Source organism: Lepisosteus oculatus, chromosome 8, assembly GCF_040954835.1.
Source record: "Lepisosteus oculatus isolate fLepOcu1 chromosome 8, fLepOcu1.hap2, whole genome shotgun sequence".
Lineage (NCBI taxonomy): Eukaryota > Metazoa > Chordata > Actinopteri > Semionotiformes > Lepisosteidae > Lepisosteus > Lepisosteus oculatus.
The window spans coordinates 10,020,604-10,082,865 of NC_090703.1; the positions used below are offsets into that span (position 1 = coordinate 10,020,604).

At 45.1% G+C, this 62,262-nt stretch overlaps 1 protein-coding gene and 1 long non-coding RNA gene across 4 annotated transcripts; one reads left to right on the forward strand and one right to left on the reverse strand.

Annotated features, from left to right (window-relative positions):
* Positions 1 to 31,215: 31,215 nt before the first annotated feature.
* LOC107077786 (uncharacterized) lies at positions 31,216 to 39,772 on the reverse strand. Of its 3 annotated transcripts, none has more exons than XR_011190217.1 (4): positions 39,627 to 39,772; positions 39,313 to 39,476; positions 32,103 to 32,247; positions 31,216 to 31,411 (listed from the first exon to the last, which is right to left on the reverse strand). It is a non-coding gene; the product is annotated as an uncharacterized lncRNA (long non-coding RNA). The 3 variants fall into 3 exon arrangements; XR_001478785.2 differs by having other exon boundaries at positions 31,216 to 31,561; XR_001478786.2 differs by having other exon boundaries at positions 31,216 to 31,360; positions 31,442 to 32,247.
* Positions 39,773 to 40,385: 613 nt separating this feature from the next.
* Positions 40,386 to 51,512, forward strand: otx2b (orthodenticle homeobox 2b). Its single transcript, XM_006632221.3, has 5 exons — positions 40,386 to 40,505; positions 40,631 to 40,711; positions 44,853 to 45,060; positions 45,853 to 46,004; positions 46,626 to 51,512. Exons 3-5 carry the CDS (start codon positions 44,964 to 44,966, stop codon positions 47,244 to 47,246), a joined length of 870 nt encoding a protein of 289 aa, XP_006632284.1. The 5' UTR covers positions 40,386 to 40,505; positions 40,631 to 40,711; positions 44,853 to 44,963; the 3' UTR covers positions 47,247 to 51,512.
* The last annotated feature ends 10,750 nt before the right edge of the window (positions 51,513 to 62,262 follow it).

Here is a 62,262-nt window from a genome sequence, read left to right on the forward strand (position 1 = left end):
ACATAGGGGGGGGCTGGAGGAGTGAAGGAGAGAGGACACAGAGATTGGGGTGGAAAAGAGGTAAAGAGGGGGGGGAGGGAATGAAAAAAAAAGTCTGTCTCAGGCATTATCCCAGACGGCTTATACTTTCCACGGGTCCTCAATGAAGGCGAGGGGACTCTCTCCCTCCTGCACCCCATTAGCCGGTATTAGGAGCCGCAACACTCCGCAAGGAGATTTGAGACAAACCCAAACAGCCACAATAAACGCGAGGTACAAGCCTTGAGCCTTAAGACCCCGGCTCTTCCAAAAGGGTCTTGAATAGACGCGCCCTAAATCGCGTTGTTGAACAAATCTGGTATTAAGAGGGAGAGTTAGTCTGCATTTACTTTCTTAAAGACTTTAGTTAAGCTAGTTGCTCCGGAGCTTTGGGGCTCGGCTCTGCGCGCAAATCCCTCTCCATGCCGTTAGAGCCGGGCTGAAGGGCCTTCACCACACTGTTACACCCTGGCGGCTCCCCGAATCCCCCTTGGCCTCTGTTTACCGTCACACACAATGGGCCACTATTGGCCATTAAATGGCATTTCAGACCTGGGGTGGTAGTTAATGGCATTACTGCTGGCAATTCTTCCCATGAATGGTAAACAGGATTTCGCTCCCACCGATGACATACTGCTTACAGTCTTACCAGTATTACATGGCTTACCTTGGCTTATGATTCATGGTTCACGGCTTCCCATTTGAATATTTCCTTCGACCAGGCTGCGGAAGTGGGTGATCGTGGAGCAGTGTCCACGGGCCTGAGTTGGGTGGTTCTCTCTAAAGGCGACGCTGACCCGTCCTGCGCTTTGTGTTATTGCTGTGGCTGGACCTAATAAAAACCTCGCTCTTCTCAGTGCCCTGGCCAGACCTCTTTTCCAGGTTTTAGGCAGGATGACCTCTCTAAAACACTGAGGAGCGCTATGTTCCAAAGCTGCAGGCAGAGACTGGCATGGGGTGTTCCACTTGTGTCTACCTTAACAGGAGGTGGTGCCTCCACTTTCAGCCCCAGCCTCCGACTCCACAGCTGCGTCCCAGTGTATTCACGCGCTCTGGGGCCGCAGGCCAAGTGAAAGTCTGAAAGGGGTCGGTGTTTGGTTCTCCCTGTTCGGAGATCATGGCATCGCAGGCCGGGAATTCCGACGTGGTCCGATTTGAACAGGACCAAGAGCAAGGGCAAGGGTGGACCCTCCGTCTGGCGTGGCAGCGCCCTGCCGCTGAGAGGAAGTGAGGTGGCCAGGGCACCAGCCCCGAGGAGATGGGCTGGCAGAGGAAAGGGGAAAGGGAGCAGGCTGGGTAGGGGCGGGGGGGGGGCATCAGCAGGAGATGGCTTGGGGCCAGGTGGCCGTTGCCCTGAATGGAACAAACCCCATTCTAAGACCGAGGGGTCCAGTTTCTTCTCTCGTGCTCATTCTCATGCAGTGCGTACTTCCAGGGAGTGCAAGGGGAGGATGGGGACTGTGTGAGTGTGGGCTGGGTGGGGGGGGGGGTAGAGAGAGGGGCCGTGTCATTATCTGCAGTCCTCTAATCTGCTCCGAATGGTGTCTGTATCTCTCCCTCTCCCTCTTTCTGTCCCTCCGCCGCTCAGCCCTTGTTCACGGAGCGATCCCTTTTTGCGAGTCGCCTCGCCCATTGACAAGGGCTTTGAGAGGAATATGAAAAGACAGATTTAAAGGTGATGCCTGGTCAGGGCGCGGGGGTTGAGAGGGAGAGGGAGTGAGAGAGAGAGAGAGAGGAGGGTTAAGAGGAGATGCGGCACAGAGATGCAAGAAAGAGAATGAAAGGGTGATGGGGAAGGCGAGAGTTAAAACAGAGAGAAAGAGAAATGGAAAAGGCTAACGACGGAACCGAGTGAGAGGGAGTGTTGGGGGCATGGGTGCACATATTCAGCACCGTCAGGAGGTAGCAAGGTGGCCTGTTCGAATTGTTCAGTTCATTAATTCAGCAGCTGGGGATCACAAGGAAATAGCAAGGAAGGCCTTCGACAGTGACATCCTGCCACAGTCTTAGTCATGAAAAGCTTCGCTTAACCTAAATGAATATTGCCTGAGCTAATGTTTACCTCATACAGACATGATCCGAAGGGCTCCTGATGTTGTTGCTGTTTCTTTGCAGCATAAAAGAAACTAACTATAGATTGCTATATTTGCCGCCTTGCAAAAGTTTTCGGATCCTTGCATCGGTTTCACAATTACTTGCTTGAAAGCTTGCAGTCATGACACTTTGAAGTACCAATTTCTCCACGCATATTTGCCACTTCATGCCTTGTGTCAGAATGGCTAGCTGTTGATTGAGAGAACCTGCAAAATGTGACAGATCTGAGTGCGTAATTAGTACTCAGCGGGAGTGAAACTCCATGTGAGGGAAAGGAGCTGGTGTGATGGGGTCTGGGTGGAATTAGTTACTCCTCCAGGCTAATGAACAGGCATATAAGACCAGCTAGGAGGAAGAGGATTTCAGGCTGTAGCTGTGTCTAGACTCCAGGCAGGTGAATGATAGCTGCCCAGGGCACAAGTTCTCATTAGTAACAGACTGATCTGGTTTACAGGCCTGTGAGAATCAGTGAGTTAGGGATACTTGAGAAAATTCATCTGAGGGGCATCACAGGTACTGGACAGGTGGCTGTTTGGTAGATCATTTTCCAAGCTCCACAAGGATGAAGTTCTCTGCAGAGGAACAGGTTGGGCCACCTGACCCAGGACTGTTGGGAAGCTTTGGGACGTGAGGGTCATGAGCAGCGCACTTTCCTCCCATAGGTGAGAGGGAGAGGAGCTGAGTCCTGAATATTCCCGGTTTTTGCATCATGAGACAGAAAGAGACTGGGGAGATCAGAGAGAAAAGGACAAACAGGTTGCTAATGTGTCAGGAACGCACTTTCTGATTAAAGAGTGAAAGGACAAGTTAGTGGTTGCTAGTGAAGGTCTAGCGCTTCTTGAAGAGCAAGAGAGAAGTCGGGCTGTAGTGTTTAATGTGAAGATGGACAATGGGGAGTTAAGCTGGCCCTAATGCTCCAGTGTCTGAGCTGATTATTTTAGCAAATACTGCAAAGGGGCTACATGGGTTAATTGAGTTATTCTCCAGTGGCTGCTGATGAAGATGTTATTTACAGGTTACACTGAAGAGTACTGTATAATAAACTGAGGAAATATGAAGGCACTAGTTGTGAGTCAGGGTGACACGGTGGCACAGTGGTTAGCATTGGTGCCTCTCGGCACTGGGGCCCTGTTCTGGACTTCTGTGGAGTTTGTATGTTCTCCTGTCTCATCCAGGGAGATTCCCTCCTTATGCCCATTGACTGCAGGGATAGGCTCTGGTGACCCTGTGACCTTGAATTGGATGATGCAGTTAGAAAATGGATAGATGGATAGTTAAATCAGAGGAATGGGGTAAAAAAAGCGACCGAGAAAGAAGGTGACCATGCCATCTTCCCTGAGAGTTGGCCATCCAGTTAGATCTAGGATCCTGGAGCAGTTTTGAAAGACAAATGACTTGCTGGCAGTGAGGGGAACTTGGTGCTAAGTGTGCTGGGGTCGTCCATGAATGCCCAGCGAAGCTCAAGACCTTACAGGGGTTCTGTCCTGTTGGTAAATTAACCTTTGAATCTGCATGTCAAAAGACATTTTTTTCTGAACCTGTGCAGAGTTTGTGCAATAGTTATGACAGTGATATTTAGCCTCAATTACGTCATTTAATTAAAAAAGCAAGAAAAAAATCAGTACCATTTTATCCCACAATGCCATCACAACCATGTAATTACTGTGTAATTATATGTCATTAAACAACCAAGTAATTACATGTGTTAAGACAGTATTATTACATTGACACTATGGACTATATTAGTTTATTGATAAAGTACGAATAATAGTACAGCTACCAGCTTATTTTACTCTGCTCTAAATACAATAAAAAACAATAATGGAAGATTTAGTATTTACCCTGTAAAACCAAGTCAATACAATAATAAAGCTCATTGATTCCAAAGTTGTTGTCATATCCTAAAAAAGTACTGCAGAAAGATTTGGATGGATCTGTAACCCATTCCTGAAGCCCGGACCTGAGTATATTTCACTTTTCACCATTGGAGAGAGAAGAGGTTTTTTAAGAAATCAACACATTTAGTTAGTTCAGGCAAAGCAAGTACATAGCAAATAATAAGTTAATGAATTCCAGTCTTTTTACAGATTTTGTCCTCAGTGCATCAGCGTTGGAAAGAGACCTGAACAGGACCTTCAGAAATCACTCATAATCACAGCTGCACAGTCGAGGTCCAGCTGATGAATTCATCCATCAGCCAGGGAGCAGCAATGATTTCTGCTGTAGGAGTCAGGTATCAGAAAGTCTTATGGCTGATTGTGTCTTGTTCTCCTGGAGAAGACAATTCTGCGGCTCAGGCTGTCCCGAGCGCCTCCAGAAAATTACAGAATGACGGAATCTATTACACATGCTGCTAACCAAGATCATCCAAATGATTTCCACAGTTGCCATGTTGTGCACATCCATACGAGACTCACTGGGATCCAGAAATGTTAGGCCTAACTCATGTTATGAACACCACTTAACATAAATCAGGTTTCCTTGCTGAATTTCCTTGCTGAAAAGAAATGTATCAGCATCCTAACTCAGCATCTTCCAGCCAATCACTTACAAGTTCTGCACAAGTGGAAAAATAAAAGTAGAGGAGCACATCTTATACTCTACGTTTTTCCCCAGGGATGTGACTCCCGTTACTGAGAGTTTAAGCCATTTCAGCCTTTACTATGATCTTAATTAGCTACACCTAAGCCTGTCGCTTGCAGGACATGTCTAATTAAGCTCACAGCAGACCTTAGCCTGTGATGGCTTTTCTGGTGTGCACAGAGAATCGTAATCTGTTGCCCTGGGATTACAGGCAGACACAATCACAGGCAGTCATCTATCCTGCCTCTTTTGGAATGGTATTTTCTCTTGTAATTTGGGTCGTACATTAAACAGCTTCCCATAGTAATATCTAATACAAGCACCTCAACTAAGCAGTGTGTTAAATGCAGACAAGTATAATCCAGTCACAAGTCTTTGCAAGGGTGCACCTTCACAAGTTATTTGCAGTTGTAGCCGAGTCTGGACATCTTATTAATTCCTCTGTGATGTAGTAATTGCATCTATTTAGCTGTTTACGGACCCCTTCCCCGTAATTTGTCTGGCAGCTGCTCGGTGCCTTTCTCGCCCTGCAGTTTTAACTCGTGCTTGTACAGTGCCTCTGAGCCCACATTCTTAAAGGCTTTGATACCAAGTGATATACGACCCACAGGAATATGGCTCTTAGATCACGTGTGTGGTCTGTGTATGCTGAGGGTGTGGAAGGAGTCAAGTAAATTATGATTTTACACAAAACATTTCATCTTGCATTTCTGCGTGCAGCTTGATCAGCTTCAATCACTGCACAGGTTTTATTTCCAACAACTTCTATCACTGATCCCCAGACCCCAATTGGATTATGACACCAATAAACAGGGAAGTCTTTTTAACTCCTAAAATAATTCCGCCTCTCTGTCCCTTGTTAAATTACTGCTTGTTCCTGGCCAGGAAGCAGAGGGCACAAAGCAGACCTCTGCCCTGGATGGGATGCCAGTCCATTGCAAGGTGCACACAGACACACAGGGACAATCTAGAAAGCTAACCTAATGAAATGTCTTTGGACAGTGGGAAGAAACTGCAGCCCCAGGAAGAAATCCCCACACAAATATGGGGAGAATATGCAAACTCCGCAGGGTAGGCTCTCCAGTCTGGGAATCAAATCCAGGACTCCCAAGAGCGGTGAGGCAGCAGCTGTAACCAAAACGCCACTGTGTCACCCTTCTCAAATCACCATCTAATTCAATTAACCCTCATTAGCACAACGCTACTTTTTGGAGAGTATTTAGTTCTGAGAGCTGCAAAGAAGCTTATACTGTATGTGACGTACACTTCAAAACTCTTTGAATCAGGGGAATAAACACACTGTCCATTTTCTAAGCTGGACTCCTCCAATCCCAGCTTCTTGGGCTGTCAAGCACAGCCAGACGGTCTCTCTCAGGCTTTGAAGAAGATCCAAGCCTGCATGTCATCTTTTCAGGTTCCTCCAGACCGCCTGGGCCCGTCCTGTGCCGCACTCTGAAGAGGCCAGTCGCGGGGTCTGAGATGGCCAGCCCCTCTGGCTGACCTGCTGGCTGGCTGGCTGGCCCGCCTGCATGTCCACTGTACCGGCAGAGTGCCAGCAGTGTGCCCACACCCAACCGGGTTGGCCGACAGAGGACTGGCTCTGTACAGCAGACCCACTGCAAAGCCCCAAGCAGGGCATCCGCCAGAGGTGGTGGCGACCCAGCGAAAGCTCATTTGGCGATGAAAGCGGGTGAGCCCCAGGGTCTCCTCTCGCGGTCCCGTAGCCGATGATTAAGGGGGCGAGAGGGCAGGGCGGCCCTTTAATTTGGGGCGGAGGGGGGGAGCGGTGTATCTGCGGCGGACAATGGCGATTACCTTCCTCTTTATCTCACGGAGAAGGGGCTTTGAGAGAGCAATCTGAGGAGAGGAGGAAATGGCACGACATGGGATTAGCGGCACAACAGGACGGTAAATTAAATGTTGGAGATGAAAGAATGGGGCTCTGACATGCATCAATAGAGAGCATTCGCTGAATTCTAATAATACCGCCGAGGAAAATACCTGCAGAGATTAGCGTGAGAGAGAGGGAGAGGGAGAGAGAGGAAAGATACACAATAAAATAAATGACTTCAGGCTCCTGATGTCGCGTGACATCTCTTAGTGGGGTAGCAGGGAGGGTGTGTGTTTTGTGTTGGCGTGCGTTTGGGTGTGCATGTGTGTTTGAGAGGCTAGCTCCGGGAATGAGGGTTTCTGTGTGAGTGTATGGGGGGGGTATGTGTAGAGTATATCTGGAAGACTGTGCCTGCGTGTGAGCCGAACCACTGACGAATGAGCTTGTGTCTCTGTGTAGGCTGTTCGGTATCTCTATGAATGCTCAAAAGCGTTCAATTTTGGAAGCAACGTGTATCAGTATTATTGGCAGCTGGCAATGTTGCCTAAATCTTGAGCATTTCTTATAAAAAGTGTGACATTTGCCGTCATGTAATCTCTTCTTCATTCGTGACGTTTTTCGTAAATGCCAGAAAGCGAACGTGTGTCGAATTGAATGGCTATCATTTTTAGCTTGCCGATTACTGCGTTGTTTTCGACTCTTCTCGTGTGCTGCTGCAGAAGCTTGACCACTTCGCGATGATAGGCAATGCAAACTGGCTGCCTGAAATAAAAAGCTGTACCTGTCTCATCAGACTCTCTACAGTAGAGCCAGGTAAGCACGCTCTCCAAGATCCTCTCCACCTCACTAGCCGGCCGAGCAAGTCAGCAGGCAAAAGAATAAATGTGAAATTTCCTAAAATGTGCAGGTTTGAGCTGTGGAGAGACATTTTCCACCATCTTAAAAAGACTATTACTGTATCTGCTTCTATGCTACAGTACTTCTTCAGGTATTAGAAAGCTCCTTTATGCAAAACACACTATTTAATTGGCTTACTTATAAATTGTCATTTCCACCTTTCTGTAGTGATCTGTAGTGATCCAGAAGGTCTGAGCTTCAGTGAGTGTTTTCTGTTCTCTTCTGCCCAATAGCCAAACCCTCTGTGTCCAGCAGTGAACATGATGAGTTGTTGTTGCAGAGACTTTGGCTCCACGTTACTAGGGGAGCGGTACCCATCCTGCTTGTGTCCCTCAGAAACAGGGACACACATTGGCCAAGACAGTACTCCTTCAAAAAACCACCAGCAGGAATTTGTAGCAGACAAACGTTCTATTACATTGGCAGAGAAGGGTTTGAGGGCAGCCTGGCAATGCTTATCATGCTCTGCCTAGCATGATGGTAATCATGACTTTACCCTTTGCATAGACATGCAGGGTAAATCACATTCATGAGTCGCATAGCAAAGAACTATCAGTTGCTCATTGTGCTGATGTATAATGAAAGACTCTCTCTGTATATAAAAATGATGAGGACTCTTCTTATTATAGCACTCTAAAACATGCTGCAGGTGTGCTCTCACTGTAGCAGCAATTATGCCACTTTCTCTCCAGACAGAACCTTATTAAAAAGATGTAATATGTTAGAATAAGAAATGCTTGCATTGATTGATGGGTAAAAGAAAAAAAGAATGATAGTCTATATATTGAATCAGAATATTGTGCGAGTAAATAATAAAACAGCAAGAACAGTAACGGTATACAAAAGCAGCCAATTCAAATCCGACAGCTGATGGAGATCTGTACAGGGAAGGCTGAATGCTAACAGAGATGATTCTATCAAAGTGTTTCTTTATCTGCCTTATTATTACACCAAAGCAATACGATGAAGGGATTTTTCCTAATCTGGGTAACAATGGAATGGAACAAAAGCACACTTACAGGCACTATCAGCCACAAATATCAAATCAGCTCCTCTGCACCTAATCCTGCTAAACAGCACTGTTGATTCAGTGAACCTGAGGTTTTTACAGTTCTGCGCACACAGCAGAACCGAAAAACGTAGGTCGCTTTGCTGTCCTTAAGAGGTAATTTGATTATTCAAGAGCCACTTCATTTTTTTCAGTGGCAATTTTGAAAACTCATTAATTGGACAGGGAAGTGTGTACATTTATTTCAGGATTCTGAGAACCATCTGGCTGTGTGCACAAGCCACCTCGGAGACCTTCAATAACTTGATCACCCCTCCTTGAAAGCCTCCAATTGTTGGTCTTCTTCGCACACGTGACGTTCAGAAAATAACGAATGAGTCCGTTTTGTTCTTTTGACACAAGCATGCCGGCGAAACTGAAGTCATGCTTCTCATTCATACAGCAAAAAACCATGAAGGCTTGCATTTCGTGCTGGGTTCAGAATCCTTTCCATAGCTTGCCTTCAGCGCGGCTGGGTCTGAGTCTCGTTTCTGCAGTGCGGATCTGATGACAGGGCGCAGTACAGTGGCCAAATTCTCAAATGCAGGGTGCATGCTGCAGGCAGAGCCTCACCTAGATCAGGTGGTCAAGGCTGTATTGGTTCCTGCTTCGCTGTGTGTCATTTCCTCACTGCCAGTCATGAGCACTGAAACAAACGTGGTTCACTTTCCCCTAGCCAATACACAGCGCAGAGCTCTGGCTCATGCTCTGGAAACAGTTTGCCCGCAACAAGAGACAGGCAGCACATGGTGACCTTTGACCTGACAGGATGGGCTGAGCCGAGCTGCTAGTATGCCCTTGTGTGGCTGGCACTCTGTAAAGGACACAGCTGACTTCATTATCCTACAATGACAGGCTAATTATTGTGTTTGTTAGCAACAAATCACAGCACAACAGAAAGCATGTCCCTGTCCTGTTTTGAGCATCTTAATTACTTTTTTTTTTTTTGCCGCTGCTGTTGTTATTTTGCATATAAAAGCCGGTTGCTAATTGTCTGCTCTATAAATATTCGGCATGCAATTAGCGCACTGGCCTGCCTTTTGCTGAGCGTTATCACCTCGCCGTTTGGAGCACCGTGCAGCCGGCACACTCAATTCCCCGTATCTAATGGGAGTTTGATAGCGGCAGCGGCTCTTTGTTTCTGGGAACAAACAGCCCCGCGTCTCCCCGTCTCTCTGTCAGCCCCGTGAGGGGGCGCGCCGCTTCCTCCAGATCTTCACTTCAACAGCTGGAAGAAAGGGGCTTGTTCAGCACAGAGGCTGGGGATCCCAAGGCACAGCGTCTGCTACCACACACCAGGCCAGAGGGCTCGGCGCTGGAGCCCGCCAAGGGGACAGAGTGACCTGTGAGCTGCAATGAGGGACACATCCTACTAAAGCTCTGACCTACCACAGGTAACAGCCTGAGTTCCCCTCAGTCCCAGGTCCTCTGGAGTATCTGGAGTACACCAGTATCCTGGAGTATATCATCTCTCCCCTTCTTGCTTTCTGCTCTTTTGGCAATCATTCTGGTCCCCAATGAGCCATTGAGCAATCTGTCCTCTACAGATTGTGACCCCACTGCCCCTCAGCTCACCCGAGTGCCTGAACATCAGATCAGCAATACTGAGGAGTCACTAAAGCTGTTCAGCCATAAGTCCAACAGAGTGATTGGAACTACAATCACTAATTAATAATGTCTTCCAATGGTATCAAAGAGGATGGCATGCAGAGCCCCAGGGCAGATTGTACGATCATATCGCATCCAATGTCATCAGCATATTTTATAAGGAATTTCATCTATTACACTCAAAGCTATATTATACAGACACAAGTGTGACGTAGGAAGAGCAAGAATGATCTGATCAGGTGTCATTTGACAGAGAAGGCATTGTGTATTCCCTATCTTAAGCACTTACTCTTCTGAGTGCTCATGGGGGTGTAGTTTCAGGAGAGCTTTTACATCATGGCTAGACTCAATTAATCAATCTATCAAACAAGACCTAAACAGTCAATTTCTGAAGACCCTGCATCACCTAATGTGAACTAATGTGTACGTAGACATCTTCATCTATACATAACGAAGGTCCAAGTGTAAAAGGTTAAACCATGGGTGCAATTTCAGTGCTGTTTTGGTGAAGCAGGAGTTTTCCAAGCCCTTGCTCGGAAAGGCTTTCGAAACTCAAAAGTGAGATGTGTCCGTTTCAGTGAAGTCCACTGTGCACTACTGAACTCTCACTAAACCATAGGACCAGCTGATGCCAACATGTCCATCGCACTCGTCCTCGGACGGAGTGACAGGCATGCCGATTGTGGGGGTTGTGAGTGGGCAGAAATCCTCAATCTCTCCTCCCATGACTGCCTTCTATTTATTGCTTTCTCACATTTCAGAAGGAAATTGTATTGGACAGTTCTTTCCGGACCCTCTTCAGACGACACAATCCGGGGGAAAAAAAGGAAACACTGGGGGAAAAGTCATGCAGGAGACGGGAATGAGGACAGGGGGGCGCGTCCATGGTGCACTGGTGCACGGGGGAGGTGTGGCCGAGGCAAACAATCCAAAAGAAATCCAGGTGGGGAATCCAAAAAACGGGCAAAGTCCAAAGCCAGGTGATCCATCCAACAAGAGATTAAAACCAGGAACCGGGACGGAACCGGCAGGGGGAACAGGAACAGGAACAGAGACTTAAAAACATGATGGAGCAACCAGGTCCCAGGCTCGCACGATATGGGAAGCCTGGATTTTAAGGGGGGCTGGAAGGAGGCTAGAACAAGGAACAGGTGCGGGGAATGAGGCACATAAGGAAGAGCCGGAGCACCCTTAAGGGGGAGGGACTTCAACTGTGACAGAAATGGTCTACATCCATGAAGGCAATATCATTCATGGCTGGCTGATAACAAGTACTTGAGTTCAGGCTAAGGCCCGTTCTGCCCATCCTTTGACTGGTAGTGTCTAACTGTGATCCGAGGATCTACTCCAGCTACCTCTCACTTGCAACCACGTGGCTGGGTAGTGCGATCTTTGAGGGATGGTAGCAAATGTGAAATAGGGCTCATATAAATGCCTGTGCAGAGAGAGTGCTCCTGGGGTATCTACTGTCGCTTCTCGGCCTTTTGGCTAAGATCAAGTGTAGTATCTACTGTCAAAAGTGGTGCAGAGAGTTCAGTGCTCAGAGCACAGGCCTAGTCTGGAGTCAGTACATGTGCAATGGCAGAATGTCAGTACGACGTTGTGTGTGGTAAGCATCCTGCACTAATTAGCTCAGTGTACAGAGCACTGTCCTGGTGTACGGCCAGCTGTAAAGCAGTACCAGGAAAAGCTAGGCAACACCAAAGTTTTGGGCTTGCAATACAGCTGTTATCATACTCTGAGAATGCTGGCTGGAATGCACCAGCATGCCCAGTGAAAGCACACAGCGCCTGCCCTCGCAGCCTCGGAGTGGGAAGTCTAGAGGAGGGAGCAAGAGGGGTGAGGTGGGGGGGGGGGAGATCAAAAGGGTGGGAGGGTAAGGGAGCCTTTCCGGATGACTGCGGCAGAGCCTGACCTGTTAAAGTGAAGACATGAGCCTCTTTCATCTCTCTTCAGGGTCAGTGTCTGCTGAGGGAATGAACCTGTCATCTCTCTCTCGCCCTCCGGCCCGGCGGCCAGGCAAGCAGAGTGTGAAGCGAGCGCTTTCTTCGGGAGGCCCGGGACGACGAAGAGGACAGCGGGAACAGAGGAGAGAGAGAGAGAGAGAAGACGGGCCTGGCTCAGTGCGAAAGAAGGAGTGAGCAGGGAGGGTAGGGAGACAATCAGGAGATGGGGGAGCAGCGGGAGAGCCCAGGAGGGAGAAGATGAAGGGGAGGTGGAAAAGGAACAGAGGAGTGGGAAAGCAAGAGAAGGAAGGACAAGGCAGCGAAAGAAGGAAAGAAGGAGTAAGAGCATGAGAAGAGAAAGGGAGAGAGAGGGAGGCAGGCAGGGGAGGCTGTCAGGGTGCTATCCGGTTGGGCAGGCTAATTGAAGCCCTGTGGCTCGTTAGAGCTGGGATCCAAAATGCTGTTAATTGGGACGGCTGGGGCCATGCAGTCTGGGTGGGAGGGGGTGGGGGGGGGGCAGCCTTTTCAAGTCACATGAAAGTTTGGGGGATGAATGTACCGTAATTAGATTAATAAGTAGCTTAATTTATCGCAGCTGAGGATATCAGCAGCTCGACATTAGAGGCAGGCCAGGAGATTAGCCCGATCGCGGTTTCCAAAACATGATTAGCCCCCGGCACAAAGACAGGCTCTTTCACAGGTTTCTGCCGAATCGCCCAGGATTAAGAAACGTTGAATAATCACAACTGCCCTCGCATGCTCCTTTCAGCTCTTTCTTTGGTTGGGGGCTGCTTGGCCTTGATTTCTTCCACTAATGCAATATTTATCAATTAAGCAATTAAACTGGAGTGGAGTGGTGACCCCAGTTTCATTACGGCTTGCAATGAACTCTATACTTGCAGGTGTGGGGAGCAGTGTCCCCCTAGCTGGATTCCAAAATGTCACTCACCTGGACCAGAGCAGAGTGAAGATCTGATCCCAGAAGAAGATTTTATTTCAGGATTCCAAACCCTCCATTAAGCTCTTTTATCAAGGATCCTTTGGAATTCTTTTCCAGGACACAGAGTGGGGTTCTTTTCCCATTTGTGCTCCTAAACTTTGATTTAGGATAGAAGACTTTGTATAAAGTCCAGGCACTGAATATATCTGCTTGTTTGCTGTCCCTGGTTTTCCATGTGAAGTCATATGTGAGTGGTCTGGAATGTTCTTGTCAATTGCTGGCAAATATCTGTCAAGTCTTACCAAAAAGTATTTTTTTGTTCAAGGTCAAAAATGCCAAAGTCTTTTTATAGGGTTTGTATATCACAGACTTGTGGTGTCTCTCACAAGCCTGTCTCTTACCCTGCTAACTCTCCCTACCCTACTGGAAATGTCCCATAACGACCCTTATAGGACAATATTGATCGCTTCTGCCTATAGGATCAGGAGAATCACTGGATCGTCTGTATTCCATTCCCCCTGCACCCCTATGGCTTCACTCAATTAACTGCAAACTTAATTAGTAAAAATTGCCATCGGTTCCAGGATATATGCCTCCTAGGCTGTTGAATTATCCATAAACCTACAGGACAGAGGCATTCTGAGATCATGTGTAAGTACCCCTGCTGTTGTAACACCCTGCTGAATAACTTCAAACTTTCAAGTACATAAACCAAGCCAGTGCGTCCTATCGGATTTTTTAAAATCTTCCCTATCCTATGCAGAGACACTGTTGAGAATATATATATATATCATATCGGCTCCTATTTCCATCTGCCACTATTTACACTGGATCCACTGACACCTGCCCTGTCCAGTTACTGGCTCTCAGCTTCATTCCCCTCTCTCTGTCTACACCTGTCGTGACCATCTCTCAGGTCTACAGTCAAACTGCAGTCAGCAAGACACGCTCATTTCCATTCCTTGATAAACTGGGGAAAAATGACATGCATATTCTCCTGCCCCTCTCCATTGCTTAATATGCCGTCTAACCAGCCTCTGCTGATACAGTCTCACCGACTGCACTCCAGCCTCCAGTAGAGATCCTGTCATTAATATGGGCTCCTTGTTCACGAACTAATGTTTATAAATTGCTCAGCTGCCGTCGTGTTGCCAGAAGACAAGCCCTGTTTACCCTTGAAAGCCGGTAACTTTTACATTTCCTGCTGGTTCGCACAAACCGCCGGCGATTATCCTGTGTGACTATGCGGCTCCATGCATCTTTAATAACGCGCGGCAGAGTCAACATGGCCTGCGTCTCGCCACTTGCCTGCAGGAAGACCCCCGGTGTCAGCGCTGCGCTGATGGGCAGGGGTGCTGTGGGCGCGTGCCTCTCCGGGGCCGACCAGCCGGCAGCACCGAGGGCATGGTCTTCGCTCTTGCCCCTCCTTCGTCAACGTGCGTTAACCGCCCGGGGGCGGCGGTTGTGATCCTGACTGCAGGGGGCGCTGAGCACCAGCTGCGATTTCTGCAGCTGTCTCGGCTGCAGGCTGCTCACCTGTACCTGCAGCTCCCCTCTCTGGATTCCTGCTGCCAGCTGTGCAACCTGGAAGACTGCTGGCCTGCATGACAGCAGAAGACAGCCACAGTGGCACTGCTCTTCTGGCACGTAGGTTTTAAAGAAACAGCGTAGCGGTAACAGAAACTTGCCAAGTGCTCCAGCAGGATACAGCCTGAATAGTGGGGGTCTTTGGCACTTGGGAAAGTAACTGCAGCTACCCACAGACACAGAGGGCTTTAGATTGTGATTGAGGACCCTGTCCGTCTCCAGAACAGCAGCGTCTGATCTGTCACCCTCTCCCTCTTCCTTCGTGGACAGCAGAGGCCAGAGGTTTTGAGGGAGCTGACTCTGCTTCACTCTCGCCCCCGGGAAAGGAAATAAAATACTCCCCCACCTCCTTCCGAACCGAAGGCCTTCGCATTCTGACAACACACATTTGTCCAGCTACCCTCTCCTTTCTCATACACACACGGGAGGATAAAAAAACGACACGAAAGCAAGACCTTAATATCCTTGCAAACTGAAAGCAACTGCCCTTGCAAAACAAACACAAAACAAACACTGTCCATTAATCTCTTATTGAGCAACACTAATTCCGGCCATTTCAGGACTCGGAGTGGGTAACGGGGTGCCTACGTGCTTTTCGGGGAATTCTAGTGTTCTGTGTCCAGCTGAGTGAGAATCTAGATCAGCTAGAATGGAAACCAGAAGCCGAATCCACCCCTTCTGTCTAGATCAGCATTTCTCGGCCCCTGTGCCTTCAGGCTCTAGTGGGTGGGCTGCAGAACTGAGGAAAAGTCGCAGCAGAGAAAAATCAAAAGATGAAGAAATGAAATATCGCTCGTACATATTAGTGCTGCCAGGTAACCGAACTGCCGTGCGTGTTTCACGCTCAGGGTATGGACTCAGGACAGAGGCCACCCTCTTAAGACGAGCGAACCACGTGCAGCACGAGTTGAGGTCTTCAGACATGAAAAAGCAAAGAAGAGGCAACGACTGAGAGCAGCTGAACAAGAGCTCCATGATTCATCCTCACCAATTACTGCCTGGGCAAGGCGACTGTATACTTCAAGGCAGACTCAGATTGAACACTGGATTAAGATTTATTAATAATATTAAACATACTGTTCATGGGCTGGTGATGTGCATATGTGTGTGGAGGGGACGCACTGAGCCACAAAGTTTTTAGGTTGACATAAGCACGAAACACTGGTCTAAGACCACTGTACATCAGGCAAGGCCTTTAGACCCCATGGAAACCTTCTGGTCAGTCAGATCTACAGCTGTGTCTGCTGTCCAGAGACAAGAGGCTCGACCTCTGACCTTTCTGAGCTTCTAGATTCTTCTAGACCTTCCTGCTCCCAGCAGTATCTCGGAATTACCTCCCTGGTCCATTCCTGCAGATAATTTCTGAATTAAATGTGAGGAAAACAAACACAATGAAGGTGGGTCACCCCTGCGGCTGCTGTCTCCCTTTCCTACTTCTCTACGGCTCTCAGCTCATAGTAATTAGCAGTCTAGCACCAGGCAGACAGCTGGCAGCTCTCCCCAGGGAATGCCAATTAACTTTGTAAAACATTTAAACAACAAAACTGTAAAAGCGATGTCATTTTGTATCGGGGAGAGTGGCAACCTGGTAACCCGTCTGCGTGGCCACGCCCATCCCAGCCCTGTGCGTGCGTGACCCCCTCCGCACCACTCACTCCCGCAGTACCTCCGCCCTGCCACAGGGGGCGCCAGACACACACAAGCCTTGCTCTCTCCCTCGCTTACTGCCTCCCTCATGGGCTTTCATGCAATCCATGCTTCACGCTTCCTCCAGAGCTCTCTGGGTTCAGGTCCTACTCTAGAACGGCTGCCAAGCTGCCAAGCACTCTAGAGCTCTGCGGCTCTAGAACGCTTTGTTTCCTGCTCTGACTCTAGAGCATTCACTACGCACCCTGCACCGCGGAAAACTGTGCTATCAGCTCTCAAGGGGAGACTGAGAGTGCGAATAAATGATTAAGACAGGAAGAGAGAGGGGAAAGAGAGACATCAGCTCATCTTCCTGTGCATTAAAAGAAAAGACCCCCCCCCACATTCACACACACGCTCCTGTTTCCATGATACGGGCACCTCTATCAGCACTAATTAGCTGTGCAATGATTAATTTGGAGGTTAAACGAAGTTATTTCGTGTAATGGTGTTTCCTTTGAAAGATCTTTCATTGTGTCAATATGTCTCTGTTTGATTTGCTTTAAGAAAACATTGTCCCAGGGAGAGGGGAAATGAGGCGGGCTCTCTGGGAGAGCGAGTAATGAGCACCGAAGGCACGCCGCTGCCGCCGTTAGGATCGTTTCCTTCTTGCATTCTAATTAGTTATCCTCACCCAGCACCCGGCGCAAGGGCATGGCAGCCTGGCAGCTGCACAGCGCTCGTTTCCAGCGGGAGCCCTTCTCACTGCCTCGTCCGTGGCCTCAGGGTGCCCAGGCTTGTGGCGCCCAGGCTGCTCCCACAGAAGGGCTCATCACACCCACCTGCCACCTGATCTTCTGGTGGGCAGCCTATTGGCGTGACCTCTGCATCCCTGTCCACCTCTAACCCGCAAATACACAGATTATGATCAGCACTAGAGCTCAGGAACTAATGCCAAAATTAGGACAGGGTGTCTTAAACACTGGCACCCACTCTTTCCCTTCTACATGCTGAGCGCCAATAGCGTGTCACCCTCTGCCCTGCTCCCTGATCACAGCGCTGATCACCCGTCAGCGAACATAATATGGCCACGACTGGAATTAAAGCCGACAGCTGTGTGCCCACATGAGAAGTCTCTTGCGAGCATCAGCCAGACGCCAAAAAGGGCTTCTCAAAATAACACACTGTATAACTGTATATGCGCCTGACACTGGACAGATAGACTGAGACACTGCTGGCAGGGACGTTTGGAAGGACAGGGCTGACACTGGAAGTCAGAATGGGTGTCCACCTCACACAGCACACAGCACTGTCCACCAGTAAGTCGTGGCTTTCGTGCCGTGTGCCTCTTCAGCCACCGGGGGCAGTGCAGTACACACGGCCTTAGCCAGCTCTACAGACTGAAGAGTGCGAGAGAGAGAAAGCTGGATCTGTGGTACCCCCTCTGTAATCCAGAAGCGGCGCCCAGCTCAGGCCTGGAGCACTGCTGTATTGTCCAGCCCACAGACCAGCACGGAGAGAGCTGGCAGTGTGAGGGTGTGAAGAAGTCTATGAATTGGCTACATTACTCTGCTCTCCTCCCCACTGACAGCTGGTGTGTGGTGAGCGTTCTGGCGCACTATGGCTGCCGTCGCATCATCCAGGTGGGGCTGCACATTGGTGGTGGTGGAGGGGAGTCCCCATTACCTGTAAAGCGCTTTGAGTGGAGTGTCCAGAAAAGCGCTATATAAGTGTAAGCAATTATTATTATTATTATTATTATTATTATTATTATTATTATTATTATTATTATTATTAGTCACGGCTGCTGTGTTGTGGTCGTGAGTGTATCTGAAACACACAGACACACACACGCGTTTCTCAAAACCTCCCCGGGGGAATCTGTGAACGTCCAGCGGGAGCAGTGTCTGTCCTGCTCCAGGGGGCTGAGCCAGGTGGGAGGTGCTGGGATACCGCGCAGTATAGCAGAGACCTGCCCCGGCCATTGTCCCTTCCTGCTCTGCTCACTTCAGAATACAGGGCAGCGCTAACGGGATTAGCAGGAGGCCGCATTCATTCTCTCGCTTTCCTCCCCCATCAGGAGCTGCTGATCTGGCCCGGCCCTTCCAAAGCTGGACATACGCCCCCCAGGAGCACAGCTGGGTCAACAGCCACCTCGCCGCAGCAGTCTCATCTGAGTATTCATCCATCCCTTTTCAGGCCCCGGGCAGGGCGAGCTGCACCCTGGCCCGGATGCCGGTCCCTCTCCGGACACACACACACACACAGGGGATATTCCCGTTAGCCTGGGCAGCGTGTCTTTGGACTGTAGGAGGAAAACAGAGCAGTGAGAGGAAATCCACCCAGGCACGGGGAAACGTACTGTACAAACGCCATACGCCTGGAATCGAACCAGGAACCCAAGGCAGCTATGCCACTGTGCCACTCCGGCACCTTACGAGCGATTTTTACTTCTGCTGTTATCATCGTCGTTGTTAACGGTATGGTACGGTGCCACTGTAACACACTTTTATTTTTAAGAAAGAAACTACTTGGGCTGCAGTGAGCGTTGAGGATGATCTCTCTCACACGAAATCCAGGCTGTAATGACAGTGGCGTGGACAGCGCCAGTGCATGGGAAAGTAGCGTCTGAAAGGTAAGGCGACATGAGCCACCCTCTCAGGAAGCATTTTCGCCACCGCCCCCCTCCCTCTCGCTCTCCCTCTGTCACCCCATTTAAAAAACTAATGGCAGGGCTTTTTAAAATCCACTAACTGCGCATTAAACAAGAATCACCACAACTAATGGGATCCACTCCATACAATATGGAACATTAATATAAATGTTAATGAGCGGAGGGACCAGCCAGCCAGCGGTGGAGAGCGCTCTGTGCCCGTCCCCTCCTCACACATGCCCACTCTCCTCAGGCAGTGCCCTCTGCTCTCCATACCTGTTTCCCTGCCCGGTGCGCTCAATGCAGGGACCCCCTGTCCAGGGCAGTCATACCAACCCAGGCAAGGTTGCAAAGCAGTCACCCTCTTTGGCTAGTGGGCTACACTTTTCTCTTTTCTTTTGGTATCGCCATGCATCTTCCTGTTTCCCAAACACCCTTAAATCCGGACTTGCCAGTTCATGATCACCTTGGCTTCCTTCTTTTCTCCCCGGACAGGCATTGCCACAGACACAGTGCCTTGCCGGAGATTTCTCATCCGCTCAAGGAGCAAAAACACTGCAGTCTCACAGGCATCCAGCACATCCAAAGGGGGGCACTGTTGCGAGGTTAGCCAAGGACACCCTAGCAGAGTCAAAGACACCCGATCCCAGCTGTGTGCAGGGGCTTGGAGAATCCCGCTCACGGCCCTCCTGATGGTATTACCCAGACTCGAGCTGGCGGGCAGGCCCGCAGGGCTCAGCCTGCATGCTGAAATGTACAAATCCCACCACTCTGGAGCCCCAGGCTGAAACATTCTTGCAGTGGGTGGTGTTCATTGTGCAGGGCAAAGAGCTGCTGTGTGTCCAATGAAAAATATGCCCTGTGCACGTGTCCGGAAAATCCAGAACTGGGCAACCAATTTCCAGTTTTCCTCCACCTTTGTGGTGGAGCTGATGTCTGCCCACTGCAGGGTTTTAGAACAGTCCTGGCCAGTATTCTTGGAAGAGGTACCTACAGTAATTGTGCTGCACTTTTAAAGGGTGCTGTGTTTCCTGCCATGCACGCTGCTAAACTGGAGACTAGTGATGGTTGAAATATTCTACATTGGCTCCCCTTGGACAAAGTCTTCCACCCAAGAAGAACTATCTGGAAACAGCGGAAAAGGAGCTGTGTGGGAAAGGGGTGTCAGGTGCAGTTCAAGGCAGGCCACAGGGGAGCAGCCGAGGGGAGACTGGGGTGATATGGGGGTTCGCAGGAGTAGGGGAGAGGAGGGGTGACATTGTGTGTGTGTTTGAGATGATGGGGGTGAGGGGCTGGAGAGGGCCCCTTCCCCCAGGGCAGAGGGGATGGCTGGGGGGGGCAGGGGGGTGCAGGTCGGCTGTTCAAAGGCAGGCCTGTGCATTGTTGGGCAGTAAGGGATTAGCACTCGCCAGGCTGCAGAATTTGCCTTCTAATTAAAAAGGATAAAGAACTAGGAAAATAGCGTGAGGCACAGGAGGGAGAGGGGAAAAAAGAAAGGGAGAAAAAAAGGGAGGAAAAAAAACAGTTTGCAGTGTCACTTCTCCGGGTCGATCACAAGACCTGGGCTCGCTGGCTGACTGCATTTCTGCTCCCTCTCCTTCTCTTCCTGCCCCACTCTTCCACTCTTGCTTTCTCCCGGTGTGTTACCTCATCTGGACATCTGGAAATAAAGTGCCAGGAAAATGCACCCGAACAGCAAAGAGCTCACTCATGTCCACACAGAAACGCCGCTGACCCATTGTGGGGGATTGGAGACGTTCTATAGGAATCAAAAGTGTAGCATCTTATTTACCTGCTGCAGCTTTGCCCTTTGTGTTGTCCAATTAGCACAAACAATACCTTATTGCGTAGATTAACGCCCAGGTGCCATAATACTGTCAGCATTAAGAGATGACATGTGGCCCAGCAGTCAGAGCTGAGATCATGAGAGAGGGAGGCAGTGTGGAACAGGGGTCAGAGCTGAGAGAATGAGAGAGGGAGGCAGTGTGGCCCAGCAGTCAGAGCTGAGAGAATGAGAGAGGGAGGCAGTGTGGCCCAGCAGTCAGAGCTGAGAGAATGAGAGAGGGAGGCAGTGTGGCCCAGCAGTCAGAGCTGAGAGAATGAGAGAGGGAGGCAGTGTGGCCCAGCAGTCAGAGCTGAGAGAATGAGAGAGGGAGGCAGTGTGGAACAGTGGTCAGAGCTGAGAGAATGATCCTGAGATGGTCCTGAGGCTCACCGACCTGAGCCACACCAACACTAACCAGCCTCAGGACAGCACTGCTAGAGCACCACAACCCAGACTCAACCACATCACAGCACAGATCAAACAGCAATATCTCACACACTGGGACACACACACACAAACACAACATAAACTGGAATGCTACAGAACCTTAAACAGACAATACACACTAGCTGAATATTTGACCAAAATAAAAAATAACAAACAGAAACAGACCCTGACGAAGTACAGGCTCAGTGACCACAACCTGGCCATAGAAACTGGGCGACACAGGCAGACCTGGCTGCCCAGAGAGGACAGGCTGTGCTCCCACTGCCAGCAGGGAGAAATAGAGACAGAGGTGCACTTCCTACTGCACTGTGACAGATACTCTGGGATTAGAGAAACATTCTTCCCGAAATTCAGAAATCTAATCCCAGAGTTCCCACACCTGCCAAAACCACAACAGGTCCCAATCCTACTGGGAGAGGGAGGAGGGAACTCAGTTGATCTGGCAGCCCAGTATGTGATCTCCTGTCACAGCCTGAGGAACAGTGAGTCCGTCTCCCAATAATGCTCCAGCCGCCTACAGTATATGTCGATATTATATAATATGTCTTTGTTGTAAATGTCTGTAACATGTCTGTAGATTTTATTTTACTTCTATTTTTTGTTTTGTTCTATGTTAATTTTATTATTTTTATTTGCTTTGGCAACACTGATTGTACCCATCGGTCATGCTAATAAAGCACCTTGAATTGAATTGAATTGAATGAGAGAGGGAGGCAGTGTGGAACAGTGGTCAGAGCTGAGAGAATGAGAGAGGGAGGCAGTGTGGAACAGTGGTCAGAGCTGAGACCATGAGAGAGGGAGGCAGTGTGGGTCAGGGGTCGGAGCTGAGAGAATGAGGCAGAAGGAGAGGCAGTATAGACTACTGGTCACATTGCAGAGACTGGGACAGCTGTTAATTGCACCTCATGCTTTTTTCCCATTTAATCTCCCCCTCCTCCTCCCCCCCCCCCCCCCAATTTCTAGCACATCATTGTTTTGTTACCCTCAGTCAGCAGGAGGTTGGCCTCTAACTGTGAGCCCCACAGGCCAGTGCTGGGTCTCAGTGGACACAGCAGCCTCAATTTCTCCAGAGCTGTGGGAGGTTAACGACTTGTCAGCAAGGACAACGGCCCTCCCCCTTCCACTGCCACTCCCAGCAGCCCCGCGAATAGGCCCAGCCAGGGCCTAGAGGAACCCTGCAGTCAGAGAGCTCTCAACTGGAGGCACATCCTTGAGCTATTCACAGGAAACCAAACGGGTTTCCAACTTCATTTTCTGCTGCTGCCTACTTGACTCCTAACCTCTGTCTCTTTCATTCAGTGCGTTCCAGGACCGCCTTGGAAATGAGGCTGTAGCCTCAGTGGTGTAATCTATTGTCGACAACAGGGATGGAAGACTGGAATTCATGCCTCTTCTGTTAAAATCCTGGGAGAAGTGGTTCAGGAGCAACAGGGGAGTGTATCCCAGTGGCCTGGCCAGATTGATTGCGGTAAGTGTCAGCAACTCGTGCGCTATCCGCACTCCCATGACTCGATGCCTTACTGGGTCTGCCCTGGCCTGCCCCCACCTCCTCCTCTGCCCTTTCCTCCCCATCAGCCTCACTCCCCAGAACTGCCCAATAGAAAATGCATCTTCTCTGGCACAGAGGCCTGTTTAAAGGGGAAGCCAAGCCCACACCTCCTCACTGGCCAGCGTCAGTACCCTCTCTCCTCATTGTGGCGCCTTTCCAAGGAGCCAAATTAATTTGTGCCCAGGCCACCGCATAAGCAGATTGGAGCATGTCGCTGTTTGATGAGAAAACGAGGCAGAGACGTGGAAGGGTAATCCTCTGCCACGTCTGTGTGTCCATATCTACCCCACATAACCCTGAACACGCACAGACCTCTGGGAAAGGACACATCTCCTACAGACTCCACTAGAGGACCTTCTCTCTAGAACCGACAAAGCGACCTTCAAGCTGCACTGTATATATCACCATTGGAAAACATATTTTCAAAGGACATACTTCCTGTTTTTTTTTTTTTCTATGAAAGATATTTGTCCAGACAAACCCAACCCTGGGCTTGTTAGTCTGATCAACCCCTTTTCCTTGATACAGGCGTAAAAGTAATTGACTGTCAGTTGTATGTGCATTCAACTTTTCATTTAGGCCCAGAGTTTTCCATATTCAGTTTTTTGGCCATCCAGTAGCCCATAACAGAAGAGAATCTATAGTTTGTGAACACATTTTTTGAATGTCCCCCCTATCCGCAACCAATAAATAAAGATTAAGGACATCTACAGCATAACATTCCTTTGGTATTCTGATGAATGAATGGCAATGCGGAAGACTATTTAATGCAATTTGACACGCAATTGAAGTTCAGATTGAGAAGAAACAGAGACAGTTTATGCCTAATTACCGTTACTAAATAATAAAACAACTTCCCTAATAATTATAGTATGTTCCCATTTTACTAGTGGTGCTCACAATTAACCTCTTTCAATTGACAATTTGCACTACCAGTAAATCCTGTTATCAGCAAATATGCCACATGGCAGAAAACTACCCCAAATACTGTCAAGGATATCTGTAGCTTGTTTACAGTAAAGAACAACAAAACACTGCCAAGGCCAATATCCAATCACATAAAAGCGAGTTTGCCCGTGAAATCTGCCTAGCGATACAAAGAGCTGGGGACAAACGTCAGGCAGTCTCCAGAAGACACAGCTAGAAAGTAGCATGCTGCTTCGCATTCCAGGCTATTGCAGTAATTTCGCATGTCTGCTGATTTCTATGCTTTATTATCTTCTGTTTAATAAATCCATATAAACTTAAAAAAATTTAAATTCTGATCCACTTTCTGACAGGTGCGAGAACTTCATTTCGATTTCTTTATAATTATTTATGCTGTTGGTGGCTAAAACATCTAACAAAAAAACAACATTTCACCATTTTTTAACTGTATAATCTGTTGTTTTTTAAATAAAAAAAACCGTATTAAAACTAAATTATTTGCTAGAAAAAAGCTTGCCAGCTTCTGGCTCCAGGCCTGTTTCACTTCTGAAAAAAATAACCTAATAATCTATAATCTAAACCTCAGCTGTCTGCCACACTTGCTTTCCAGTCACGAGAAAAGCAATAAAGAAAGAAACACGCAGGTAGAAAGGGGTATACAGAGACAATGTGTGGGAATTGTGGGAGCTCACAGAGCACTGACTGGAGGCTGTGCTCCAGTGATTAGTCAATGTGGACAGGGCCCAGCTCGTGGGGAGACAGAGCGTAGGCCTGGCAAAGCCTGGAGCTCTCCTGCTCTGTAGTGGCAAGCTGTGCAGAGCTTTTTCTGGGACAGTGAGGATTGGAGGTGACCAGTTCCATCTGGGCCCTCAAGTTTAGGAAGGGAGGGAGGGGCAGAGATCCCGGGAGGCCTGTTATTGTCCTCGACTCCACACTCTGCTGGCACACAGCCCACTCACATTGTGTTGACTCAAACGGGCCTGCTGCTGTTGCCATGGAGACATGTACACTACCAAATCCCCTGGAGGCTGGTGAGGCCTGGCTCAGGCGGGAGTGATGTAGCCCTGACGAGCACCAACACTGGCAGGTCATCTTTTTAAGCAAGTGTACAACGTGGACACGAGATACTGATCGCTCGTGCTACTACATCTTTTCCACAGAGTCGGAGCACTCTCCGCCCAAGACCCTCTTTTGCTTCAGGAAAAAAAAGAAAAAATGTTTTCTTATAAAGGGCTCCATCTTTGCCTCTGTCATTTATTGGAGGCAAATATAGTTCTGAGAAGACGTGAGTGATATTGACACTTGCTACAGTCGCAGCATGACAGCTTTTCCCAAGCAGTCACTCACATTGACCACTGTCCTTAAGCGAAGATCTGCCCTGCTGATTCCATGGAGAGCTGAGGCAGCTCTACAGTGCTTCCTAGTGTCCATTGGAGGCTGTGCTGATGAAGCCAGACTCAGATGTGAGGGAAACTGGATGAGTGCCCAGCACAGAAAGTGCCTGCCTGCTCAGACACTGTGACACACCACCTCCTCCCCTGCGCTGAACTCATCTGCAGTGCTTTCAGAGGACAGGAGCTCATTAAAGAGAGCCTTCTCTGACTGGGGTTCCCCCTTGCTCACTGTCTGATTCCCCTGGGCCTCTCTGCACTTCTCCTCTCTCCGCGGAGACCATGTCACGTCACCTGGGACACTTTTCATTTCAAAAAGAGTTCAAGATGACTTAAGCACTCCCATCAGATTAGCTCGCCGTACAATTTGCTTCGTCTTGCTTTCCGATCTGTAGGAAGTTACTCTGTGTATTTTATGTATCATGTCAAGATGAACACCTAACTCACCTGAAATAAATGTGGGCAGCACAGAGGAGCGATGGGTGAAGCTACTGCTTAACAGCTGCAGCACCTTCTGTGTGGAGCCTGCATGTTCTCTATGTGTTTATGTGGATTGTCCCCTGGTGTTCTGTTTTTTTTCACCCATCTCCCTGAGACATGCAGGTTGCCTGGCTATCTGTGCTAAATTGCCCGTTCCTTGAGGAGCAGGAGTCCAGCCCCTTCCTCATTAACCCACAACGCCAACGCCAGCCCCAGTGCAGCTCAGGTAAAGTTCAGCTAACAAACGCCAAAAACCATTTGTACCACTAACATCATCTCCACACAACCAGGTTGCTACAGATTGCCGTAGTTGACTCGGCATGTGGGTATTTCTGCAGTATTTCTCTCAAATTTAAATCAGTTGTTAGATTTTTACTGTAGGTGTTTGGTTTTCTGTAATGAGTTGCTTATAGTGATAAGACTCCCAGACTAGCTTACCCTTCAGGGCTTAACACATGCCCAAGGTCTGGTGTAGGGCCTGGTATACAGATTACCATGGTAAATCTGCTTGGCCTTTTGACAGTTTACCATGTGATTCCCATGCCCACCTCCATGCTATTCCAATTCCCTAACAGGCTTTGCCCAGTGTTCACCCCAGTGGTGCCCTTCTCTCCGCGCACTGCCAGCACGCAGGACTGGGCGCTGGGCACAGCAATCACTCAGCTGCCCACCGAAGTCATACATCTGCTCAGGGGAACCTTGGTTCCAGAGATGGAGGCAGAGAAGAGCCCATCAGGGGGCGGGGAGAGGGGGGGTGTGCCAAGACAAGAGAAATAAAGCCCTCTCCCTGAATTCGTTTCACAATCTTTCAAGCAAGGCGGCTGCTGGGGACTGGGGGCTGAACTCGGACGTTCGACAGAGTTCAGGCACTTTGACCACCAAAGGTTGCTGAACGTTAATCAAGATCCTTCACGTGGTTTTCTTTGACAGGGATATCAGTGCGTGGTACAGCTACCATGCACTTATCGTGCTACCTTAGGGTGCTAGGATGCTGGGTTCCGTCGGTGTAGGCGATGGGGCATTTGAGGGAAGCAGATTGCGAGTGTCTCTTCCTGATCAGGTTGACTTCAAACCATCAGCAGATGTCAGAGGGCTCACACTGTGTAGGATGGAACTGTTACAGTGATGTCAGCTGCCCAGGGCTCACAATAGCACTGGAGTCTCCCGTGCTGATTGGCTGGCCGTTAGCTGTGTGGCATATTTCAGTGCTGCTGGTGTGAGCTCAGAGTCCACAAGATGCTTCTGAGAGATGGCAAACAGATCCAGGCCAGGGATGAGCCTGTGATCAAGCCCTCTGGAATCCTAAAAAAAAGGCCTGCACATGAGGAAAAGAAAGACTAAACACACTCAGCACTCCCCCCAGTACTTCCAGTACAGCTTCATCCGCCCCATCACAAGGCCGAACCTTGACTTTTTATAGGCCTGCAGTGATCTCTCGCTGCCCCACACAGCCCAACGGGAATGAAAAGAGAATTGGATTGCATCACAGTCACATGCTGTTTGCGAACTCAGCGGGCCAGGAGAGACTCAGGATGTCCAACCAATTTCAAGCCTAACCTCACACTAATGCCCACCTGGGTGCTGTCCACACAATGGAGGTCACAGGGCCACTCACTGCAGTGATCGCAACCTAGCGGCCAACTCTGAGAGGGCAGCGAACCCTTGCTTGGGAAAGGGAGGCTCCTGAACATGCAGCTTCGCTAGCAGGTAGCACTGGAGCGATAGGCGATCTGACAGATTGTGTTTTAATTGGCCACCTCTTCTACTTTTCCCCTCTCTCTCCCTCCCTCCCTCCCTGCTCTCTCCATCGCCCTTCACATGGCATTTCCCTGGCAGTCCCGCAAATTCCAGCTCCTCCCAGTCTCCACATTCCCCCAGCCAGCCTCCCTGCCTGGGCAGAGAGCGCGGGCCCGTCCCCCCGCCAGCCCCAGTCTGCGGCTCCAGCCGGCACGGCATTCCAGCGCTCCCCGCTCTGTCCCCACGGCAACCAGGGGAGAGGGGCGAGAGGTGTGTGGAGGAGGGGAGGGGGGCGATGGCACAGGCCGGGCCGCAGGCAGGGGGACGTGGGAAGAGCTGCACGAGGGGGCGGGAAACGAGGGCCGAAGGCTGGTTGCCCGGCCTGAGCTTCACTTTGCGAGCGCCTAGAGAGGGGCCACCTCGATCACAGCCGCCACCTACCCGAGAGCCCACCGTGCGCCTGGACGAGGAGGAAGGGGTGAAACCACACATCTCCGGACTTATTTTACCAGGCTTGAGGGCCTACGTTTCGACATGACAGGTTTCGACATGCTGAGACTCACCTTTGTGGCAGGAGACAAACAACAGCTCTTGCGCAGCCTGTAGGGACGTGTCAACACGTATCCTGAACAAACAGTGTGGCACTTTGCTAGATGTATTGTCTTATAAGGGGGTGTGTTTTTTAAAGACTCTGTCCCTCCGAGTCAATTTCACCCGGACAGCGACAATCATTTGGCACTTTGCTGTTCACTGGGGGGGGGGCACATTAGGCACACATATAACTGCTACAGGGGGTCGACAATAGGCCTGTTTCATGCACACAGAAAAAGATTTGCAGACCCTAAAAATAATCTTGAAAACGCAGAATGAAGTGTGGCTGTCAGCTCCTTCCAAAGGCACTCAATGGCAGAGATTAACAAAAGACTTTCACTCCTCTGCGTCTCTGATGTCATTCTGAACGGCACAGAAACCCCCATTCACAGAAATGAAGAAACAGAAAGACGGAGCAGCTCCTTACGTGGCTGGGAAACGCGACAGGAGCGAGAATATAGGTGGAAATCTTGGAATACGGGTATTCATCGGTGTAATAGGGTTAAACATCAAGAAAAAGAAGAGTTTCAGATTTAAAATAAACCGAATTCTAAAATGACCAGCTCTCCAAAGTTGGGACAGATTTAAACCGAATGCGAATCTCTGCACCTAAAGTCCCCCCTCGCCCCCGGCTGTCTATACCTAATAACCTTTGCTCGACTGCGCCCCAGTCCTGATTTAACGCTCGTATAAAGATCATATGAAACTTGGCTTGAAGTCAGGCCGCGGGACCCAATAAATAGAGAGATGGAGAGATCGACATACCAGAAGAATGGGTTGATGTCTCTCTTTGTGTTTAATTTTGTGTTCCTCGCTGTTCGAGCTCCAGTTGCTGGTGTTGACAGCTCCAGTAACACCAGGAGTTGGCCGCCCCCTCCTCCCGCGCAGCCCATGTTTACTCTCCTAATTGGCGGGGAGGGGCCGTTTGACGGACGGGTCTTTGGGGATTCCCAGCCGCGCTATCTCGCCGGCCCGGGGCTGGGAACGATACACATACGGCCGCTGTCTCCGAATGCGGCTTGAACATCCAGTTGGCACAGGGCGCCTCTGACTGGCAAAACGTTGCGCAAGGAAAAAAAAAAACCCTCAGCAAAATTAAAGAATTGAGAGGGATTGGCAATGTCACCTCTGACTGGGGCTATCTTTGAAATGTCGAAGCAGGGAACCGTGGGTATCGCCAAGATGTCACTCACTGCAGAGCAGCGTTTGGACCGGGCGCAAACACACACACTCACGTATCCTCACACGGTCGGGCTGTGCATCTTAAAAATTCCGCTACCCTTGCATCAGACAGGGAAGCTTTGCAGTTCTGTCGACTGTTAGTCCAAAGATTCCTACCAAAATGCGAAATCTGTCCTACGTTTTTCTTTCCCTGTCTACGGAACGTGGGCCAGTAACAGCAGTCACAATTCCGAAAACATCAAGGCAAAAACAACTGTGAGCATGAGGGCTGATTCCTTGATTCTTCCAGATTATTTTAAGGCGCTCAGTACACCCTTTGGTGAATCACTCAGCAGTCTCCTATCTCAAACTAGCTCGCATTAAATCGAACAGCCTGTGCGCACAGTTCCGTTGGAAATCTCTGTGCGTGAGGATGTAGTGGAGATGAAAGGGAAAAGCCCGAAAGTAGTATTCCACTCTGGGAGTCCTCTCTGCAAAGTCTCCCGACATATCACCTAGGCTTTAGGGGCAAGAGCTGCGACAAAACATTTAAGACCAGCTGATGAATAGTCAAGGCTGTACACGCGGTGCCCATTTCTAAAGTTATTACGGGGGGATTATATGCACAGCCGTAGTACAATGTAGCATTTCCAAAGGTGTTATGAATGCATCCCGCAATCCAATTCAAATCAGGCGTTACCTGAAAAGCCTTAACAAATCCTCCACAGTAAGTCCTCCCGACTTTGAACTCCTTCACACAGACGGTCCATCTGCAGGGCAGGTTTATTCCGGCGAGGGAACACCTGACCTCAACGCGCACTCAGCCCTGACACAGAACGGTTCGCTGTGCCGTAAACACGGGGCGATTGAGAAAGCGAAGAAAGGCTGACGACGGATGTGTGTCTTCTGAAACACGCTCAGAAAACTGATACTCTTGCCCGGGCTATTTTTCCCTCTCTCTTTCAGATCTCACATCTCTCACTTCGACATCTACCACTGGCGGTGAAAGGATTTCATTTTTTTTCTGTGATGCTTGCGGCCGTAACCTTCCCCGCCAAGATGATCTGCTTTCTTTGAAGCAAGAATTATTGCCTTTATTATGTCATGTGATGTCTGTTGACGCCCTTACACGTTTCCTGCAGGTTATGAGGAATTTGGGCAGCACACTGGCCATAGCAATAATGTACGTATGGCCTTCAGTTCCTCATGATGACCTTCCTTCTTCAAGAAAAGCAGGGCATGACGTTCTCTTTCTGTCTCCATTAAGTTAACTTTACAACCATCTCGGCCTTTTGTCATGAATCCGGCTTTACAGTGCCAGCCTGCCCTTGCCTGGACTCGGACTAATCATTGGTATTAGAATCTAGGAACCCCATCGCCCATCTGGGCTTGACCCCTGGGCATTTCCTCTGAAGACAACTCTGTCACCTCTCAACGTCTGTGTGCCCGCCCCCGTTCAGCAAGGTGGCATCGAGTTGAGGCAGCGTCAGATGCAATGAGTCCTGGTTGCACCAAGCTGCTCAACTTAATTGGAAAAAAAAAGGCAGAGTGAAAACCGGAGAGACAGGCTGGATTTGCATTTCAAGTAAATGATGGGCAAAGGTGCTGATTGCTCTGTGGCCCACAGGCGGTCTGATCAGGAGATTATGAACAAATGAATAAAACCGCAAATGAAAGAATGCATCAAATCATTTGATTTATAATTGGGATTGTAAAAAAAAAAACTTAAATATTGTGATTTGTATTTACATATGTGCATACACAATTACAATGATTGAAAGCTAGCAGGTCACGCAGGCTCCTAAAGCACATTCTCATTCTCTCTCCGACTCTGTCATGTACACGAGTATTTATTTTAGTCACAAAGAGAGCAGTATCACTCTTTCTGCTATAGATGTTTACATGCTGTAGAATCTATGCATTTTCATACTGGTTATGCTTCAGCTAGCCTGTTTGTCATCAAGGCTTTTTAACTCAGACTTTGTATTGAAGAAATAGACATCAGAAGCAGGAATTGCTGATTTGTTTGAATGGCTTTTTTTTTTCCGTGTTCAGCGTCTGCACGACTATAATCTGTAGATTTTACAGAAATGAGGGTCAAAACACAAGCCACGCACACGCCACGCACAGCCTGACCTCATCCAAGCCCCTGCTGGAAAGAATGTCATGCAAAAAAGAAAAATGAGAAAAATGGAAAAGTGGGAAAAACAGTTTGGCTAAACGAAGGAGGAAAAAATTCTCATCTACAGTTTTCATTATTTCAAACTTTTATTGGCTCAAGAGTTTTTGGCAGCCCTAGTAGGGCGAGTATTGTGCCACTTTAGCTTGTGAGCGATGTGAGATGCAGACGCGTGTTTAACCCTGTTGGCTGGGGGAACAGTCTGGCCAGGAGGACGAGACCATCGGAGTCCCACGCCAGGCCTAAGGAGAAAAGGAGCTGCTCCAGGAGGTGAAGGGACAATGATGGGAATGCTGAAAAAGGCAAAGGGAAGGTTTTGTTACCTGTACCGATCCTTAGCTGGGCACGGAGGAGAGCTGGACCTATTCTAGGGTGAGACTTTCATTGCCAAACACTGCCCTGTGTGTTCGGCAAACACACCACCTCCACTCCTAAGGCTCAGGCTTCACTCGATAGGGAAAAAAAACACACACGCACACAGACATGAAAAATACGTTCCAATCCATTGTTTCTCCCAAATACTGCAGCTCAACAGAAGCTCAACCACTTATTTAAGTTCTAAAAGATGTGGCATTTTGTGATACAGCCCTTGCATTGAACTCTGAAAGTGTATGTGTTCTGCCGTTTCTTTGATATAGGCGATGGAAAAGAATGGATTATCCACTTCTCATTTTAATTATACCATTGAAGCGTTTATTTTGTCCATTCAAATGTCACACACAGGAAATGGCATCTGTTTTTTTTAAGCTCTGCTTCTTTAAGAAAGATCAAATATTACGGGAAAAGAGCTGCAGTGTAGTAGTGTAAATTTTACTACGAGAACTCGAAATGATACTACAACAATATTAATTATACATTTTTACCACAGTTCAGGGCACATGTAGCCAAAAGAACACACCATGCTAATTACTGGCATGGTACCACTATAAGCAGATTGCCACATTGAAACAGCTCTCAGCCACATCTTTGTTTCCTTAAATTCACCTTCTGGATGTGTGGGGAGTGTTTCCTACAGCAGCGTTTGTCATTGTGAGATTCGCAAAGCCTTGTTTTCTGCTGGAGTTCACATATTGATATTTAGAAGAGGGAAGAGAGATTTAATTGAATCCATTTGTTTGTAGCAAGGCCCCTGTGCAAACACAAAACAAACAATTACAATGCTGATTAATAACCATAAAATATTAGTGGCAGGAAATTAATCCACAGCACAAATACATAAGCTAATACACAAACACCTTACTTAGGCCTTTAAAGTTCACTTTTAATTTCAGTGTTACAGTATGCACATATTTCAAGAAAGCAAAACAGATCTATGCCTTGTTTGGCCAGTTCCTTTATGTCGACTCTTTATTATTCCAAGGTTAGGAAATTAAAATACTTTGTTCACAATCTTGAATGTATTTTTCTGACTTTCTTAGCAAGTGGAAGAAGGATGGCAACGTTATTAACCTGGCAGCCAGTGTGTGAACTGTACGATACAAAATAGACAGGTGGTATTGGTATAGTCCTAGTTTTCAACGACTCACAACAATGCAGTGTTAATGTTACAAACGTGAGTGCTTCAGCTTCATTTGAGTCACCCTCCTCTTGCATTACGCTAGCACTTTTTCCAATGCCAATACTTTGTTGAGATCTGGTGGCTTCCCTCTTTTGAAATCCAAGGCAGAAAGCAGGTAATAGAGGCAACTGAACGAATGTGGCGAACTTAAAATCAGCAGACAAAAGATCTCCGACATTTGCAAGTGCAATGTAAACACCAGATGACAAGCCTTTGGTGTTGTCTACAAAATCTCCAAAAATATCAAAAAAGAGAATACAAACAATGGAATACATCAACACATATCCGTCTTGAACTGGGGCACAAAGGACATAACCTTTGTTTTTGCCGAAGGGAAGCATTTGGATTTAATTATGTGCTTGGGGTTGACAGTTTATCTCCACAAATTGAAATCCCTTTCGTAGGACCTCTTATGTCTAAAAGATGGCTTAATCTAGAAAGTGAAAGGCTCCCTGCTGTGTCTTATGTTGTGCTATAAAAAAGTTGCAGAAGCATTGTGTTAGCCATAGCCCTGGCTGTCTGAAGGATCACCAGTATTTTCCTTTGAGGTCTTGTGAACCTGCAACATTGTCACATGAGGGATCAGCTCCTTTCCCAGTGACCACCACATTATTGCATGCAGGGAGAGGTGTGTGCGGAATTCTGAGACTCTCCGTCTACAGTAAATGCTAAAAAATCAAGGCAGACCTGCCTGTGGTAAAAGCTAATCTGACTTTTGCAAAAGTCTGATCATAACGTTTTCCTCCTAGGAATCGAGAAATAATTGGAACGGAAACATCTGTCACTTTTTTTCCTTTTTGGGCTGCTTCCACTGATCTTGAACAAGTCTGATTGCTGGACTGATTTGTTTCGTTTGCTGTTTTGATCTGGTGTGACTTTGCCATTGTCTACTTTAAGCGCTTTGAGAAGCCACCTTTAAAGGCGCTATATAAAATAAAGTTTATTATTATTATTATTATTATTACTGCCGGTAACCTCCCTAGGTTGGCTTTGTAAATAACACCTTGTTCCTAAATGGTTAGTTCCAGGTTAATGAACATATAACTAACAGAGAACTGTGGTGAATTCATCGTGATCTTCAAGTTTCTGCACTGATTTGCGTCTTCCTGTCTGTGTTGTAACTACCAGCTCATAGTCACCGTTTTTTTCAAGTATCAGATAGTGCTCTTGTTTCAGCACGTTTGTAAGCAATACAGCTCTCTAGTTTGACCCTCCATCATTCTGCCACCCAGCAGAAATATTCCGATTGCATCCCTGCTCCAGTTGAGAAGATGTGATCATGGAGATGGAGTGCACCAAAGAGACCTAACTCTCCCCATTCTGCTTTGGTATAAACATGGCTCCTATCTTGTTTTAAACCAAAAACATCAGACCAGGATGTCCTTCCATCTGTCAATATATTTGTCCAGGTGATGTTTGCAGCCTAACAAGGATGCTTAATGTACAACAACATTATCTCCCTTTTCCTGAATACTTAAACTCAGCCAGTCAGATATAACAGTGTCAACACATCAAGACACCACACTGTTAATCTATTTTTTGGGCATGGAGCGGGCACTAAAATTGGATTCACCATTTATTTAGCAATATTCTTTTTTAAATGCATTAAATGGAAAAAAAAGTTGGCTGCAACTTTGAAAAAAATGCTCAATCGTCATTTATTTTGTTTCTTTCAATCAGGTAAATACAAGTATGATACAGCAGAAAGGAACTCTACCTAACCTCAGATACCGAACAACGTTGAAAAACCAAGGAGAACAGACCGGTGGCTCAAAAGTTCTCTTCAAAGACCACGTCTCACCGTCTCCAGCGAGAACAGCAACAGTGTCTCCGTGTTGCGGAAAACAGCTACGTGTGTTTCTATCGGTCTGGTTTGAAGGTGAAGGAAGACTGAATCAGGCTGCCCTCGGCCTCTCTCTCTCTCTCTCTCTCCGATTGTGTGCTTGGATTCGAGAGTGTTTAATCTTCTCTCAAAGAGCTATTGAAATACACTGCCCTTTCAATTAAGTGCTTTCTTGTTCTGGGCCCTACCTCGTGTTCTTAATGAAGACACGTTTCATTTTCAATATTTTTTCAATAACATTAATATTGCGCCGGACGGGAGACTGAGCACCGGCGGCGCGGTAATAAACTTGTGATGGGGAAATTGTTTAGGCATGTGTGTAGGGTGGTGGGGGGGATAAAGTTACTAATGGGAACTGTGGATGTCGCTTAAAACCGATTGCATCACGCTAACCACAACTGGACAGAGGGTACCGGCTCCCTTTTTTTCAGTATTCGAGACTGTGATTTTATATTTATATCACAATTAAAATATAAATGAACGTTACCATTTTAATCTTAATCTTTATACCAACCGGATTTTCTTGGAATTTGCTCAAAGACAGGAGACAAGACACAGAATGCAGAAATTAGTTTTCTTTCGAAAGAAAATGAAAAGTAAAGTTTGGAATGCAATATCGTATACTGTATGTGTCCATGTGATACGTAAATAACGTCTGAATCCATGGTGCTCGCCGGCATCTCCACTCGGATTGAAACGGTATATTCGAGAGAGGGTCCTAAGGCTCTTTTTTAAAACGCAGGTCCCTGCAATCGCCATAACTTCATCCCAGTTAAAGTTATTTAAAAGGGTGTCCGCGTTCCCATAGACATCGCAGGGTATGTGTCTTAAACTAACACGTAAACCTAACAGATCAACGGTGTTTTCTTTCAAACAGGTAATTTGTACTGACGCTCTTTCCAAAATGAGTCCCGGAGCCCTCACTGAAGTCTCAGACAAAGAAGAAGAAAGGAGTTTTAAAAATCATCCTTATCCCGCAATCGTCAATTAGTCTCTAATTGATGTTAATCCCGCTACAATATTTATTAAATATTTTATTATGAATAGTAGTATTATCTGCATTGTCATGCTGACCCTGATCTCTAGAACAGGGGTGCTGGAAGACGTTTATACTTCAAAGCATCCCTCACGGTCCTGTGTTTAACTCTTCAGGTGTACAGCTTGATACAGAGCTGTTCTCTGTAGCGCAATCAGAATTTATGTTTAATACGGAATCCCGGTAAACATTATGTGCACGCAAACCGTTCAGGAAACTCCAGTGAGATCATTTAATTTGAAATAAAAAATACAATTGATGCGATGATAACAGCAGGGGCTGGTGGCGGGTGTTGTAGTGACGATGAAGAGAATTGTAATACTGTAGCTATCCTCGTTTTAAGATTCTTGGTATATTTACGTCATCGTTTTATATTTAAATACTAAACTGGAAAATAACCCATGGTATGTTGTTTGCCCAGAAAGCCCTACAAACAAACAAGAGCAATCAAGAGATGGGCTGCATTTAGAAACTAGCAGTTACTACTAATAAATCTGTCATATATATTTTTTTTTAAATACAATACTTCAGTTCAATTATAAAGTACGTTATTGACTTAAATGTTTCAAGTTGGAACATTTGTTTGACAAGTTCTATTCAGTTTTCAGGTGCTACTCGGGTGTTTTATATGAATAAACACAGCTGCCAACTTTCTGTTAAAGTTCACATTACACACAGTTCACAGACTGCGGGATTACAGATTGCAAAATGACTCCAATTTAAGAAAATCGTAACGTCAGCACGAAGTTACCTTGACCTATACTATCGGCTCTGAAAAGGGATATATAATTTACATGTTAACGTTGCTTAAATAATATCAAGTTAATTTAGCTGACAGGAATGAGTTAAAACATTTTGGATCTAGTTGAGAGTTTGATATCGATATTTCAAACTGGTTTATATATATCGACGAACGCTCGCACTAAACGTTATTTTTCCCTTTACGGTTTAAGGCGACGGCAACGTTGGAATAGCTCCGTATAGTGATATTGTAAACCTTGTTGTCGTCGCTCCAAAATGGAAAAGGCTTCCAAAAAAGAAGGCCTCGATTTTGAAATATTATTTTAAATGCTTTGTGTTGCTCGGGCGCGTGAAGAAAGGGGATAACTTTATGTGGGAACTCTTTACGTGAAGTGGGACAGGATTCCCAGGAGTCTTAACCCTACAATTCGTTTTCCATAAACCGGGATAAACAACGACTTCTTCAATTAGCCGCGAGGCAGCGGGGTTACTGATAGCCGCTGGCGTTAACACGAGGTGTGCGATTTCGTTTTCCCGTCGTTCTCCTTTTTAAATATAGAAATTCCCCGAGGCGGTGTGGTATTTAAAAATGAATAATTTATCAATTTAGCTCTAAAGAGTCGGTGCGGGTTACATCCGAGCTATAATCTCGAGCTGCGTCAGGCGAACTGGACGCTGGATCCTGCAGTCCAAAACCGTTTAAGATTAAACCTCTCAGAATGTTTTAGTAGTCGACTAACAATAATCACAGGTTATCATTTTCATCTAGCGTTTGTAATGGAATATTCATGGAATTTCCTTATGAGATGTAAATGCTAAAATTAGTAAATACGTAAATAGTAATAAATACATAGTAAAAAAAGAAAATATAATATGACAACTCAGTGAATTTAGGGGGAAATGGTTTCATATAATGGTTGCATATAAAATTAATGATGTAAAGGTGTCATCGTATATGTATATAATTATTGCCTTTTCGGAAAAAAAAACGTTATTTTTAAAACGTTTTCAAGCTGATTCAAATAACAGCTCGTCGAAATCCAACTTCATGAACTCTCTGAATTGCGTCTTGTTTTCCATAAAGTAAATAATTGTGCCGTTCTTCGGACAGACGATCGAAAATTTAAGAAGAAGAAAAAAAACAGACGACTGTAAATGCATTTTAGATTCTGTGACAGGTTGGGTCCCTCTTTCTGTTCCCTGGCTGCCGGGGTGTGGAGAGTTTATTGGAAGACAGTCCTGAAAGAGTTTGCAGCAAACAAAGTTGCGAGGCTGTGAAAAGAGCAGCAATAACAATTAGCTTGTTCGCTAATCCCTAACAAAACGCGACCTGTCCCCGAGCGCTCCGAGAAACTGCGGGCACGCGGGGGGGGTTGGGGCTGAGGGAATCGGGGGAAACGGGGACAAAAGAGGCTGATCCGTGGGCCCCTGTAAGAGTGGGTGGGTGACACACAATGCAAATAATCCTGGTATAAAATTATATGGAGTTCCTCCTTTTGCTGTTTGCTTTTACGCAGCCGTTGTGTTTCGGTTCTAACCAAATGTTTTATTATTATTTACAAACTGGAGGTATGAGCAGGCAGACACGACTGATACGGAGACGGACGTGATGGATTGATTTGATGAAGTACGTTAACAATGGACTGACATGTAAAATCATACCCTTTTCTCTCCCGTCCTCTTCTTCCACTGATGGTCTGATAGTGACCGAACCTCTGAAGTTGCTAGCAGTGAGCCTCGACGTTCGCCGCCAAACTTTTGTTTCCATCGCAGAGGAAGATCAGTCCTCTTACGGAAAACTTAGCTCACGTCCTATCTGAGACCTTTTATTTCGTCCTGCCTCTGATTATTTCAACGGTGATGATTAAACCTCGCACCGCACGCATTTCAGAATGGCAAACGGAGAGTTGAGAATGCGTGAATTTCCTGCTCAAACCGACCGGGGGTTTATGAAGCTGTGGATTCCGGCTTTGGGTTTAAAACCTAAATCTATATTCAAATCTGACTGAGGTGTGTGTGAGTGAGAGAGTGAGGGAGAGAGAGAGGGGGGGGGAGCGGGGAAGATTGTGTGGGATGTGTGTCTGGATTTCTCAAAGCTTTCTAAAGAGGATACATATACCAAACAGTGACAAAATCCTCCCGATTTGTTTTTGTGGGGATGCACTCGTTTCACAGAGGACTGGAGGTTAAGTGGGGGTTCGAAGCAGTCGCTTCTCTCGTTCAAACCCTCGGCAGACAGTCATTTGATATCCCACCTGAAAATGCCATCACTTTAAATTATTATTATTAAAATTATTTAAAAATATTATTGTTGTTGTTGTTGTTGTTGTTGTTGTTAATATTATTCACTCGTTTGCTTATAGCGTTCGCTTTGCTTCATGTTGATACACTGATGGAAAGATCGAAAAACTATTTTGGAATTTTTTCTCCTATACATTTTCCTCTTGGATTTTTTTTTCGTGGACACCAGACAGCTCAGAGTGACTCCGAGCGGGATGTCAAATTCCTCCCTTATCACGCCTACCTTTGGGAACTCATTTCTAGCTTTGAAATACACATACGCTCAGAAAGAGCACGTATAGATGAACTACCGTGTTTTATGTAGGCCTAAATATGCTTAAATTGTAATATTATACAACGTAGTTGAAAAAAGTAGAAGTTCGGAAACTTGTTCTACTTTATTAAAGCACGTGTCAAATGCCAGAACATAAATTAACTATCCATTGGTTTTGGGTATTATTTCTTAGATATTGACAACTTCCGCAACCGTACTTTCTATATTATTATTATTATTATTATTATTATTATTATTATTATTATTGTTGTTGTTGTTGTTGTTGTTGTTGTTGTTGTTGTTGTTGTTCCCTAATAAGAGTATATTTCCTCAAATTTCTAGCGATTAATCAAGTCATATTACCGTCTAAAAGGTGATTTATAAAATAATACAATACAAGTTAGACTGTTCCACTGTAAGCAGAATCTATATCCGACACAAAAAAATCAAATCCATACATACCTGAAGTGTCCTTTGCAATTCCCCCAAAAAGACAGTGGTTGAAATTAAATCAGTAAATCATCGCCCATCTCTGCTGTTCCCATCAAAGAACTTCACAGGACCTTCTTAAACGTCCTTGTTCTTGTCTGAGAAGTGGGCACCTCCAGGTTTGTGTCGCCATGTATCTGTCGCAACAGAAATCCGTGGCAAGGTTTGTAATGTGCAAGTTTAGCGCTATTAAAAACTCTTCGGGCAGCCCCTAAACACGCACCGTCCGGAGTATATAACCTCAGCAACTACATAGTTGGGGTGTTTCAGGAAGTTTTCAGTCTTACCTGCACTAACTTCGCTTCCTTGGGAATTCCCAGTCTCTCTTCTGAAAACTTCAACTACAGTATTCCGTCGCTTACTCGCTTGTCATGGGGCAAAAGCAGTGTCGGGAGCAGGGCGTGACAGTATATGTTCTTCAGAGGGTCGCCGAGTCTCTAGATCTGTATGGTTGCTATATATATAAAAAAAAAGAAGAACAAATTCTACCGGTCTGTCTTTCCCCGTGGTGCACACTACGATGTCAGTGAAACCCTGGTTTAGGTATTTAGGGAAGCCGTCCGGTGAGCCGGTTGAGTCCTCGGGGCGCGAGTGGGGGGTGTTTACTGCTGTTTTTAATTAATCGTGGGGTTCAGGGGACGTCATGCTCACCTTTCTTCTCTAGAAAGTCCTACTATCTAGGACTGAAAACAATGCCCTCTGTTGTCCCTCAGAAGACGGTAGTAGCGGTTGTATTTATGGTGTGTGTGTCTGTGTGTGTGTGTGGGGGGGTGTTTATAGTAAAAGCAACATTTTAAAATGTGTAGATAATAAATCCATCAGGGGCTCCCATGTATCCGCCGCCTCTATCAACCCTGACCCAGGAGGACTGGAGACGTTGGACGACAGCAAGACCGTTCTCTCCCCCCCGTAGCGCTATTGCGCTGTACACTGGCGTGTTATTATTATTTTCCCTTCTCTGACTCCGAACTGGGTACGTTGTCAATCAGGCTCTCGCTGCCATTGGCTGGGGAGTTTGCGTCAAAAAGTTGCTGGTGAGATTTGTCTCTCAGCAAATCTCCCTGAGAGAGAAACAGACCTCAACCTTCCAGCCTCTCTCATTGGACGGCGCGCTCTCTCCAAGCCCAACTCCGCAACTTCGACAGAAAGATCAACAAATCGCTACCGTATGTATTTTCAATTCTTCCCCAGGATTTCGCCACCGCTTCGCAAAATGTCGCGCAAAATGTCCAGGCTTGAATTCGCCTGATTTTTCTCTTCTGCTGTTTTTTTTTTTCTCTCTTTCTTACAGGATTTCCTTACTTTCAAGTTTTTTTTCGGGGGGGTGGGGGCACAAATCGAATTTCGGCCGAACCCGCTCCCGGAAAATCAGGTAAGAGTCATTCCCGTGTGTTTTTGAGGACTGTGTTTCGAATCCCTTTTTTTTATTATTTACGGCGTAGAAGTGCAGCACTCCGTGGAGATTTTTTTTCGCAGGCGGTTGTTTTAGAAAGAAATTGGTGGGCGATAAAATAAGTTTTAGTCTATTAAACGAAGTCTGTCTTGAAAAAATACACGATCGGGAATTAAAATGGCTATTTTGCTCTGCATAGTAATCAAATCAAATCTTTGTAATCCGAATTAGCTTGTAGAAAAACTAGATTTCACGGCGGTACATAAGGCAACCGAAAACTCAAGCCTACTGCACAACGTGTTACCTGTGAAACCGCTTGTGCTTTTAAGCCTGGAAATAAACATACAAGGATGTATCATGAACAAAACGGTTTACTGTGTTTTCGAATTTTGCTTCCACTAAACGGATTTATAAAAGCAAATAGTGTTGTAATAATCGTTTTACATTGTTAAGATATTCAGAAACTCCTGGCGCAACTTTCGCCTGTTCGTATTTTCTTCCGAATTCCGCTGAATGTCCCCACTTGTAATGGAAATACAGGCGGACAAAGAGCGGTAATTGAGGAGGCGTGTATCGGAGTCTTTCTTCCCCGAGTAGTCCTGCTCTCTCCGCCCCCCGGCACCCCGATTTCCACTGCTGCTCGCCTGTCCCCCCTCTCCGGCAGAGCGCGGGCAGGCAGGAAACCGTGCAGGAATGGACCGGGTCAGACAGTCTGGGCTGCACGCCTCCGTTTGCGGTCCACTATTCCTTTAGATCCTTCAAACTGAGATATACTCCCCGGTCCCGAGAATCCCGTTTCCGCCCAGACACGGTGATCGATGCAGAAGACTGCAAACGAATAGTCTGTATTAACGCGGTGCTTTAGTCATCACGTAGTTCGGCTACTGTGGCCGCCGGTGGTATCCTGGCAGTCGTTAAATCGATCAAACGAGGTTTTTTGCTGTATGAACCGAAAGGATATTTTAATTCTGGAATATCTAAACTGTTTCTGTGGTATTTCGTATGGCGTCGATATATAAAACGAACACATAAAACTGAGTTAGAAATTAACCCTTTTCTTTCGTTTAACTCGCCCTGAGAAATTTTGATTACTGCCCAGTCAAACGGGCTCTGTGCTTCTTGAAATTGCTCTTCCGCTGGAAATGCAACTTTCATGTAAACGAATTAAATATTGGGTGTTTCTTTACACGAATCCCGCATGCCATTTGTATCAGTACAGTCTACACGCGCAAAATAGACTTTTTGCTCAGTATAAAAACGTATCTTATGAAAATTAGACATATGTACATGTAAAATTATACTATATAATTTTCATTTTGCTGATGTAAAAACATAAGATACGTACAGTATATATACATTTGGATGTAGCCTACAAGATTAGCATATATTTGAATTAAATATCGTACAATATATGCATCGAAGGGATTTTCAGTAATATGTGCTATTCGTTTTTTTAAAAGTCGGAATAATTGTGTTGTTGTTGTTGTTGTTTTGTTTTAGAAATGTATGGAATTAAATTGACTTACCCGTAAACCAGTGGTGAATTTATATTCCCCGCTCTTGTCTGAGGGCTTGTACCTTAAGAATCTCCAGACACATTAACACATTTTCTAAATAAATATAGGAACGCTTGGGCTCTGACTGACTGACTACTCCCGCTCCAATCTGGACATGGAAAAAAAAAACGTTTACAGAAATACAGGCCTTTAAAACAACTGCGGCCGACAATCGGCTAGGCTGCGTTTTTGATCAACAGAATGCCAGTCTATGGTTGTTGTTTTTTTTTTGTTTCATTTTCATCAAGCAGAAAATTAATCAGCCCAAATGCGCTGCAGAGTCGAGGTTAGCGTCCTGTAATTAGGGAGCGCGTGCCACCCGGATTATCTCGTTAATTTATCAAGAAAAAAACATTTATTATAATTAATTCTTGGACAGGGTAATTATTATTGAACGGGTGAGGAGCAACTGGTAGACGAAGGTCTGTGCAAAATAAAGTGACAGATTGGCCCGGTTAGCCGTTAGATATAAAACGTGCAATCGTGGCCTCTTGCACTCAGGCGATCTCCGCTCCTACCAGTTCCAGCTCTGCAGGTATGAACCTCCGATTTTTATTCACAAACTGGAACTGAATGGAATTGTGGGTGGGACAAAACTGGGGACTTTCGGAAATCTTAAAATTAATACTCCTGGGATGAAAAAAAAAGTGTTTCCTGTTTAATGTCGTATCTACCTGAACTGTAACTGAATACAGAACTAGTCTTATTGCTTGGCTTTAAATGTCCTGGGAGAAATAAGACAATCGTATGTATATTAATTATATAGTCGTATTTTTGCGTCATCTTTGTTCATATTTATTTTAGATTTCAATTATGTTTTGGCGTCTTCAATCCATTTGCCTTTTCGAATATTTTGACACCAAATCTATTTTTTTATAACGTGCGGGATAATTGCAAATTAAATTAACGATTTCACGCACACATATACTTGTATGTTAGCACTAAGTGTTACTGACTTCTTAAGAAAAAGGGTTGTTCGTCCGAGGTGAGTAAAGGAGTTTAGTTTATCTGGACTTTTGTGGGCTGTATTCCTCTTACCTTTACAGTGTAGGTATGGTGTTGCATTCATGGAGTATACAAGAGGCCCAGAAAAAAAAAGGTTAATTATATCCAAGGAAAAAAGGTTAATATTATTTTTAGTGTATTGTTTAACTGAACTTTGGGACAAGTTTCCTTTGAGGAAACGTGTGGTTTAAGATTTTATAGTCGCCATTTTGAAGATTCTCAGTGGCTCCGGGAAACTTGTAAAACACAAAAGTGATGATATCATGGGAGGGATCAGATAATATTATTACAAAAATCTGTCTTAGCAGCACTTGAGAAAGCTGATTGTTGCCGCGAGGGGTTGTTATCCAGTACGCCGTGGTTCCTGAAAAGTTCTAAAAAGTTGATAATTAATCTATTGCACTGGCATCGTGTACGGTGACAGTTATTCTGAGTTTTCTTAAAAGCTGAATTGTGTCAAGGGTTTTTTTTTCTGTGCAGCAGTTTTGTAATTATGTGGTGTAATGTAATTATATATTATTTCAATGCGGGTATGATTCCTGGAATTCTTTTTTTGTAAAAAAAATCAATGTTATTTCTTGTTATCAACTAAGGTTATACAGCTCCCCATACAACCAAGGTAGATGTTAAGATTTTTCCAAAATCGTTACCCAGTTCGCAAGTTGTAGTCGGTTTTAACGCCGTAAATGAGCCAAGAGGTGCTGTGAAAGCGCGTAAAGAATGAGTTTGTAATTGAAAGTTGATTGTTTGTTTAACGCAAGTCTCTTTAAACACTTCTAATCAACACCTGTCGATTGCCTAATAAACTTCTTTTGAAATCTTCAAAATGAAATTACCGGAGGCGTTAATAGTTGGAAATGACGAAGAGTAAAAAAAAAAGACAGCAGCATGTCTAGTGGAACTGCAGAGTGAGAGAGTTGCTCAAGTTTCTGGTTATTTGCTGAAGTACTGGTGTTTCACATTTTAATGACATCCTATTTAAATTGACAGCGATTTCTATTATGTAGACAAAGCCCGCAGATATAATTAAAACGAAGAAGCGGTGCTAGCTTAATGGCTACAAAATGGGGAGCGAAGAGTTTTCTTCATTGTTTCTTTGTTTCTCGCCAACGGGGCTTTTGTTATCAGCATTATTTATCTGGCCAACACCGGCCTTTGTCTCTCCAAATGGCCCCCAATCAAGTCTACGTTGGAAACAATTAGCTGGTCCGAACCTATGGGTCCCTATGCAAATTGTGCTCCTTGTTGCTGCCCAGTGTGTCTGCATTTGAACGAATGTGTTTTGTTCTCCGAGAAGGCGTGCTGCAATTATGGGGTGTAGCTTGCTTTTTTTTTTTTTTGGGACACGTTTGTCAGGCAAGAGCATCACTCAGTTCACTGGGACAGCTGGGGGTCCAGGGCCGCTTTAAGAGCACAGTGCGAGCAGGACGGCGCTCATTCTGAACTTAGCGCCAGCAGCTACAGGAACAGCGAGCCCATCCCGCAAAGAAGCCGAAATCAGAGCAGCCCCTTCGGCTCACACGCAGCCTCCGCGCTTCTGTTTCTGATTTGTCGGGCAGGTACTCACCTCTCGCCAGCCGAGGGCCAGAAAGAACCAGCGAGGACTCCGAGGGGCCTTCTGCTTGCTTTTCGCCATTTTTGCCAATTTGTCCCTCCGAACCAACTTTAGCATGATGTCGTATCTCAAGCAACCACCTTACACAGTCAATGGGCTGAGTCTAACTACCTCTGGGATGGATCTCCTCCATCCGTCCGTAGGATACCCAGGTAAGCGCGCTCACTCTTCGATTCGCTATCAGGGTGCGGGGTTTTTACTTTTTTTTAATTTAGGGAACCATTTTTTTCTGCTTCTAAAAGGATTGTAATTTTTTTAAATTGTTTACGAAACGAAGCGGCGAATTTCTAAAATGTCGTCGTTGTTGTTGTTTGTTTCTTAATGGACTGATTTTTCAGTTTTATATTCAGGTAAAAAATATTTGTACTCGAGATCCACCCCCCAAAAATACACAGTGGATAAATGTAAAAAGTGTTTGGTTCTCTTTTAAACTTGACAGGACATTAATAATTTGGCAATTGAGTAGAATGATATAACAAGGCCACATTGTAATTGTAGAAACTCTATGACCAGAGTTTTTTTTTAATGTAGCTTATTTTTCACCTAACGCCGAAGGCGTTAACATTTAACTACTTAATAATAATGTAGTAACAGAAACGTACATTTCTTACCGATTTTCTACAATTTTAAATAACCCTTTAGGAAAATTGAAATTACATTCATCTTTTAATTGCGCATATGCATTTGTGTGTTGGGGTATGAGCGTATAAAATACGCATGTTTATTAACGATAGTGTAATTATATATGATTTAAACAGTGTTTAAATATGAATTACCTTGTGATGACTATGTCGAAGCTCAGCAAAAAAAACAACTTTTCGGATTTTAACAAAATTCACAATTTATCTGCACACTTTTGTGGCTATTGGTAAATTCCCAAATTATTTAAGCATCACGCCCGGCCTCAAACTACATGCACTCGAATGTATTTTATTCATCTGCAGCAACGCCTCGGAAACAGAGACGGGAGCGGACTACTTTCACCCGCGCACAGCTCGACGTCTTGGAAGCCCTTTTCGCCAAGACTCGCTACCCGGATATATTCATGCGCGAGGAGGTGGCTCTGAAGATCAACCTGCCCGAGTCTCGTGTACAGGTGAGCAGGATCACCGCGAGAGCACAGGGGGGTGATCCCGCCACGGTCCGTGACAAACTCCCCCTCCCCTCCATTTTTCCCTTAGCAGCCTCTGGGGAGAATCTCAGAGAAGCTTTTAATATGAACCCTATATCCCCCTTCAGAATAAACCCAGTCTTGTACAGTGTGTGTGTGTTTTTCAATTGATTGCTCTAATCGCCGTGAACAGGGGCTCTCACACAAAATTTAATTTAAAAGCAGAGACGTGGCTTAAGAGGGTGATTTTAAAGTAGAACAGGGACACTCTCAAGTTGCGAGAGGTAGCTGAAGCAAACGAGTCATGAAACGTGTGATTATTGCTATTAGTAATACTTTATTGTTGTCCATAATATCTTAGTTCGTTTGTGATCTAGCACACCTTGAGTTTAGCATTCAGGACGCACTCGATTTAACAGCGCTATATGAACAGGATTAGGATAATTATTAAGGGGGTCACAAGAAATGCCACTTATGTTTTAGACAGTTTAATAAATCGTGGCACCACTTCCTCTGTCATTATTTTGTATTTTCACTCTATTTGCGTGCACGTTGGTTCCCCTGTTCACTCGCCAGTTCTGTGACCGATGCGCTGCTGTGTCGTAGGTTTGGTTTAAGAACAGGAGGGCGAAGTGCCGACAGCAGCAGCAACAGCAGCAGAACGGGGGCCAGAACAAGGTCAGGCCGGCCAAGAAGAAGAGTTCCCCCGCCCGAGAGGCCAGCTCCGAGAGCGGGGCGAGCGGCCAGTTCACGCCGCCTTCTAGTACCTCCGTCCCGGCCATCTCCAGCAGCAGCGCGCCGGTGTCCATCTGGAGCCCGGCTTCTATTTCTCCCCTCTCCGACCCACTGTCTACCTCCTCCTCCTGCATGCAGAGGTCCTACCCGATGACCTACACGCAGGCGTCAGGATACAGCCAGGGCTACGCCGGATCTACTTCCTATTTTGGCGGGATGGACTGCGGGTCGTATCTTACTCCGATGCACCACCAGCTACCCGGGCCTGGATCCACCCTGAGCCCCATGAGCACCAACGCGGTGACCAGCCACCTCAACCAGTCCCCGGCGTCTCTCTCTGCCCAGGGCTACGGGGCATCGGGGCTAGGATTCAACTCGGCGGCAGACTGCTTGGATTATAAAGACCAAGCGGCCTCCTGGAAGCTGAACTTCAATACTGATTGCTTGGATTACAAAGATCAGACCTCGTCTTGGAAGTTCCAAGTTTTGTGAAAGAGAACGTTGAGGCTGGACAGTTCCAACAATAACACGTAACGATAATGACCATCTAGTCCTGCCATCTTCCACTAGACATGCGAGTAAGAGACTGGACATTTCTGAGATGTTTCGGATTGAGGACGGGGTATTGATGGATCCCTTCACCGCCCTGCTCACTCTTTGACCATAACACGGAGAAAAACTCTGGCCATGAACTTTTTTTTTTCTATTCTTGTTAACCTCGCAGGGCGCAAACAGACGACCGTCTCCTTGTCCGCGTGTATGTGTGTGCGTGCGTCTGTCTGCGAAAGGGACACCTGTTGGTTCAGGCGAAGGAAAACGCTGAGCGAACTCTTCTTCTTCGCCACCTTGATCAATGCCACGGAACAAATCGTTATCCCAGAGAGAAAAAAAAAACAGTAAGAAGAGCCAATCTTGGTTAAGTGCTTGGAATGGGCAGGCTTTCCTTAAGCTTCTTAAAACTTGCCGACCTGCTTCCCTGTTGGCAAGCCAGAGACCCTTTGATTCGGGGTGGTGTGTGGACTGCGCGCCCCCGCGGCGATCTGGATGCACTATTTTATTTAAGAAAAAAAAATAATGTTTATAAGGAATCAATATGTAGTTTTTAAGAGACAATCAGTGTGTGTCTTATATAAATGGTACATATGTGTTTTTTATCTGTGCTAGCCTTCGAAACTGTGATCTGTTGTATTGTATGCAATTTGTGAGCGCCTTCGCACCAGCGAAACCGCTCTGCTGTGATTTGAATAGGTTTATAACTTTTTTTCTGAGCGAAAAAAGTATTAATAATGATAAAATAATAAAAAAAGATTAATTAAAGAAATCCCAGACTGCCCGAAACCTAAAACACGAGAGGGTCGGTGTTCGGGGAAAAAAATAAAAGGAAAACTTTCACCCATCTCCCTATTTCATCCCGCAATCTAACAACACCGTGAGCCCTAGGATACAGCTTGTGGGGTGTCGTGTGAGCCGTCAGTGCACCGAAACAGTGGACAGTAATTAAGGTCATGTCATCTGACCCCTCGTACAATAACTATTTAATTAAAACTGGAATTTTTTGTGTGTTTGCAAATGTTGATAGAATATTATATATAAGTATATATGCATAAACGTCAGCCTTGAATTTCGCACACATGTATGACTACATTAAAGTCGTTCTAGCACAAATCCAGTTGTCTTCCGCTCTTCCTGAGTTTAGCCCGCGGCGCTGAAAAGAAATAAAGATTCAAAGTGGAAAATAATTATCTACAATTATCTGGTGTTTTGGGATGGAGTGTAACACGATTAAGTGGCCTGTACTATTAAAGATAGATCTTTATTACATTTTAAAAGGGTGCTTTCGCTGTTACAGTAATTTTTTGAGGTTTGCTGGTACTCGGAGGTCAGGGTAATTCCCATAACAGCAAAGAGGAAGGTGACAGCTTTTCCTGACCAAAAATAACAATTTAATGAATAAATGAGGAAGAAAGGCACGATTTCCTGAAAGAAACCGTCCTTGGTCTGGTCACTTTATAGACTTCCACGATTTTTGTTAATGGTAAATAAATGATTAGCTCTCCTCTGGGGCGCTTTCATAGTAGTTTCACCTGGTTTAACGCGACGACCAGATGAGTTTAGTTCTGGTTATATGTTCAATAATGATGAAAAAAAACATCGCTTTTCATAAAACTATAAAACAAATATTTGTAGTAAACAGACACCTTTTTATTTAGAAATTAAACGGACAATAGAGTCCTTGAAAGAATTCGGATTGTTTTCTCAGTGGATAAGTTTTTAAAAAATAGAAGAGAGGCGAACATTAGAGAAATCGAGTTGGATCAGGTATCCGCTTTAGAGGAGGCGAGAAAGAAGCATTTGCTTTGTGTAGTTGTACACATCTGTGCTGCGCAGGGGCTGACAGTAAAATTGCACTGTGGGCGCCGGTCCTTTTCTTCACAACATGTCAAGTGCTCAGAACCTGCTTCGGCGGCATTTTTATTTAAGGAAAAGTAAAGGACATTCTTCTCTTCACTGGGCGGCTGCAGTGTAACCCGAATCTGTTGGGAATCCGTGCAGAAATGCTCTATTCACAAAAGCCGGTCTTTGGAATTCCAAACCTGTAATTTGTACTTTTTTTTAAGGAAGAAAAACCATACAACTGTCCACTAAGTTCGTTTTCTGAATGGAAAACTATGTTAATAGTGCAGCCCCGGAAGCCAGGGACGGGGAAGTTATCCCCGGGTTTTTTTGAGCTTAGTAATACAAAAAAAAACACCATCGACTATGAGGAAATGTAACACATAGGCGAGCCGAGCGAACCTCAGCTCAGAATTTTTCTTTTGCTTTCAAACTATGACTCTTCAGCCGAAAGAGCAGTTTTCCTCGCTAAAAAGTTATTTTGGTGACAGTAGTACAGCCTTCGCGCCTTGTCGCGCCGACCGCTTCGGCTCTTGTCCTTGGCGTCAAATGAGTCCCGCTTGGATTTCCTTTCTGACGGTGTATTTTGTTTAATAAATACGAACGTGATTCATAAACATTTTTAATGTGCACCCTGGTTTTCGAGGTGAAACCTACCCATGAAAAACCGGTTGGCAAAGCTATTACATTTACACTGGTTTGCGCTCACGACTCGAGTTAAAAGAGTTAAGAACTGAAGAGCATGTCCCCTCCAGTACTTGGAAAGAAAGATCTTCAAATTCTATTATTATATTTTTGATAGTCGTATGATTGCTAATTTATTAGCTATTTTATTAGTAATAGCATCATAGTGTTACCGGAGAGAAAAAAAAAACACATCCATCTAGCAGGCGCGTCAACGAGCACTCAGTCTTAACGTTGATCTGTTATTGACATTACTCTGTCATTATTGCGGTAGTGACAACGCAACTTATGATGTGAAAAATAAATTGTTTCCAGTGTCTCTCTCTCTCCTGAAAGTTTCCCCAATAAGAATTGGAGGCATGGGAAAGCCGTGTTAATCCTCAAAGAAAAGATAATCCCGATATTTCACTGGCGGGGGTTTCTTCGGGGTACGGGGCAGTCGCTGTCCAATTCATACACCCCGCCGCCGTCCCTGAGGGCTCGGCAAGAAATCTTTCACAGGGCAAAATATTCTCTGCCCCCCGAATTTAATTACGCAGCGGGAACCTAACGTTTCTGTTCGCGAAATAATATAAACAACACCTTGCTTTCGATTTTCGTTCGTACACCATTCTTTCATAAAGACGACGATACAATTTCTCCGTCTGCGCGTTAGTGTTACAATTCTGCGGAGAGAAACTCGAATTCTTTAAAACACCTGTAAGAACTCCTCTCCGTCTACCGAGGGCTAATTCGTTTGCGTTAGCTTAACACGAACCCTGCGCCAGGAAGGAAAAACCTACATAATATCTTAGATCAGAAAACTTTTTTTCTTTAATCAGATCTCAGCCCCTACGGCTGCCTCTTTGTGCAACGAGGTTTTGCCAGGTCCTAAAAAGACGTGTTATAGTGCAAAGTTGGAAGCTGCTTTTAATGCTTTGGGATACAATCCGATTTGTAAGAGAGGCAGACCTACCATGTTAACGCGAACAATCGGTACCCCGGAGCCTTCTTCAACATAAAGCGGGAACTTAACAGAACTAAAATCGGATAAAGTAAATAGATGAGGACAGACAAAAAGGTTTACTGTCGGCTCCTCGGGTTGAATCAAAAGGTTTGACTCTGAGTACGCGGCGTAATTGTGAGTCGTCTGAATGAAGTAAAGTCAGTGGCAGTCGGATCTTTAATTAGTTTCCATGCTTCTCCTGTAATTGTTAGAAGTCGGACTTTCAATTAGCATCCTTGACATTGCCAGTAATCTTCCTTTCACTCGGTCCTTACTAAAGGAAACACACTAATTAAAACACTAGCTTGAAATAATCGAAACATTTAAAGAACTTGGCTAATGAGAATCTTTTTGATTTTTTTTCCTTGTGGCTGGCGGGGTTTGTGAATTTTCCTTCACTGCGATGAGGACAATAGCTGTTAAGATTTCGTCTGACAAATCTTTTATATGTCTGTACGTGAATATCAGCTCACGTCTTTAACCCATTCGCTACTTTCCTGAGGAAAGAATATTCACCATTTATTTTTTCCACTGATGCTCACCGAATGGTTTAATTGACCGTTTTCGTCAGCCTCCAAAAAAGTATTTCTACAAACAGAAGGCATGTTGTCACTATTAGCATATCCATGTTGTTTTGGATATATAATATATAATTCTTGTTTGTTGTTCGACGATAAAACAAAGGTGTATTATAATGATGATTTTCTTCCTTACATGATTGATAATTACAATAAATTAAATAAAACCAATCACAACGACACAATTCAGTTTTATCAATCAAAAGAAAAACAATAATATTTAAATGTTCAAATGACTTTAAGAAGTATACTACACACTACTTTTATCTTCGATTATAAAGCGGCGCTTGTTGTTCCACAACACAAAAATCCGCTGCGGTTGAAGGGCTTCTGGGTGTTACCTGGACGAGACCTCACCTGTCAATGAAGTGTTGACAATTAATTTAATCAGACGGAGACCCTTCCTGTCCGTTGTCTGCGCGCTGCAGGGATTATACACTTGAGGACAAGGTCAGTTAAAACAGAGCAGTGTATCGATCTGCTGCGTGAACACGCACAGAGACTCAAAGAGGGATTCATTTTTTTTTTTTTTTAACGGAACTCGTTTAACGAGTTCTGGAGAAGACCAAGCCAACTGGGAACTCTTTTCACTTCCAAAACTTCATTTTATATTATTCGATCTGGAGGGAATAAATACTCTCTCCTCATATGTATGTCTTGGCTGTGGAGAAATTTAGCCTTGGCCCATCGGCTTGTGTGATGTGCTCTGTACAGCAATAGTTTTCCTTAAAAAATGACCTCTAATTTACAGAATGGTGTGCTGTTATACGGATGTCTTACATTGCTTAACAACACATTCCCCGCGTTTTAATCCATCCCCTTACTTGATAGTTAATTTAAACTAAGTAGGTTCACGTTCGTAAGAAATAGCAGGTAGCACACTCTTCGAATGTATATCAACAAGAGCCCAAACATGTAGATACATGTAAAAAGTAAAATTATTCTTTGTCAAAAAAGGGGAAAGTTTGAATTGTTCCATAAAGACGCACCCTGAAGACAAATTAAAATATTTTAATTATTGTCAGCATCTTGAGTACAGAGTACAAAAACTAACGGTTTTATTTAATCTCTCACAGAAGTTTTCCGCAAGCCTGCACTGTATGAATTTATCATTTAAGTACGTCGATATATCACAATTTGCAACAGATTCTTGGGGGAAAATAAATATAAACATAGGATTATCACATGGAAAAAATGAATTATTAATAATATTTTTTAGGACGATAATTATTGCACGCTCGAAAATATTTTTCACTTAATGGGGCGCCTCTTATTTTGGTAAACATGATTTTCCATCTTCCGATATCTCCCTCACTGTTTGCTTCCAGAAAGAAAATGATCGCTTTGTTTACATTCAGTAAAACTCCACATTAGCCAAATTAAATGGGTTCAAAAATTCCCTGCTGTACGCAATGACGAGCAGATGAATTTCTCCACTGGTTACTCTACAGTTTAAACAGAGATAAGGAAGAGAGCGTCTCATTGGGAAAAAAAAAACTGTTAATCCACCGAAATTGAAATGCCTTTTCCCATTCCCTTCAATTTTTTTAACAAAAATAGTTTTGCATAACACGTCCACATAGTTACAGAGCGTGCTGGGTGAAAATCTAAGTTTTAATTGCGCATACCTAGGTGAGTGAATATGCCAGAATCGACGAAGCCCCGATAACCCCTTTTTTTCCTGCGCCCCCCAACAAGCCATGATATACTGTAAACTCTAAAATAAAAAAAAAGCTAAGAGAGTCAGAAATATCGCTACAAGCTACAAAAAGAGCTGCGAGCAGGCTACACGAGCGATGCTTGTGGGTAACACATTAAACAACACCTCTTAATTGTTCATCATTGTCGTTTCCGTTTTTCGTTTCCGATTGAAAAGCATTCGGCAGAAACACTTGAACGCCGTTTCAAGTCCTTAAACAGAATGTGTGTTGAACTATTAAAAGTTTAGTTTCACCCCGTAGAAGGAACGAGAAACCACGACTGCCCTGCATATCAGCTTTGCGAAGTTCAATCTGCATTTCTTTGAGAGACCGTTGTTACAAACGCAGCAGGCAGCTTAGTTACTGAAGCGGAATACCCAGCCTTCTGACTTGCTGGTGGATTTTTAAAAACTTTGTGTTTATTGTCAGGCGAAACTGGGCTCATTCATTAACTGATGATGCTTTGTTATTTGATAAATACATGACAGATAACTGCTCGATTGGTATTTATGCCTGATCGCGGCTAGCAGTGCCAGTTGAAGGTAGTTAAAGGTATTACATTTCCTAAATCATTTTAAAAATGATTTTAAAAGTGGGGTTATAATAATAATAATAATCCATATTATTTGGAAAATATGTTTGAAAACGTAACATGCTGCAGAACTACAAACAGGCAAGAGTAACTTGGTGGAGTTATTAACAATAATCATAACAACGCGTTCGGGTTCGTGTAATTTTGTACATGGTCATTTTAACGAGTAAACTGCGAAGAACTATAAGTTATAAAGATAGAATAGCTTTGCATTTTAAAACTGACTTGTTTTTTGTGACTATGTATTTTCGAAGTTCTTTTAATGAAAGGTGAATATCTAACCATTGCCTGCAATCACAGACAATTACAAAAAATATCATAACAATTTGAAATAATTACTCTTTCCCCATTCTTCGCAGATGCTAGAGCAGAGGTGTGCCTCGCTGTCATGAAAGAGTTCATGATAAGGGTGACCATTCTCCTTGGTCAACATCATAACCACCTTTATCGTTGTATTACAGATCACGCCTAAAGAGTCAAATAATAAAGAGGCCCAGGCCGAATCATGTTATAATCCAAACAGAAATGTTGAAGTGTCTTATATTTAATAATTATTCCTACCAACTGTTGGTAGCCAGTGACTGACACATCACACGCATTAAAAGTCGTTTTTCTTGCGGAGGCGCCTGTAGTTAAGGTGGAACTCTAAAATCTGAGTTTTGCTTCTGGAGCCTACTGGACGTGTCACCCTGTCCGGTGGAATGCGAGTACAGTGTGTTACCAGTATGTGTGTGTGTGTGTTACCAGTATTATCATTTCATTTCAAATTACTAGGTCCGTTCTCTTCCTTCCACCGAGTCGTCGCCCGTGGGTCTCCTTAAACACTAAAGCATTCGGCATAGTTTAAACGTCTCTCACTCCTTGTTCCTCAGCAAAATACAGATTTCAAAACGTAGAGCAACTCTCTTCCCTCCTCTGCGTACTTTTGGGTGTAAAAATCGTATTCTGTTTTTCGAAAGGCTAACAAGTGGCAAACTTGCCGCTGGAAACAGGAGGGAAACATTCTTCGATTGGTGTTGTTTGTGCTGCTAAACCCCACACGGTACACGCATCTGTTTCTGTTGTTCCGAGACATTAATACCCACAAAGGGCTTAACAAGCTCGCTATTAGTGACACTTGCTAAAAGGAATAAAATACAAATCAAAGTTAAACGCAGCGAGTCGCAGCGCAAAGCGTTTGGGAACGTCTTTCTCCAGTAGTTCCGCAGCTTATTCGGGGGTTTCTAAACTTCACGATCAAAACTAACGCTGGTACCGAGTCTGTGGAAAACTCTTTACGTTCCTTGATGTGGGGAAAAGGTAGCGTCAGTCTTTAAATACTTTCGGCAAGTCACCACCTTTAATCGCCGTTGTTCAGATCACAGATTTACTCGACCTCGGTGCTCTGTCCCACCTCTCCCTAAACGCTCGATACGCAAATACAAATCCAGCTTTCAGCCCTTGGGAGTCCGTGAAACGGTATTGGGAAGACAAATACGGTTAATGTATCATCGCTTGGTTAAACATTTAACTTCACATTAAAATAAATATGCACTGACCGACTAATCTACTTGAATCTTCATAAAAGGGCCGAGGTTATCCTCGACACACAACGTCTTAAGGTCTCGCCCACAGGTTACGCCGCTTTTGAATTGGATGTGATGTTTTTAACATACTCTAGTCTGCCTCCGGGTAATTCAAGGAGCTCATGTCCAGACCCAAAGAATCATTTCTACAGTGAGAATCTTTCCGTTTTAATTAAACGCCATGTAGCACCAAGGAACATATGGGAATAGCAGACGCTAAAATTAATCCTCTCTCCGCATTTGTCGATGTCAAACAATGGGCCCTGGAGTTAAAGTACTCCACGGTCCATCTCATGCTCTGAACTCGAGCCTGCCCGCGATTACACAAACCAGTCTGCCCCCAGCGCGCAAAAGGCCATGCACAACCAAAGCGCAGAACACAACACCAAAGGCAGCACAGTCGCGCAACGTTACAACCGCAGGACATGACGACCGTAACACAATGCACACTTGTGTTAAAACAAGCCATCCTGCGAAGAGTTTCACCGTGCCTCGTACCAACGATAGGTTCAGGCTATGGCGGGCGAATGGAATCAAATTCCCGACACACAAACATTCTAGTTTTTCGTTATCGTTGACAACAATTCTGTTTGATTTAAAAGGAAGTTTTCAGAATTTCTCTTGGGAAAGTGGCAGTTTCACCTGCCTGTGCGCTTCCTAAACTGTCAAGTGTAAAAAATGCTGGATGAGACAGACAATACTGATGCCCACCTGCCACTGTGCCAGTAGTGACCTATTTATACCCACAATGATTACAATCATTGATTACGATCTGCAAAGTTCCAAAGCGATTAGCCTCGGAGGTTTCCTACAGCTACCTTTATCAGACGACTATTAAATCGATCTTTTAGTCGAGCGTTCAGATGGGCTTTGCCCATTGTTGAAAAATACATTTCAAAGCTTCTTGCTTCAGAAAATGGTTAGCAATCGAGCTGGAGACGAGCAGCTGTGGAAAATAAAACGATTGACATGATTTTCACTCGGATGGTTTTTGGGAATCAAAGTTTCGCAGAAGCGAAGTCCGGTGAGCCAGCACGATTTGGCGAAGAAATGGAAACTCTTAAAAAAAACGGCACTTAATTGGGAAAAGCAACATCTTACAGTTTGTAAGACCGTATTCCTATCACTAATCCTTTTAATTGAACTCACAGCAAATATCCAGGATGTACCATTTTAAAATTATTTGTATCTATTTATTCATAATAGGTGTGAACGAATAATAATAATAATAATAATTATTATTATTATTATTATTATTATTATTATTATTATTATTATTATTATTATTATTATTATTATTATTATATCTACTGTAGTTGTAGCATGACTATCGCCTTAGCTGAACCGTATTCACCACGGCAGATTTGAGATGCTCGGCTAATAATGGGGAGAAATTGCCTGAAAATATGCTTTACAAAACAGGAGGAAGAGCAGGCTTGGGCGATGAAAGTGGATCCTAGGTAGCATTCGTCTGCCCCAGTTTTCTGAAAGGTTGGCGGGTGCCAGCTTAAAATAACAATACAACACAAATTGCGCAAAAAGCAACTTAAAGAATAAATAAAGCTGCCTGCTTTATCTGTCTCGTAAGCCGCAATCTCTTCTTCGCTTTTTTTGTCCGTTTGTGCAGTTTTAGGCCACGGGGACAAATCCTTTAAGACGCTAAAATGTATATATACATATATGTAAATAAATACGGCTCTGGCTATTAACACCTACAGTGTCTCGTACTCTATCTCAAGACTTCTGAACTCCTACTTTCCCAAACGCGACGACAGCCTATGAATCCGCGGACGTTCTTTACGCTGTGTCACGTTTTTTTTCCCCCAAGGCTTGGTAACTGTGTAGGCCGCTCGCGTTTCTCATTAAAGCCCATTTACTCCAGTGCCGAGGGCTGAAGAGACTTTAAAGAATAATAAAGTATTCTCGCCATTTAGGGCAACTTTTCTCGGGATTTCCGCTCACGTGATTTCACACCACAGCCCAGGGTTTTTTTTTCTCAAACTCCAGGGGCTAAGTCCCTTGAACGTGCCGAGGAGGCGTTCATCGATGCTTCTAGGGCCCAGAAGACATGGGCCTGAAATGTGAAAGTGCCTACGATTGAGCTGAAAACGATTGATGAAAACACTGAGGTTTTTCGGTACCTTTTCTGTAACATTGTAACAATTGTGAGACACCAGGTTCCGTACTCAGTCCCTTTTCCGCAAATCCGGCGTTCGCGGGATTTTATGAAGGCTATAAACCTCCACATAAGCTGATATCAAATTATTGTATCAACGATTTAGTAATAAATAGCATTGAAACAATAAACAAAATATAGGTAACGTATTACTCTCTTGCTTTACTTTATGTCGTTGTAAGTATCGATAATATAATGTGTTACGCGCTTTAAGTATAGTACCCTCCACCTCTTCGACAAACACCCCAGCTACATTTCTCAAAGACTGAGCTCAGCCACTGTTATGTGATATTGTAACCCAGCCCTGCAGACAGTAGTTATCCAGACAGCTCTAACACAGACGCAGGTGCGATTTTCGCAATCTGCGACACCTGTTCGGTGTTGGGTGAGCAGTGACACCCGGGAATATCGTTTAAAAAGCTCGACACACTGAACCCACATTAGGAATGAGGAAGCACGATGCCACTACAGGTGGAACAAATGGTAATTAAAACAAATCCCTAAGAATATAACAAGCATTTGTAGGATTCCCTTATTTGTATTTCGATGTCCTCCTGAAACGCACGATAAACGTTTAAGTGATGAATAAACCCTGTTTCACAAGATGGTTGCAGAATAGAGTGAGGTTTCAAATGCACTTCAACTATTTAGATGCTGATAAGGACGTTGAATGCGATTACAACCGAGAATAGTTGTTGGAGAGACTTGACTCGCGAAAAATGAATCAAAAGCGCTCCGACATATTAAGTGTTCCCCTCGTTCAATGATTAAAACTTAACTGAGGTACATATTTGACATCTGTGTGTGAAACGGAGCCATCACAATAGAAATGTGAAATATAATCGAACACATTAAATGCTCCTTGACCATTTACGGTCAAATAAATAAACACCAAGACTACTACTACTACTACTACTACTACTACTACTACTACTACAATAATAATAATAATAATAATAATAATAATAATATCTAGCCATACTCCACTCACTATACATCCAGCAATATCTCTTAGGCTCTGCTTATCGTGGCTTAGCCAACTCTATATTTTCTGCACTAGTTATTTAAGTTTGTGGCATCATCAATAGGAATGAATTTGATAATCTTGTCATAGATTAAATTAAAAGGGTTTTGTACCCATAATAACAGATTTAAATGTTTTAAAGACGAAGCCTAAAGGGATTGGGGTAAGCCCACTAAAAACATGTGATTTTCATTTCTCCGACTGCTCACACAAATCCTCGGATTTAGTGAGATTCGAAATTGATAATAACGCCAACAGCTTTACAACTTCGAGGTCTGATGAAATAAAGGATAAATGAACATGCATATCGCGAAATGTGATTTTCTGCTTTGCTCGTTATTGTTATATACCCGTCAAACTATGACCGGAAACCGGAAACCAAACGGGGTTACCGTTCAACCTGTTTTGTGTTGAATTCAAAGAAACTCGCGGGAGGATTCGTTTTCTTTGAATTGATTTCTCTGGACCCTACTGTTTTTGTTTTTATCTCCGCTTGCTTCTGTAGCCTATCACCAAAGCACATCATTATTTTAATTCATAAAATGGTAGACTTTCTTCTTGTACGACACATAAAAGCAGGGTAAGAACCCGATATCGACCACTTAGTAATTAGCGCTGATGAAGAGAAATGTAAACACGTGGTCTTATTAAGGTGTTCTTTGTTTCAAACTGCCCGGGGCAGTCCTATCTACTCACAAATCGGGTGTCTGGTAAATAAACTGAGCTCGGGGGGGGGTAATTTACTTTGATTGACAAACGGCGGCCCTGCGCAGAATCTTTAAGTGGTGGAGAGGGATTGTCATGCTTGATACCCGGCTTCCGGGAGAGCTCTGCCTCTGAAGGAAGTTTCTAGACCAATGGGGAATGAAAGCGCGCGCGTCGAAGAAACACCCGAGAGAAAGGTGGTAATATCGTGTAGGCAACTCTGAAATCTGTCTTATTCTATGTAAAAATACTTCCAGGTTTCATCAAAGCTTTTCTGTACATCTGTTTTTTTTTATGCGTTAAGTTGAGGTCTTTAGGTACCGTCGGCGGATTTATTTTAATTCAGTATAGAAAGGCAAAACCTCTCGGAATTGGTTTATTTGAGTCCAAATCGACTTTAAATCCCCGAATTGTGGCTTGCAGTACTTTGATCCTAACTTAAATGTATCGTGGCATGATGATTGGATAAATTGCTAAGAGTTTAACTGTGTTTATCTAAACAAATGATTTGCTGGCGTTTTCCTTATCCGATGGTTTATAAACGATTTATGATATTATTACCTAAGGGATTTATCCAACAGCGCTAACACAACATCAATTAATGGTTTGCCTGTTTTCCTAAGTAAGATACTTCATGGGTTGCAAGCACACCGCATGTAAGGCGGCCTTCGTATAATCTAAAATCAAGTGTACAGCGGTGTAAAATCACTCTAAAAAGATACTTTGTGCACAGATGTGCTTTTGCCTCTCTGTCTCTGTTGTATGTTCTTGCCTTCGCTTAGCAGGATATTTGGGGTCGCCTCTACAGACCGCTATCCATGTGCTGTGAGCAGGCGTGCTCGGAATGTTATCTCAAGTTACAAAAGACGGATGGAAAAAAAAGCCTTCCCATTTAGCTGAAAAATACTGATATTGTGTTATTCAGAAAGGAAGAACACAAAACTCTAAGCTGATTATCATTTTTTAACATATGTTAAAACAAAATGACATTTTAACGTTGCGTCTCTTCGGCAAGTTAATTCCTAGTTAGTTTAGCGGAGAGAGTCCATTTGCTCCCGGGACTGTTGAACTCCGGGATTATAGGGGCATCTCGCATGCGGACGAGCCGATATTTGAACCATCCTCGCCTTTAGGCTCATGGCCCATTAATAAAAAATCTCCTTAGAGTCAAATTGAAATACTTTGATAGCGGATTACAAGGCCCTAATGGCGATGCGATAAAATGTTCACAAGCAAGCACGCTGCAGACTAAAATGTCAGAAAATGGGCACAGGCGAGTGATTATCGTCTGATCAAACGATGCTAAGAGCCGGATGCCCCTGGTGATCTCCGCGGTGCCCTTGAGCCTGGGCCTTCCCGCAGAAATAAACACACGGGCACAGCCTGTCCCCTCCCCCCAGGTTACACAGCCTCCCCGGAAAAACAAATAACAGAGGAGACGTCGGGCGACGGGAAGACTCTAAACCAGTCACCGGAAAACCCACGTGCTTCGGCATAGGCACGACACAACAGACAACCTGTTCGAGTAACGCGTTTGGTAACATGCGCGTACATCCTCGGGTTTCGATTCAAATTGTTTTTCATTTTTTAAATGAGATTTATTGGAACAGTAAGGGACTATCAGATCCGTGCATCTCAAGTGGAACAGACAGTAGCAATGATGACGGCTTTGCCGTACATTCAGCAGATGGTAGAGAAAACAACTTTCAATGGATGAGCTTGTATTACTTGTGCCGAATGGCGTTATTAAAGATATCTAATGTCCAGGTGCATCAGCACAAGATACAGAACCCTGTGTCGACATGCGAGTTTACACAACGTTTCGGCTGTGGGGCCTTCTTCTTCCTCTGACACCCGAAGAAGGCTCCACAGCCGAAACGTTGTGTTTTTCGTCTCTTTCCAGCAGGGAATAAACCCGTTACCTGTTCCTTGGCAGCCTACGCATGCTGACGCAGCCCCCTACTTGAACCTCTCTTGTAATCTACCTCTCCAGTGCAATAGGGCCAATACGAGTAGATATTAGTTCAATTACACACGTGCTACACTCATACAGCCTTCGTCGACATTCAGAGTGTGGATTACCTATGACGGACGCAACACAGGTGTTGTATATTTTCGCGTGTAAATCACGCACTCAGTCTCAGGTCCACCCACCCCCCTTCCCCCGCTGTAAATGAAGCGTCAGTTTACAGGTATTTCTCTTCTGGAATGAGAATCGCTCTTAATGGTCTGTTATATCTTATCTTCGATCTTCCTCCTGTGTTGGCTCAACGATTTAGCTTGTTTGTACACTAATTGCGGTTTTATTTTACTTAACTGGTTTATCAGCACTGAAATGGCTTCGGACTAGTTGACCATTCACCTTTTTCCAGGACCCACTCAATTAGAGGTGTGAACTCGGGTCAAATATCGACAGGTCTTAAGAACAATTAATAAACAGTGATCAAATATTTAGGGAAATATTGGTAATGGTTGGTTCTGTTTTTGTTCCAGTTACAGTATTTATAATACAGTGATGTAAAAAAAACAAAAAGGACTGTTGTTCAGGAAAACACATTATTGACGTTCATCATCTGCTGCATAAAAATATCTTCAGATTCATTAAACATGCATTTGCTTTCAGTTCGCAAGATAAAATAAGATAAAGCTTTTTAACCTCAATGGAAAAGCGAAAGCGCGATTAACGGACAACAAACGCTTATCACACACACAATGGATTATTGCTTAATGGTACCGGTATGTTAAAAAGCCGTGACATACACATACACAGACGGCAGAAAACTCCACCATAATAATATAATAATAATTGCTTACACTTATATAGCGCTTTTTCTGGACACTCCACTCAAAGCGCTTTACAGGTAATGGGGACTCCCCTCCACCACCACCAATGTGCAGCATAATAACCCGGAGAGACTATGTGAAGGGTCTACAATTCGACCACAAGTACCATGGATCAACACTAAACTTCATTTTGCCCGGTGCTCTACACCGGCGCGCAAGAAAATACAATACTCCGTAGGCGTTTGTGTTGTTGCGTATTAAAGTGAATACGCGGTAGACCTCGTAATTTATGTCTTCAAAAAACAGCTAAAGATGCACCTC

What these genes read in the sequence shown, in the direction of transcription:
- otx2b (XM_006632221.3), top strand. Translation starts at nt 44,964, where the DNA reads ATGATGTCGTATCTCAAGCAACCACCTTACACAGTCAATGGGCTGAGT. An exon ending in TCCGTCCGTAGGATACCCAG is followed by an intron (nt 45,061 to 45,852) that starts GTAAGCGCGCTC and finishes ATTCATCTGCAG; the next exon opens with CAACGCCTCGGAAACAGAGA. An exon ending in TGCCCGAGTCTCGTGTACAG is followed by an intron (nt 46,005 to 46,625) that starts GTGAGCAGGATC and finishes GCTGTGTCGTAG; the next exon opens with GTTTGGTTTAAGAACAGGAG.